The sequence below is a fragment of the Juglans microcarpa x Juglans regia genome, chromosome 3S (assembly GCF_004785595.1).
Source record: "Juglans microcarpa x Juglans regia isolate MS1-56 chromosome 3S, Jm3101_v1.0, whole genome shotgun sequence".
Taxonomy (NCBI): domain Eukaryota; kingdom Viridiplantae; phylum Streptophyta; class Magnoliopsida; order Fagales; family Juglandaceae; genus Juglans; species Juglans microcarpa x Juglans regia.
In genome coordinates, this window is record NC_054599.1 from 18,581,744 (window position 1) to 18,653,832 (window position 72,089).

At 36.4% G+C, this 72,089-nt stretch overlaps 3 protein-coding genes, 2 long non-coding RNA genes and 1 pseudogene across 6 annotated transcripts; 2 read left to right on the forward strand and 4 right to left on the reverse strand.

The window, feature by feature from the left end:
- Positions 1-6,660: 6,660 nt before the first annotated feature.
- Positions 6,661-25,173, reverse strand: LOC121258747 (annotated as a pseudogene).
- Positions 25,174-35,024: 9,851 nt separating this feature from the next.
- Positions 35,025-38,031, reverse strand: LOC121257957 (ultraviolet-B receptor UVR8). Its single transcript, XM_041159249.1, has 8 exons — positions 37,669-38,031; positions 37,365-37,517; positions 37,093-37,251; positions 36,436-36,594; positions 36,033-36,164; positions 35,855-35,941; positions 35,502-35,597; positions 35,025-35,431 (listed from the first exon to the last, which is right to left on the reverse strand). Exons 1-8 carry the CDS (start codon positions 37,880-37,882, stop codon positions 35,247-35,249), a joined length of 1,185 nt encoding a protein of 394 aa, XP_041015183.1. The 5' UTR covers positions 37,883-38,031; the 3' UTR covers positions 35,025-35,246.
- A 7,802-nt stretch (positions 38,032-45,833) lies between these two features.
- LOC121257958 (uncharacterized protein At1g27050-like) lies at positions 45,834-47,364 on the reverse strand. The gene is made up of 2 exons (XM_041159250.1): positions 46,848-47,364; positions 45,834-46,331 (listed from the first exon to the last, which is right to left on the reverse strand). The coding sequence occupies exons 1-2, from the start codon at positions 47,202-47,204 to the stop codon at positions 46,083-46,085; spliced, it is 606 nt and encodes a 201-aa protein (XP_041015184.1). The 5' UTR covers positions 47,205-47,364; the 3' UTR covers positions 45,834-46,082.
- Positions 47,365-52,797: 5,433 nt separating this feature from the next.
- On the forward strand, positions 52,798-54,263 carry LOC121257110. Its single transcript, XR_005939153.1, has 2 exons — positions 52,798-54,104; positions 54,190-54,263. It is a non-coding gene; the product is annotated as an uncharacterized LOC121257110 (long non-coding RNA).
- A 7,342-nt stretch (positions 54,264-61,605) lies between these two features.
- On the forward strand, positions 61,606-62,156 carry LOC121258173. The gene is made up of 3 exons (XR_005939353.1): positions 61,606-61,669; positions 61,763-61,941; positions 62,127-62,156. It is a non-coding gene; the product is annotated as an uncharacterized LOC121258173 (long non-coding RNA).
- A 3,432-nt stretch (positions 62,157-65,588) lies between these two features.
- Positions 65,589-67,510, reverse strand: LOC121256901 (homeobox-leucine zipper protein HAT5-like). Of its 2 annotated transcripts, none has more exons than XM_041157691.1 (3): positions 67,140-67,510; positions 66,244-66,647; positions 65,589-66,138 (listed from the first exon to the last, which is right to left on the reverse strand). In XM_041157691.1, exons 1-3 carry the CDS (start codon positions 67,264-67,266, stop codon positions 65,719-65,721), a joined length of 951 nt encoding a protein of 316 aa, XP_041013625.1. In that variant the 5' UTR covers positions 67,267-67,510; the 3' UTR covers positions 65,589-65,718. The 2 variants fall into 2 exon arrangements, with proteins under 2 accessions (XP_041013625.1, XP_041013627.1); XM_041157693.1 differs by lacking the exon at positions 67,140-67,510 and adding an exon at positions 66,826-67,130 and having other exon boundaries at positions 66,244-66,648.
- Positions 67,511-72,089: the final 4,579 nt, after the last annotated feature.

A 72,089-nucleotide genomic window follows, 5' to 3' on the forward strand; every position in this document is an offset into this window, starting at 1 on the left:
CCTTCTTGCATTGTTAGAGTGTTAATTTCCGTTTGTGAAGATTCCTTTAGTGGAGATTTGGCCATTGAAGATTCTGTTGTTGAAGATTTTGTTGATGGAGGTTTCATTGTTGAAAACTCTGTTGATGGAGATTCTGTTGTTGAAGACTTTGTTGATGAAGATTTTTTTGCTGAAGATTTTTTTGTTGATGGAGGTTCTTTTGTAGAATATTCTTTTTTTGATGAAAATTCTTTTGTTGATGAAGATTCATTTGTTGATGGAGATTCTTTTGTTGACGAAGATTCATTTGTTGATGGAGATTCTTTTGTTGAAGATTTCGCTGATGTAGAGTCTGTTGGTAGAGATTTTTTTGTTTTCGGGTGGCTAAGGGCCACCCTCACTCCTCTATAAGAGGGATAAGACAATCTTTAAGGCCTAAATTTTCCTTTTACCTCGTGGGGGGGGGGGGGGGTAAACTGTTGATGGCGATCTCGTTGATGTAGATTCCGTTGATGATGTCCGTATCTTTATCTTCATTATTCAGGCAGTCTATAGACTCAGCCCTCTCTCCATCTTGGAGAGGTTGGAATGCCTTATGTCATCCCGCCTCTTTGTCCCCCAGGGAGTTAATTCAGACAGCAACATGGTTGGTCCGCTCCTTCACTACGATGAGGGTAGGGGTAAGTATTCGAGCAACTATGAGGCTTATCTCGCTTTCGATTGTAGGAGGGATAAGGCAACATTTAGGCCTACATTTCTTTATGGTATCCTGTAGGGAGGTAAATTGTTCGGACAGTCTGTTATTGGACATGCTCCCACACTTCATCTTAGCAGAGGCTGTGATAAGTTATTCGAGTAGCTGTGAGGTTGATCCCGCTCTCCATTGTGGGAGGGATAAGGCAACCTTAAGGCCTACATTTCCATATGGTATCCTACAAGGAGGTAAGTCGTTTAGACAATCTGTTACTGAACCCACTCCCGCTCGTTGACACTAACGAGGAAGGTAAATATTTTTCTTCAGGTAGCTGAGGACTAACCCTCATTCCATCGCAGGAAGGATAAGGCAGCCTTTAGGCCTACATTTCCCTCTGTTGCCCTACAGGGAGGTAATTTGGACAGCGATGTGACTAATCCGCTCCTTCACCGTAATGAGGGTCAGGGTAATATATGAGAGGTAAGTTGTTTAGACAGTCTATTACTAGTCTACTCTTGTCTGTTAACATCACAGAAAATGATAAATTTGGGTCAGGCTGGCGCTGATCCCACAATTCATCACAACAGAGGTCTGGGTAAATTATTTGGGCCACCTCGAGACTGGTCCTGCTCTCTCGGATGAGGAGGCTGAGTCGCCTACTCACCTATCATCCTTCATGGGGAGATAAATCGTTAGAGCAGTCTGTTACTAAACCCTCTCCCGCCTTGTGATGCTTACGAGGAAGGTAAATTTTTATTTTCGGGTGGCCAATGACCGACCCGCACTCCTCTGCGAGAGAGATAAGACAACCTTTTAATCCCACCTTCCCCTTTTTGCATCGTGAGGAGGTAAGTTGTTGATGGAGTTTCTGTTTAGTGGAGTTGACTTTCTTGATAGAACTTACTTGATTTTGTCATTGCAAGTTACGCTAATTGAAGATGTCATATCGAGTCGTATAATTGGTATTTCACACCACAGGAAATAATTGCGTTAGTAAAATAGAATTCACATAAGTTTTGAGGGGGACAAACCGGAGCGTTTGGCTGCTGCGACTGACTTTTTCCTGTTGTTGTTTGCCCGCTGTCTGACCGAAATTGCCCACTGTTGTTTGCCATTTCCTTTCTTCCTCACTTCATATTTTTATTTCCGTTTCCAATTTCTCCTTTCTTTCTTCTTCTTCTTCTTTTTTTTTTTTTTTTTTTCACTATTGTTTATCTGCTGCTTGACCATGTGTGGTGGTTCTTGGCTGCAGGCTCTTGGTCATAGTCCCGCCCGCGATACATGGCCGTGGTACTGGTAGCTAGCCCAGGGTCGTGGAGTTGAGGATACCGCCATGTGTTGGCCGTGTAGTTGTGTTGCCCACTGCTGCATGGCCATGGAGAGGAGGACCTCGGCTGTATGGTCGTGGTCGAGGTCTTAAGGTCGTGGAGTTGTGAGCCGACGTGCCATCATGCATGGCCGAGGAGCGATGCATCAAGGGCCGTGGAGGGGCTGCCGATGAGTCCATGCCCGTGGAGAGTCCATGGCTGAAGAGTTGTTGTCGCGAAAGTTGGCCGCAATGCATGGTGCACGACACACATGTAGTGGCCGCGTGGAAGAATGGTGCACATGACGAGGAGTGATTCTACCTGTTACTGCTTGTGGCTGAGGAATGCATCCCCTGGTCGTGGAAAGGGGGCTGAGGAATAGTTTTGTTAAGGCCGTGGAGTTTGCACAGTAAGGTCCCCTCCGTGAGGGGCGGTTGCAGACCATCTCCACAAGGACAGACGGCACCAACGGTTACATAGATGATCGTTGGTGTCGCTTCCAAGCCGCGGCATAGCGGGGCCGTGATACTTTATGTTGTTGATGTTGCTATGCACTGCTGTGCGTGGCCGTGGGATGGCGTTCGTCTGCTGAGATGGCCGGAGATTGGTCCAGCAGGGATAGACAACACCGGCGGGCCGCAAGGCAACCGCCGGCGAGGTCCCCTAGTCTCATCGCTGATGGGCAAAGCTGCTTCCCCATGTGCAAGTTAAGGTGCACATGGGAGTGCATTGTTCATGGCTTCCCTCTGGTAGGGTCGACGAGCCTCCCATCAGAGACCACCGGTGGTTCGAGTGGAGGCCACTGGCGGGTGGTTTGGGCTCATAGCTGGGTATCGCAAGCTCCTTGGTGCATGTTGTTGTGCACCCGACATGGTACGTGCATGGCACTATTCATGCCATTCACAGCCACCTGCAGTAGTGCACAATGCACACTTGGTCCTTCCCGCGAGCATGTCAGTATATCTCGGCCTCTCTTTTCTTTTAAACCACGTGCTCTATCGACTATGTATTTGCGATTCAAACGGCTAGGGAGTTTGGGTTCCCAGCCCTATGCTGCGTGCATGGGAAGCAATCAAATGCAGTGCATTTAATTGCCTGGGCAAGAAGTTGCCCATTTTTTGCAGCAATATTTTCTATAAAATAAAAGTTGAAAGGTTGAGAACATGTATTTGGGAGAGTTTCATCTGCTCCTTCGGAGATAATTTAGCGCGTTGAAAAATTGTCCTCCTTCCGCTTCCAGTTCCATGGAAAAATCTTCGAAGGTATACTTGAAGAAAAATCTCATTCTTGACTTTCGAGTAGCCTGGAACGGATTGCCGCAGTCATAAAAAGTACACGTAAAATCTATAACAATCCCATAGACAATGCCACTATGAACGTCATGTTTTGCATGCCCTTGGGCCAAGCCCTAACAACTCGGGTCTTCAGAGCTGGGCTTCGATCGATGTTGTTTAGAGCCCCCAACAATAGTCCAGTGTAGATATATAGTGTCGGTTCGTACATCCATTGCGATGAACATTATTTAAATGTAGAAAATAAAGAGAAATGAACACACAGTTTTACGTTGTTTGGCACTAGGCCTACGTCCATGAGGGTTTGGGGAAGGGAGATTCTACTATAATAAGCTTGTTTACAATTTCTCATAGCCTCTTATTTCTCACTGTACAAAGAAAGCTGTAGATCTATTCGCAGGAGAATGAGTTCTCTATTTTGCTCTCTAGTTGAAGAAGAAGTCCCAATGTCGGAAGAATTTGAAGTCATCCCAACGAAAGAAAGGTCCCCAATCCATCGATTTCTATTGCCTTTTATCTCCTGCCCCCATTCACTTTTAGTCACTTCCATACTTTTTTCTCCTAATACCTTACACTTTATTTTCCATTGCTTTATGTCAAATTCTCACTCTTCTTCTCTTGGCATTACTTTTCCATGCTTCCTGACACTTTCATTCCTTAGTCCCTTCTACTTCCCTCATATAATGTCTTCTTGTGAGTCCCCCATTAGTTGGGCCTAGGAAATTCCATGGGTCGAGAAAAAATTCTCTTACAATTCGCATTAAGCTCAAGGGTTCTTTCAAATGGTGGAGTTGAGGGGGTTGAACTTGAACAACATGTGCAAGGAAGAAGAAGAGCATGCAATAGAAATTCATCAAGTTGAGCTTTCGCACCTAAAGATCTCCCTCTCATCTTCGAAAAACCCATTTGCTTTTTCCTATTTGGGGCTTATGTAACTCTCTTTTTCATCCATGGAAAATCTTATGTTTTTCAATTTATTTTCTTGACCTCTTCTTTTCACGAATCTCTTTCTAGATTTCGATTAGCTCGTGGCAATTCTTGTCTTCAACCCTTGTTATATACTAATAAATTAGTTAGTTAGTTTGAGTTTTGTTTCGTTGATTGGTACTAGATAAATAAATCAACGGTGTTGGTTTGAACTTTGAAAGAGGTAGAAAAGGGATGAGATTTGGTACAATATATGCTTCACGAAAAAGAAGTTTTCTTCTTTCTTCTGAAATATCGTCTGTGAACTGTTTTCACAAAAAAGGCTCCCATTTTTTTTTAATTAAGAATAACATTAGAGCTCCTGCTGGCGGGAGCCCGTGCTGGAGCTCCTACATGTGTTTTTATGTGTTTTTTTTAATTCTTTTTTTATATAAATTTTTTTTAACAATTTTAGATATTTTGAAAAAATAAAAAATTCATAATATTATTAAAAAATACTTCCTTAATCACGAAGTAAAATAAAAAATCATAAAAAATAATTTTTTATTTTACTTCGTGATTAAAGAAGTATTTTTTAATGATTTTTTTTTTTACTTTCTAATTAAGGAAGTGTTTTTAATGCTGTATAAAATTTATTTTATTTTTAAAAAATATTAAAAAGTATTAAAAAAATCTATATAAAAAATAACTTAAAAAAAACACATAAAAAATACATGCTAAAGCTCCCGCAAGAGCCCCCAACGGGAGCTCCCAGCGGGAGCTGTAGCATCATCCTTTAATTAATAGCCATGTGGCAGGTAAGGTGGTGTGCCATCTCAATTGGTACTATTTCTTGGTATAGTTTCTCAATAACTGTAGCATCGCTCAAAGATGATAAGCAGAATAACTTAATTAGTTTAAAAGTCTGTGGTGTGTGGTGTGTGAGATGATAAGTATCAAAACTCTTATATATATATTTAAAAAAAAATTTTATGCACCACACAATCATCCTATTATATAAAATTGACATATTTATTATCATTAAATGATTCTTTATTATTTAATAATAATAAATGTGTCATATCTTATATAGTGAGATAAAAATATAATGTATAGTATTACTTATAATTTGTTAGTACTGCTGGATAGTTCTAGGTATGTAAATTATGTACACTTATTTAAAAAAAAAAAAAAAAAGCGAAGCTCATCATTAAAAAATAAACTTTTTTAATAATTTTTTTTAGGAAGGTAGGCGAAGTTTGCTTGGCCTTTTAGACGGTAGAAATCAAGATTTTTTTATTAGAATTTAGGATTTTAGTGGGTGACTTTTTTTGGTCTATTTAGTGTATTTATTTGTCTATTTTCATCTCAAGATTTAAATTCTTCTAAAGCTGAACAAAATGAATAAAAAAAAAAATATGTTTACTTAGAGATTGTTTAATAACGTTTAATAAGTTCATTTCAAGATTTATTTTGAGTCTATTTTCTTCTATTTTTTGGAATGATGTGACTTGCACAAATAAAAATTGGCAACCTTTGTTAAAATAAAAAACTTGGAGAAATATGGTACACATTTTTTACAGTCAACATGTCAAAATTAAGCCAACCAATAAAGAGAGTTTAGAATAATGCATATTTTAGGAGCCATTATTCCAAATGCACAAGCTGCTGCGGCTGCTTTAAGGAGACGACTGAGGGTTCACTTTTTCAGGAGTCGTTCTCCACTTTATGTCAGGAAAGATGCAAGAATTCAGGCAGAATCCTCGCCAGATCATACATCTTAATCAGATTATAAAAAACTACAGATATATTCCAAAGAGGATGTCATTTCCCAAAGTTTCATGCCCTAAATCAATGCAATAAAGATTGCAACTCCAAGTCAAAAATCACCCTTTACTGGTAAAATCTTAAATACCCACTCCACCTGAACAAACTCAAAGCAGTATATTAGCATTTCTCGAACAGAGGAGTAGTGTTAGGCTGCCGTTCAGCAATGGCAGCTGGTGAGCCGTCTAACACAAATTTATTTTTTTATTTTTTTATTTATTTTTTCATGTTTTTTTACATATTTAATATTTTTAAAATATAAAAAAATATATATACCAATATACTAAAAGTCAATTCTTTAATAATTAAGTAAAAAAAAATTAAAAATTAAAATAAAATACATGGACAGTTAAAGTGAGAGGACAAACTCAGACAGTATACTAGCATTTATCGAACAAAATCGGCCTACTGAAATAATATATGACAATATTGGTCTAGCAAAATTGTAGCAGTCCTCAAAGCTGTATTAACCTTTCTTCCTGAAACAGCTGCTCCTAACAAATAATTCTACTAAATGAAGCAGAGGACTGGAACTTTACAGAAATAAGCCATGCATAAGTATTGACATCAACCCAATCCCACACCACCTTTCATTGGCACTAGGATCCACCTGGGAAGTGGGAAGAATGAATTCTGTATTGTTAGGTTCATAACTCTATTTCTTCAGGAAACCTGGCTTTTGCTGAGTAGATATACTGCATCTCTTCCTTCCATGTCTCTTCCATGTCTGCAAAAAATCTACCTCATTAGCTGGAAACAACAGACATAAAACTGTTTGTATACTTTGGTTTCTGCTAAAATCCATAAAACTTGCCTCATGTCAAAATGATATCCTTAAATTGGGAACATTTGTTTTAGGAATATCATTTCCTTCAGGGCCTCTCACAAAATACTTATCACCAAGCCAGTGCAACTGCAAAAGGAACCAAAACAATGACAGGAATATTTATCATTTCATTATTTATACTATATAATACCAAAATTTGGCAATTATTCTCTTTCATGCCAAAAACACATACATGCACATCCACATGGGAATAAAAGGGGCCGTTGCATGAAACCAAACCTACCAAATCGCCCCCGTGCCTGATCTATGATTGGAACCTTGCAAAGATCCACTAATCATAGCAAGAACTTCCATCTCCTTTTGCCCCAAATAAGGGGACTGTGGAATTTGTGGCCCGTTTCCTAGCACTTTTAATCAGTAGGATGCTAAATGAGGCCAGTTACCCAGTACTGGGTCCCATCTAACTGGGTCCTAGTTTAGAGACCAATGCTACACTTCAACATTTTTGCACAAAGTGACTGTTGTAAGACTCAAACCTGTGCACTCACGCTTGAGGGCCCAAAACTCGACCACTGCAACAAATAATGGCCCTAACGATGGATAAGTAAAATGTTTTAGAAAGGGAGACCAGCTAATATACAGTTATCTCCTTCATTTTTCCTTGTGCAGTAGTGTAATCAGGTACAAGACACTGTTTTCTCATATTTATTTACGGGTTGTGAATGGTTTGTTTTTCCCAATTCAGGCTTGTATTGGTCAACATCAAAGATTTCTGTTTGTCAAGTTCCTCACCTTTGTGACATCTGAAAACCCAGATTGATAGACAGAATTTCTAGCTATCTCACAGAGGTCACAAGCACTGAGCTTCCAGACCTGCAAAATATCATTCGATGAGATAAAAGACCATGAAAAATATCAGAAAATAATATTTAACGAACCTTTGCAGCAACACTATATTCTTCAACGAGGGGTTCTTTCGTTAAATGGATTTGCAGAGGATCATCAGTTGAGAGTGAGACGTTTAGGCCACGCTGGAAGAACATGGGCAAGGGATTGCGATTATAGTCCAAGAAAAGGGAGTTATTACTCAGGGGTGACATAGCCAATCCAATCTGGAAAGACAAGGGGATTTAATAATTATTTTTTGAGTAACATTAGCACAATTAAGACGGTTTAATAACGAGGGAGAGAGAGAGGGAGCGCAAAACCACTTGGGCCCAACCTGTGCAAGGTAATACAAATACTGCAAAACTGGAGATTTCCGCAGATTAATCCCATGAGAAATATTATGGCACAGAGGAATGCAGCAGCCAAATGGTCCATATCACCCGCCTGCAAAGGTTGCAAAAATCACAAGCATCTCAATAATCATGATAGAATAGAAACTAGAACAAAAGCAGTAGATAAAAACCTCTCCACAGTGGGGCCACAATTTTATTGTTGGCTTCCCTTTTGATTCACAAAGCTGAAAAGAAAGTAGAGAGTTTGCTATCAATTTCAACTACAGATTTATTTATAAGAAGGCAAGGTGTAGTTGATTTGTTGAGAAGATAAACTATAGTACGACCTTGTTGAGAATATACAAATTTGCATAGCAGTAATAAGCATAATAGGAATATGAAGGATTGAACTAATTGGTCCATTCAGCAGGTGTTGGCATGTGCTTAGTTGGCGCCTTTCTAGTTTACTTTCATCATCCACAAGATCAAAACCCACCACCTGCATAGAAAAAAGCTAAAACAAAAAGCCTAAAGCTGAAAAACAAAAAACCTCCAGAAAAACATAAAACAGTCGAGCAAAATTTTTATGGTGTGACGGTAACTAATAATGGTCATAAAAAAATGCCCATTTCATCAAAGGTCTGATAATGAGTAACTCAATAAAACGGAAATGAACAGGTTAAAATGAATCTGTTAAAATAAAAGAGGGAAAATAGAAGGATAAATGATCGCCTTTGTAGGTCTGAGGAGGCCATGATAGACAATATGGGGGGGAAATCGTAGAAGATGGTTTGGTCATTAGCAAGAAGGGTCTATTAGTAATCACCATAAACGAGTGCTTCAATTCAACTTAAAGGAGCCCAAGGGAATGCTGAAAATTTGATGGTGGAGATTGAGAAAAGACATAATTGCCAACAATTTGACTCAGGCATATGGTTAATGGTGAAGGGATGTTGTGTTGACCCCAAGGAGTGGAACTGTTGCCAGACTCTTCCTTAATAAATAGGCCAACTTGTGGAAGACATAATTGAAATGTGCGTAAAGGGTAGAGTCAAAGTTTGAACTCACTACTCAGGATCCCTGCCCTACAATCAGGTTAAATCATCAATGGTTCCAAAAGTTTAAACCTATGTGAAAGAGGTGAATTAAATAATTTAATTTAGGGTTAAATACTCATTTTATTACTGGGTTTCATAATTTTTTCACAAAAACTCACTGAACATCATAAAGAAAATAAATTGGGTACTGAGGCTTTGCATTATTTGCCCGTGCCTCTGCCATCTACAACGCACGCCACACCAACACCAACAGAATAATGAAAAATATTGAAGATCCAAGATGGCATGCCATGTTGATAAAAACAAACTAAAAATAAAAAATCACATTAAAACATATATAAAAAAAAAAAATAAAGAAAGGGCGAGGTCGCCCCTCCACCCCTTTTTCTCCTTTAAATTTTGACTAGTTTTGTTTAGCTTTTTCCTTTTTTGTATTGTTAGTATTTGTTTTTGTTAATTGACATGGGAGTATACAAGTATTGTATAAGTGGATTTGAGCTGCCATGGCTAGGTTTCTATTGATGCTAGCACGATGTTATTAGGATTACGTGCAGGAGATGGACAAATTGACCATCTTTGTTCAAAACGAAAAAGTTGAGTACCCAATTTGCTGCTTTTAACAATTCCCATTTTCTTGTACACGTTATAGAGTCGTGGAAGCTGCAAATCAAAGTTTATACAAAAATTAAAAAATGAAATCAATAAAAGTGACAGAGCTATACAACTCACTGAAAAATTAAAAAGGAAGTTGCAATTGATAATGCATTGGTAAATGTAACACAAAAGCCAATGCAAAAGAATTGCTATGCAAGCTAATGATGAGAAACAAGGAAATGTAATTACCAGGAAGACGGCAATTAAGATTCTTTAGAAAAAGTGATGCTCCAGATTGTTTTGAATAGGTGATGCAATATTATTTCCAATTAAGTTTTTTCCCCCTGAGTAATCAAATGTTTTATTGAGAAAGGGAATGACCCAAGTGCGCAGCCGGTAATATACAAGAGAAACACCCAAGTAGAAATAGAAAAAGAGACCAAAAAATCATGTAAACTCAGCCCATTACAATCTATAGAAGCTAACCAACAAAGAAAATATCAAAAAGCAAAGTTTTCAGCTTCTCCAACTTCCACCTGCGGTTTTTCAAATTCTCTATTCAGTCCTTTCTCTCCAAATACACATACTAGACAAATAGAAATCATCTTTCACACTTCTGCAATTTGTGGGCTGCCATATAACCCTCTCCAATTGGTGAAGAGGTCTACCATAACACAAGTCAATCCAACTCTAATGGCACACCACACCAACACCAGCTCGACTGCTACATGGCATGGCATGCATGTGCAATACTATACATCTATGGGAAAGCCATCACTCCATAATTCAAGCCAAAATCTAGTCCTAGAGCCATCACCCATCACAAGCCAAGTATGACTAGAGAACCCAACACCCACCCCCCCCCCCCCCCCCCCCCCCCCCCCCCCCCCCCCCCCCCCCCCCCCCCCCCCCCCCCCCCCCCCCAACAAATCTTCTTTTGATATTCTTTCATAACCACAACCCATATGGCTTATGTACTTCATCAGAATACCATCCACCCCTGGCACACCCAAATTTGGAATCTACTAGAGCTTTCCACAAGCCCTTCCTCTCCTTTTGGAACCGCCAGAACCATTCCTCTAGAAGGGTACGGCTGAATAGAAGCAAGTTTTGAACTCCCAAACCAACCTCTGAAATTGGAGAAACACCTTGGCATAAATTATCATGAAGCTCATGATCATTGAGGCGCAGGATAAATATACTTGCATTGATAATACAATAAAAAAATATATACAATATAATATTTTGCAACAGAATAGAGGCAATCTTCTTCTTAAATATCTCTGGCTCGTCTCTCGTATGTGCAAAATTGTTGGGTTTGCTCCTTTGGAGTCCCACAACGGTGGATAAAAAGTAAGGAGCAGGCCTCAAGGCCTATAAATAAGTTGCTTGGTCTCTTAGTTAATTACACCAAGTCATAAGCTTAATTAGTAACTTGTGACTCTAAGAAAAATTCTCTATTAGCCTTTTCTTGTAAAAAGAAAAGAGGTGAGAGTTAAAGTTTTACTAGTAGGAAAGCTTTGTGGGTGTCATTTGGGGTGATGAGAAAAATTGTGTGATTGTAATAATTTTTCACATAGTGTATTTTCTTTTCTGGGTCTGGTGGTTTTTCTCCTGTTTTTGGAAGTTTCCACGTAAATTCTTGTGTTGTTATTATTTCTCTGATTTTCTTCATATTTCACCAAAAAGTGGATCCTGTGAGTGAATTTGGTAGGTTCAAATTCCTAACAAGTGGTATCAGAGCTACTAGGTTCTTTTTGGTGGGTGGAGCTTTGGTGTGGTAGTGTGGATACGTACAGTCTAAGGAAGTTCTGTCTAGGAGATTGGTATTTAAGTGGTCTAGTGTGACTCTCCAATCTTTTCTGGGAACCTTAAAGTTCTGTCTAGGAAAAAATAATCTTTCCTGGGAACTTACTTAGTGAGTACTATTAATTTCTACGGTAAAAATTCATTAAAGCAATGTCAGGAAGTAAAGCTTCAAATTCTATCAGATATGAGGTGGAGAAATTTGATGGGAGAATCAATTTTGGCTTGTGGCAAATTCAAGTCAAGGATGTTTTGATTCAATTTGGATTACACAAGGCGTTGAAGGATAGACCAACCTCTGAAGTCAGCAGTGATACTACCGTGACTGATGAAACAAAGAGCAGATCTGTAATGAGCGATGAAGATTGGGAGGATCTGGATTTAAGAGCAGTAAGTGCGATATGTCTGTGACTGGCCAAGAATGTTTTTGCAAATGTGCATGGAATATCTATGGCAAAGGAACTCTGGGAAAAACTCGAAGAGTTGTATCAGACGAAGGGCGTCTCAAATCGGGTGTACCTGAAGGAGCAGTTTCATACACTGCATATGAGTGAAGGTACAACTATTTCAGATCATTTAAGTGTTCTCAATGACATTGTCTCTGAACTAGAATCTATTGGAGTTAAAATTGATGATGAGGGTCAAGCCTTGAAACTCATCTGGTCTCTTCCACCTTCCTATGAGCATATGAAGCCTATTTTGATACATGGGAAGGAGAAAATAATTTTTTCAGAGGTTACCAGTAAACTCTTTTCTGAAGAGAAAAGACTAGGTGGTGAAAGAAATGGTCCACCTGGGAACTTAGCATTGGTAGTATCTGGTAATGGGAAGAAGAAGAACTCCATGAATATGAAAGTAGCCTGCTGGGGGTGTGGACAATCTGGGCACGTCAAGAAAAATTGTCCAAGAGCAGGAGCAAGTTCGGCAAGTGGCTCCAAGTCGGTAAATGGAGATACTAGTAATGAAACTAACGTTGTGTCTCTCTCCAAGGAAGACGATGTCTGTTAAAGGGACATGTACATTCTCATAGCATGCCGCTAATTCCCAAAGTTGCCATGATAGAGGATGTGTTAATGTTAGCAGGTCCACAAATTTGCACACATGCATTGGTTTGGCATTAATGCAGGGTGTGTGGTGGAAATTCATGTCGATGGCTGATGAACTTCCAGAAAAGCCAAACGTGGAAGTTGCACCATAATTTTTCAGCAAGATTATTTTCGACATGGGCCGAAATTGAAATGCTTGGAATTGATTTATTCTGAGTGGGTATGCTTTTATGGTGGAGCATGATAGCAGAAGCTATGAAGATCTTCATTGCGGTGGAGCGTGGCTGAGCCAAAGTCGCAAGGTGGAGATTGTTGGGTTTGCTCCTTTGAAGTCCCACACCGGTGGGTAAAAAGTAAGGAGCAGGCCTCAAGGCCTATAAATAGGTGCTTGGCCTCTTAGTTAATTACACCAAGTCATAAGCTTAATTAGTAAGTTGTGACTCTAAGAAAAATCCTCTATTAGCCTTTTCTTGTAAAAAGGAAAGAGGTGAGAGTTAAAGTTTTATTAGTGGGAAACCTTTGTAGGTGTCATTTGGGGTGAGGAGAAAAATTATGTGATTGTAATAATTTTTCACATAGTATATTTTCTTCTCTGGGTCTAGTGGTTTTTCTCTTGTTTTTGAGAGTTTCCACATAAATTCTTGTGTTGTTATTATTTCTCTGATTTTCTTCATATTTCACCAAAAAGTAAATCCTGAGAGTGAATTTAATAGGTACAAATTCTTAACAAAAATAATTGTACCACCATAAATCTCCAAATTGTATTGATTCATAACCATGCTTTTTCTGATAAAAACCTACAAAAAATGTCTTTTCCGATGAATGATAAATCCATCAATCAAATTTGAAGTAAGATCAAATGATCCAATATTACTTTTAAATACGATCTTCCAGCATGCAGGATGAGGTCCATTAATTACCAGTTCAAGATATGAATTAAAAAATTTTTAAAAAAAATGTACATGGATATGCCAAATCTCTCTCTCTCTCTCTCTCTCTCTCTCACCTCCATTCCATTAGTTCTATGGCGCCCATTAACAGCCATATTTAAATAACCATTATGTACCATATTGAAATGGTACATAACAATAACCACGCATACACAGCAGACCCTAGACTAATAAGCTGACAACATTAGATACCTGGATTAACCATACAGCATTCTCACTATAAATTTCATTGTTAACAAACCAACTTGCCAGCTGATCCCATTCACTTTGTTTCCTTCCATAAATGGAAATCCTGTACTCCGCCATCTGAAGTGACAAACAAAAAACTCTTTAGCATGCAAGTGACCAATATTTTGAGATATGGAGAAGGAGAAGAGAGTCTAATTGGATTAACAAATGGTTTGTGCTCAGGAACTGGTAAATGAAGGCATTATTAAGAGATGGGCAAAACCAAAAACAAAATCCACAAAAGTTGAAAATAGTTATATGAATATCATTATTCTTGATCACAAGGTAAACTAAGATATATTGAACTGCATGATCTTTCAGTAAAATTGATTAAGTGTGCCACCAACAGAAAAACATTCCAAATAAAATCAATTTGACATTTTTCAAACGCCATATGATAAAACCTTGTATTTGCTTGCTTCAAGATCTGACAAAACTTGCTTGGTTACTTCTGCCAAAAACCGACCTGTAATGTTCACTCAAACACTCAGCTTTGCAGATTGCAATACATAAATAATGGCGAATAGTAAAATTAATTCATAAAACAAGTAAACCAGAGAGAGTAAAGGAGGACAGAGCAATTGCACAAGGAATGGAAAGACTTGATCAAACGAAAAAGCTAGAATTAGCTCCAAAAGTTTCTCCAAATGCAATTACTCTCTTTCTAGTTTGCAAACATCAAAGATTATGAAGGCAACAAGCAGGTTTAACTGTGAACTGTGAATCATACCTTGGATAAGGTTGTCCTGCTTTAAAAATATCTCTCTAAGTCTGCTCTGTCCGCAAGGATTATACTTGAAGATTGAATTTGTCAAATCGATGGAAAGTGCTTTTATCAGCATGTACATCCAACAAATCAACATTCAGATCATGCCTGCAGTGCAATTGCTTTCCAATTAGACAAACAAGGACTTCCATGAGAAAACACATTTAGAAGCCCAAGAAAAAAAAAAAAGAAAGACATACAAACACACACACAGAGAGAGAGAGAGAGAGAGAGAGAGGCTTTCTTCTGACAAGCAGAAATCAAGAGAAATATAATTGCACAAACCCTGTCAAGTCCAAACTCTCAAAAACTTCCTTAAGGGTCATATATTTTCCATCTCTGAATATGAGATCCTGCCGCAGTGTAAAGCAACAATTGAGAAGGGGGACAACTTCCAATTTGGAAGATATTTGGATATAATTGAGAAGGGGGACAGCATTTGGAAGACATAGTAAAGCAACATTCTTTGATTTTCACTCATCTAATGTAGGTTGAAACACCTAACTCGGTGAAAAAGGGGTTTGGAGAGGGAGGAAAAAAAAAGAGAACAGAATCTACCTCATCAGGTTCCTTTTTAAGCTTTGACTTGATGAAGCGAAGGAGATGCTTCGGGTTCATGCATGCAGAATGATGCACATGTGTATCAACTTTCCTGATGTTGTAAAAATCACGGTGCGGTGCACTCTTTTGAGCCAGAAACTCCCTGTCTGCATTTTCTAACAAATGAAGGCTGAATTTCTGTATGAAGTTCAGACATATGTTACAAACATGGGCTAACATCAAAAACACAAAATAGAAGTGCAAATCATAGGTTGCAGAATGGTACCTCCTCAAGAAATCTGAGTCTATGATGGCACACAGATCTAACATTTCCAATAGACATAACTTTTAGAAGGTGATGCATATCCGTAAAAAATTGTGTTGAACTTGCAACAGGGAAAAGATCAGCAGTATCTGAGTTAAAAATTAGATAAGGCTTAAATATACCTATAAAAAGGTATCTAAAAAAATATAAGGATAATCGTCAAGTATTCAATAAAGCATAGTTACTTTTACTGAACCATGAATACTTCAATGCTTACCATGTTTACGGGCGTAAACATGAACAACTCCATTTTCCATTTTGAAATGGTGCTGCTTGGAAAACCACAACCAAAATATAAGATAAAAGGTTAACAAACAAATGAATGACTATTTTAAGGTAATATACATCTCGATTTAATACATTGGAATCTTAAAAAAATCTGCACACCATGAACAAGGAAAGAATAACTCACAGCTGTTGCTTCAGCAGGTTCAAAGTGAAATGGATCCCTGCTCATCTCTGATGTATTAGATTCCAACACAACTTCCCTCATCCACGGTTCAACCACTTCCCGGCAGACACAAGTTTTACGCAAATCTAAACATTCACAAATCATTCTCCATACATCTTCCTCTTCTACGCTTGTTGACTCTAAACCCATATGTTTATGTTTATATAAGAGAAAAATATGCATCAATTAGTCTCTTCAAATAATATCCCCAAAACAAGTGTGCACTTCAAAAGGTTGACCAGGTCTGTTTCTGTATTGATGACATGTTATTTACTCTCCAATTAATTAAAATCTAGAAGTATAAAAATGGCAATACCACCCAACGAGTGGGTCAACAAACAAGATAAAAAATAAATGCAAATGTCAATAGGATTTGGAAGAGATGAAACAAGAAACAAATCTCCATTAAACTGTTTAGGACAAGCAAGTCAAAGCTACCATTGTTTTTCTCAGAGGTAAATTAGTGTTGGAAGACTTAGGATCATCCCCTAATATGTGCACTGAAGCTGCATCAACCTTTCCATTTCCACAAGGATCAACACCCGTTTTTGCTTCACTAACAGTTGCCCTGGAGATGTTATCTTGCATACCATTCTCACGATCATCCATTATCGGAGCAGTGCACATGTTTGGATTGTTTGTATTTACATCCTGCAAGTCCATCGACCAGCAAAACAATTTCATTGTAAGTAATCTGTTTAGTTACCACTTGTAGATAAAAAATAACTGCAATCTGTTGAGTTCTTTGCTAGAGGACTGACACTCATTTCGATTGGTCTGTGAACTCTGTTCTTCATAGTCACACCTACAGATACTTATACATAAAAATAATCACACCTAGAGATAAATACACCCTCAAACTACCAAAAACAAACATTTGCACCCTCCATCAAGATCCCGCTGTCAAATTTGAGTCACATTACTAATTTTTCATCCATCTTAACGACATAATTGAATGAAGGTAAAAGGGTTAATTTTTTGTAGTTATATTGAGCGATGCATCATTTTTAGTAATTTCGGATACAAATGCAAAACCCCTAGTAGCTTGAATTTGCAAAGTGTACTTTCCATTTCATACACACAAACAGAAATAATGGCCAAATAATTACACAGGTACTTTTCCTTAACGTGGCTCATCCACTAATGAAAAACAAACTATAGACACAAGATTGAAGTTATTATCATCTTTTCCCTAAACTGATTGATAATTATAAAAATAAATACAATGGTTTTAGAAGCCCAGCTTAAATATACCAGACTAAGAACTTAGTAGCTAGAAGTACACGTACTTGTGCATTTGTGAGTTCAGTTCCAATATCTATATATCCATAGTTGAAAAGCACTTCGTCCCCATATGCAAGTTCAGTTCCTTCCTCATCAGAATCTTCAGCATTATCATAAGTATTGCCACCAGGGGATCTTGGGTCACTAGCCTACCAACAGATGCCATCCTTGAATCCATACCAGAATGTTTCACGAATTGATCCTCTCCTATCCAAAGGAAAACAAAACTAGGTGCAATTTAGATTCCAAAATGTTCTTCAATTGAAAACTATTTTCACCTTAATTTTTGTAATGAAGTATTCAATTTATTCAGCAAGATACAGAAAAAGATACAAACATGTTGACACAGCAGTTTATATAGTTATTCCTTTCCAACTTCTAAAATGTATAGCATGCACTAACATCTTCCGAAAAGATAAATGACATTAACTCAGAGTCAAAAACTCAATTTATTATATCCGCCTTTCAAGAAATAAAAAGGGACAGAGAGAGAGAGAGAGAGAGCGCCTAAGGTTGGCCTTTTATCGTGATCTTGGCTAAATTATCGATGAAAAATTTATTCATCGTTCCCATATACTACATTTAATTTTAATTTTTTTTTATTTTTTTTTCTTACTAAATGTGTAGTATATAGATGATGAGCAGAAAAATTTAATTAGTTTAAGAATAATAAAACCAAAAAAATTTAAAAAAATAAAAATAAGTGTGATGTGTAAGGATGATAAATATCAAATCTCATTATTGACAGACGCTGAATATTGGTGATATAACCGTTAGCTACTAAGGTCCCGTTTGGATAGTGGGATGATATGAGATGAGTTTAAATAAAAGTTGAAAGTTGAATAAAATATTGTTATAATATTATTTTTTAATATTATTATTATTATTTTGAGACTTAAAAAAATTAAATTGTTTATTATATTTTGTGTGAGAATTTAAAAAAATTATAATGATAATATGAGATGAAATATATAAAATCGTTTCTCTATCCAAACGGCTTAAATATTCATGATTGTTCAATTTGACAAAAAACATAGCCGTTCACTCAATCAATGGCAAGCACTACTACATTATTTGAAAGTTCAGGTTGAAAATCGACGGACAAGAGACATTCCTTTCGATTCTTTTCTCTTTTTATAATTAGAAGAGTCAAACCAAGCATATGCTCAATCTAGTTAAGCCGTGGTAGGCTCTGTCCCTCGGCATAGTCTACGCAATATGCCCCGCCAAAGTAAGAATCTTAACATGCTTTTTCTTCCTCAGTTCATGTGAGACGGGCCCAAAGACTTGTCCGACTCCCAATGGGTTGGCCTTGCTTGTCAAGAAGCACCATGGCATTGTCATCAAACTTGACCTCACTGCCATCACAGCGGCCGCGTTGCAATGCGGCACGCACAACCACACCATATACAACTTTTCCTTTCTTCAGTTTTCTATTTGGAAGGGCTTCCTTGACAATATAAATTCAGATTTTGGGCAATCCTTAACAATATAAATATCACTATTAAAAAAAAAAATCGGTTATTCAGTTAATTTTTGAAATTTTCCGGTTTGGTAAATCGGCTAATCTATTCAGTTCGAAAATAACTATTCTGAAAATCTGTATTGTCAGGTCTGGTCGGAACATTGTTTTTCAGGTCGGGTCAAGTGAACAATTATTCATGTACCAATCAATTTAAGCATTTTGGAATTCCATGATCCTCACATCATTGATTTCTACTGCATCATTTTGTGCAATGGTGCATATACTCGTCATTGCACTGCATGCACCTTTCTTTATTTTTATTATTATTTTTGACATTTTTGGGCAAGAAGTGATCTATATATACAAACTCTTCACCTTACATGTGATTTTGTAGGCACTTAACATCTACTAAGCCTAGTGAGTGGCAATATACCTAGACATTGATGATTATAAAGTCTTTTTTTTTTATTATTCTTATGAAGTCAATTTATAACCCAAATTGCAATTTCAAATGGATAAATATACTTCGTATATTCAAACTACAAAAAAATTTATACTTTATAGGCATTCTTTAGACCAAACGACATCAACATGTGCCCTCTGCTATGATATGGTGATAAATGTTATTTTCTCTATCTATCTATCTTGATCTGCTTATATTAAGAGAAAGTATCCATAAACATCAGTATATAATCAAGAGGTAGGTTTGGGGAGTGAGATGAGAATTTTTAATTTTTGATGAAAGTTTAAAATGTTATGATTGTTTTTAGATTTGAAAAAGTTGAATTTGAATTGTTTATTATTTGTTATGTGGGAGTTTGTGAAAATTGTAATAAAGAGATGAAAATTTTATATCTTATCCCATACCCTAAATATATATTACATTCTCAAACTTCCAAAAGTTGATATTTTTCACTATCTTTAAAGATCCAACTATAAAGATTGTCCTTGCCTATTTCTCATCCATTTTACTTGCTAAAATTAAACTAGTTACAATGTAAATAGTTTCAACATCATATGTCAATTTTAATAGTTTTCGAGTGCAAAATGCAAAACTTATATATTAATTTGCAAGTATTAGTTTGTGGGTCCAACATGTACCTTTTCCAATTTTAATTTAAACAAGATAAATTTGTCGGCTTCCTATTCTGTTTTTCATTTTCTTGTAAAAACTCTTTCACAAATTTTTTCCCATCTTCACTGCACTCTTTGTCTTGGGTCCCGTCTGAAATTAAAACGTATTTTATCTTATTTGATCATTATAATTTTTTTAAATTTTTACATAAAATATAATAAATAATTTAATTTTTTCAAATCCTAACAATAATAATTTAAAAAAATAATATTCTAATAATATTTTATTCAACTTTTAACTTTTATCTCAACTTATCTTATCTCAACTCACTATCTAAACCGTCGCTTAAAAAAGAGGAAAGGAGAAAAACCTTCCTTTCACTAAGTGCACTAAAGGATTATTTATCATAAAGTACTCCACAGTCCACACAACTAAGAACATAGTGAATACAAAATGTTTCACCTATCCAAAAAATTCATTGATATATAGGTGTTGGGGCACATTTTGTCCACTCCCAAGTCCTTCACACATGGAAGACACGTTTTCAATCGGTCATAATAGATTCACAAATTGTTGTCATGCATTGGAAAAGAGAAACAGAGTCTCAATAAAGTGATAAGAAATAGATGCATAAGCAAATTCAAACAAAAATATATGGCACAGCCAAATGCTTAAGTTTGCTAGGAAACATGGTAGTCATGGCACGATGTATAGATAACTTGGACATCAATAAAAATATGAAAAACAAATTCAAATGATGAAAGCATTAACGACGATTTTACAGTTAAGTCCAGCGGTGGACAGCCGGCGGCGGTCGGGTATCACCCCACCAACCCGGAAAATTTTAGGTACTCACGAAGTAAATGGTAGATTTCCCCCTTAATTATCATGGTAGTTCAATCATTATTTGATGCCAAGTTTCGAGTCTAATAATTTAGAAAGAATTAATAATTAAGTAATTTTCTTCCCATTTGTCGTATAATTTAAATTACTTATGTACTTATTTATTTTAATTTACATAATATTTAAAGATAGGATGAAAATACCACGTGCGTGTCGACACTGTGAGATTATTTAATAATTATTAATTAGTTTGAGAAACCTCTCTAGAACTCTCACAAATGATGTCGAATTAGATTGGAGGTGGGATAGTCACTCCCAAAGGTTTGAAAATAAAAGTGAATAAAAAAAATTAGTCAAATTTGGAGTTTTTGATATAAAAAAATATAATAAAAACGAGAGAATCACGAAAGCAGAAAATAAACATCTGGACTCCAAGGCTCGACCTTAACGACAAACTATTTAGAACACATTTTATTCTCTTTCAATGTGCTATAGAGTATTAATAAAATTATTCCCAGGATAGCTCTAAAGTAGTACTTCTCGAATTTGGAGGTAAAAAGAAAAAAGAAAAAAAAAATAATGTAAAAAATAATCTGTTATCGTTCTTCAATCCTCTTCCTCTTCTTAGTAGCCTTGAGATTTTGAAGGTAAAAAGAAAAAAGAAGAAAAAGCTTTGCCAATTATATTTGTTTTCAGGTAGGTCATAAAAATAATGTGCACCGAATAGAAGCTTAATTACGATATTTTATTTTAGACTTCTTGTAATTTTGGATATGTGGAAATCCATATTATTATTTTCCTTTTCTTTAATATATATTATTATTTTTCTTTCGTTGTGATATTATTGAATTGTCATGCAGTCTTGCCCATTGGTCAAAAGGCCAGCTTGATTCTTCAATTATGCTAAAAAATAATTGGCGTTTTAATGTTTTTTTTTTTTTAAAGATATAATGAATTCTACTATACACGTGGTAATGTTAACACAAATAATTTCTTACGTAGCTACTACAAATCTATATTACCTTTTCTTTCATTTTTTCTTTTCCAGCCATTTCTCTCCATAGCCACTCCCAGAAAGTATTTCCATTCGCCGGGGGGGGGGGGGGGGGGGGGGGGTTGATCCTTCGGTTCCACCCACCTCCCCTCCTCGCTTTTATTTTCATTTATCTGTACTTTTTCCTTATTTTTTTAGTTTTTCGGTAGCACCGTTCATTTTTGTCGATTTGCTGCTTTCTGGCGACCTAGGGCCGACACGCGCCCCTTCTTCAGCTTCTGCAGGTGCCGATCGACAACCTGGCAAAAGAAATCCGTCCATCCGTGCAGAGCATTCGCCTCATGCGCGGCTTATACTGCGCGTGACCCTCACGCGCCGCCGCGCTTCGAAAAACGCTCTGCCACCACGCGCGGCAGTTTCGGGATCTACGGCTTCGGATCTTCTAGATACGTTTGTTCTTTTCACTCCAGCTGTGGCGCGTGGTCTGCATGCACCACCACCGCCAATAACGCCCCCTCGCCGGCGATTCGACACAGTTTTCGGTTACTACACTATGTTCCCGCTTTCCCTAACCAAGTATCGAGTGAAAGTGGATGTGATAGTTCATTTCAGCCAGTCTAGACCAACACGTTGCAGCACACCCTCTTGTACTACAGCTTCTAGCTGCAGTTTTATAGTTTGTTCATCAAACTATTTAAAAACTGTCACCAAGCAGTCTCCCCTTGTGGGAATTGGGTGAGAGTCAATTTTTTGGCTCCGACCATCCACTTTTTTTTTTTTTTTTTACTTTTGTGTTGTAATGTGTGTTAGCTTTGTGAATATAGTAGGGGACTCCCACCCCACCGAACTTATATATTGTATTCGTTAGTTTATCTATAAATACTTTACTTGCCGATAAAAAAAAAAAAAAAAAAAAATTTCTTATGTGTAACAAAACTCATTCAAGAAACCACTCATGTAAATCCATGTCATCAATTGATACAAATTAAAAATAAATATCCTTATGGAAAGTCTCATGTCTTCTTTTAAGTAAGGTAATTAATGAAATTGAAACGTATCCTTACTACGCAGATTAATGGGAACATAAGTGACAAGTAATAATTTCTATTGTATACAACGACTCACACATTGTGATTGGTCGACTCACACATTGTGATTGGTTTGAATCTGAGCGCTGGATCTCATATCGAATTATATATAATTTATACCAACAAGTTAAATTACTAAAATGATAAATTTAATCACTTTTTTTGGGCGATAAATTTTATCCCTTAATCATAGAGCTACATAACATATCAACCTAAGTACATAAACTCTATGTCCCACACCCATATCTTGATGGGTTTAGAATATCTCAATACTTGTAACTTAATTAATAAGTCATAATGGGATAAGATTAACTCTATATCTTATCACAATGAGATACAAGTCTCTAGATTTCTTGATGGTTATAAGTCTATAAATAGTACTGAGAGGTTAAGAGTTCTCATCTACAACATCATTATATGCCTCTAGCCATCGGGAGATACTTGAAGATTAAATTGTTAGGGTGATCATTCTCTCATAATCAATAATATTCTTTATCAAATTAGAGATGAAAAAATGTATGACTTTTAATTATTATTATTTTATTATCATGAATTAGAAAAAATCGAAGATTCCGTTATTAACGTTCAATTAAATATTTAACACATACAACTCATGCAATACGTCTATTCAAAAAGCTCTTAAAACAATACCATTCTTTAAAACCACAAAATTCAGTCACATTAAAGACGTACTGTAGATCAAATTAAGTGAGAACCGACTAAAGTTTGTTGGGTTCCAAGTAAAATAAAAACCGAATCATGGGATCGATCATATGAGACATGGATTCGTATGATTTCATGGATTCAGTTCCAATAAAAAAATATATTAGATCTAGTTATAACCGTGTGTTAGAAAGTACAGTAGAAAAAATACATCAAGCTCAGCTTATCAAATTGCTCCACAAGTTTCTCCAAATTGACAAATCCTAAGCGTTTCCTCTTAATAGCAAAGTGTACTACGTAGTATAAAACTAGAGTAATACTTAACAAATCTACAATATAAATATCTTATCAAGAGAGAACAACAAGAGAGATAGGTTTTGTGTAATTCAGATCATTCCAAAAAACCAATTGAGGAGGCACGGCTGGCCTTAAAGACTAGCCTTCAATTGCCAAATTGAATGGCAGTAACGCATGGCTTTAAGCCATGCGTTACAAGCAAATAACGCATGGCTTAAAGCCATGCGTTACACTGCAGTTAAGGAGGGGGTCAGCCCCACGTGGGCGCCTCTCCATCTAACATCTCCCACTCGCACACAATGAACATGATCCCAAATTTGTATCTCTCTAATGTTCTCAATCTTGTTTATACAAGTAAATAGACTGTGCGACCACTAATCACATCTGTAGAAAGGTGGAAATACATATACCAAATCTCTCCCAGAGAAGACCAGTATAGTAACATTTCTAAAGTGTCTGGTCATGTCCTAGACTCGTTTGATCGCATCAAGATCAAGCATTTTCGAACCCTCTTGAGTTAAAAAACTCAGAACAATGCTTGACAATCTCCAAATCATTTCAATGTGTTCACAACCTTTAGCTACTACCAAAATGTAGCGTCATAATTTGACGTCAGCAAACACTATCGAAGATACGATATCGAAGAGTCTTCTCTTTGCACTCACATCACTCAATTTTGGTTGAATCGCTTTCCTAGCAATGCGTCTTTAGACCATATCAATCATGACCATAGATGGCATGCCAAAGTAGCATACATCACAACCTCCATCTTGTGACATAGTCAAAAGTAAAGGATATTTAAAAAAAAAATGAGACTCACACAATAAGAAAGAGGGGAACCTTTTACTCACTTACTCATATAGTCGTATAAGCACATGTAGTATGAAACATATGCTACAGTGGATTTTTCTTTCTTAAAGAGCATATGTCTATATCAACACCATACAAATCTTAGTCTAGTCGCTCCTTAAGCGTCTAACCTGAATTCCTCTATTTGCATGCCTCTAAGGTGTTAAAAATGATCTCGCATCTGGCTAACTACAAGCTACATAGATGGTGGGTAACCCATGCATAGTCCTTTCAATGGACCTTATCTTAGCTCCCACTAAGGCGACATATGTTTGTGTCAACCAACTTATCCATTTGGACAAGTACCTAGGGACACAATGTCTCATCTCTACTCTCTACTCAAGGGTTAGAGGTGATCGCTCGTGTGAGTGAGCCGATCTTAGCCTGTTGACATATCTTGTGTGTGTATTAGAAAAAACAATACGATAAAGAACTGAATCATGTATTAATATTCCAAAAGAAAGGTTACATCTCAATGTCATTTGAAACACAAATTACATTTATAGTCTACGCACTCCTAGATTCCTAACATGAGCCTCGAAGACATCTCTTGCTATAGGCTTCGTTAAGGGATCAGCAACCATGCGACTCATAGAAAGGTGTTTCAAAACCACTTCTTTTTGCACTACCATATCTCTGATGTAGTGATATCTGATATCTATGTGTTTAGTTCTTCCATAATACTTTGAGTCATTAGCATATACAAAAGCTGCCATGCTATCGCAGAATATCGTCACCGGATCTGAAATATCCGTGCCACTGTCTAAATGCTTGAGAAACCTCCATAACCAAACAACTTCTTGAACTATTGCAGAACAAGCTATGTATTCTGCCTCCATGGTGGATAAAGCTATACAAGGTTGTTTCTTGCTACTCCGTGTAATAGCTCCTTTGTTGAGCAGGAAGACATACCCAGTGGTTGAGTTGCGTTCATCTAGGTCGCTGCCTTAATCGGCATCATTGTAACCTCTTAGCTGCAAATCTGAACCCTGATAGTACAACACATAGTCCGCAGTTCCCTTGAGATATCGCATAATCCTTTTGACCGCTTTCCAGTGAGTCAGTCCGAGGTTAGATTGGAATCTACTTACTGAGCCAACTGCATAGCATATGTTAAGCCGAGTACACATCATTACGTACATCAGACTACCCACAACATTAGCATAAGGGACACGAGCCATCTTTTCTTTTTCTCTTTGAGTCTTAGGACACAACTCTTTAGACAAGTTCTCGCTTCTTGCAATAGAGATGTCAATGGGTTTATATCCATTCATTAGGAAGTGCTCGAGGACTTTCTTTATGTAAGTCTGTTGGAACAAACACAAAAGTCTATTTGAGCGATCTCTGTAGATTTTTTAACTCCCGGAATGTATTTTGCCTCACCCATATTCTCCATCTCAAAATTGAAGGATAACCACTCTTTTGTGGCGACTATCAATCCTTTATCATTTCCAGCTAGTAGTATGTCGTCAACATACAATGACAATATAATGAAACTCTTCTTAAACCTTTTGACATAGACACAATGATCCTCTGTGATCATCGTAAATCCATTCGAGAGAATGGTTCGATGAAATCTGAGGTACCATTGTCTAGATGATTGCTTTAGGCCATATATAGATCGTTTGAGCTTGCACAATTTGCGCTCTTGACCTTTGACCACAAAACCCGTTAGTTGATCCATATAGATCTCCTCATCTAGTTCTTTATTGAGAAATGTTGTCTTAACGTCCATCTGATAGAGTTCCAAATCCACGTTTGCTACTATAACTAGAATCAAGCAAATTGAGGCAAACCTCACCACTGGTGAAAATGTTTCCTCATAGTCTATACCCTCCTGTTGAGTATATCATTTTGCCACTAAGCAAGCTTCGTACTTATCTATTGATCCATTCGACTTGCGTTTGACTTTAAACCCATTTTTTTCCAATAGTCTTACGTCTTGTCGGTAGATCAACCAGATCCCAGACCTAGTTAGTCTTTATAGACTCAATCTCATCATTAAGAGCTTTCATCCACTCATCTTTAGTAGAAGATGAGAGAGCTTCATGAATTGTCCTAAGCTCGTCATCATCATGCGGAGCTATCATAAAAACTTCCCCTTCAATCTCAAAACGATGACGGTGAATACTTTCACATGTGCTTCTACGCGGCTGAGGTTGTTGTGATTGATTGACAAGTGGTGTGCTCCCACTTGGATTCAAATCCTTTTTATAGTTTATAGGAACTTGAAGAATTTCTTCCCCATTTTCAACTAAATTCCTTGGAGCACTTTCCTCTTGTTCCGCAATCTCATGAAGTTCTAAACTCTTATCAACCTCACCTCTATTTGGAAACTCATTTTCAATTAAATCCTCATCTTGTGACTCAATTTCAGTCACACTTCCATCAGATTGTTCACTTATTAACATATACCCTTTAGAGTGTTTTGAGTATCTTATAAAGATACACTCATTCCCTCTATGGCCTAACTTCCCATTCTTATGAGAAAGATCGTGAACAAAACCCGTTGAACCCCATGGCCGCAAGTTATTTGGAGGGCACTCGGTTAAGAATGTAGGCAGCAGTCAAAAGTGCATCCCCCCAAAAGAAATTGGTAGGTTTGCTTGCGCCATCATCGACCTAACCATCTCAAGCAGTGTTCGATTTCTCCTTTCCGGCACGCTATTTTGTTGCGGTGTACTCGGCATCGTCAATTGTCTTTTGATTCCTTTTTCATCACATAGCCTTTTAAATTGCTCAGAGATATATTCTTGGCCTCGGTCAGTTCTTAAAGTTTTTAAACTCTTATCTAATTGATTCTCAACTATTATTGGATATCTTCTAAAGCAGTCCAATGCTTCGGACTTATGAGAATTAAGTAGACATGACCGTAATGTGAAAAATCATCTATAAATGTGATGAAGTAGACACCTTCGTGTCTTATCCTCACACTCATTGGACCACAGATGTTTGAGTGGACTAATTGTAGTGGAAAAGATGCCGTAGTGGCTTTTCCGAACGCTTTTCTCTTAACTTTTTCCATTAGACAATGTTCACATGTGGGCAAGATGACCTTAGCAAGATTGTCTATAAGGCCTTCTCTAGCTAACCGAGCCATTCTATCTTGCCCTATATGGCCAAGTCTAATATGCCATTTATATGAATCCAAATTATTAGGTGTAGAAAGAAAATTAATAAACTCATTTATATTTGAATAATCCAAATTCAATATCATAAAACCTTCTTGAAGAAAAACATTGTCATTAAACACATGGCCCAAATAAAAGGAAACATAATTGTTTTCAAATACAATTCGAAAACCAAGTAATAGAGTGACTACAGAAAGTAAGTTTCGTCGGATCTCGGGGGCGTATAGCACATTGTGGAGGAAAAGAGTTCAGCCACCCCGGAAGTCTAGCTTGTAGGTACCAAGTCCTAGTACCTCCATGCTAGCTCCATTCCTCACCTTGATATCACGACTCACATCTGGAATCTGACAATACTCCACAAATCAGTCTCTGTCTCGCGATATGTGTTCGGTTGCTCCTGAATCAACAGTCCACACAGGATAGGAGTGAGCAACCATCACATGACTAGTTACAAAAACAATGCTAGAAAAATCAGAGTGTACCTTCTTCGGCTCAGTGTAGTCACGAGCAAAGTGGTCATTCTTTCCACAGTTGAAGCACTCTAAGTTTGACTTGTTCTTCACGTGCTTGCCTCTCTTGCTGCGTTGAGAAATTCCTGACACCTTCTTAATTTGTCCAGCTGCTACTCCATTCTTGGACTTCTTGTGCTTAGGCCTTGATGCCTTACGCGAACCAGAATTAGCCACATAGGCCGTATGATTGGGCTTAGCAGCCTCTAGGCACTCAACCTCCAATTCCAAGTGACACGAGACATCATTAAAGTCTTTGATATTCTCGTTATGCATCAGGTTCTGACTCATATTCTCCCAAGACTGCCTGGACTTGCTGTTCATCAGTTAGGTTGTTTCTTGCTGACTTAAGTTCGCAGATCATGGTCAACATAGCCCTAAGATGTTGCTTCAACGTGTGGTCAGAGTGCATCTTATAGGAGCCAAATCTCATGATTAATCCACGCAACCTAGTGGTTGAAGTTCCACAAAACTTCAACTTCAAAGCTTTCCACATACTTTGGGCAGTGTCATAGATCTCGAACTCACACATTAGATCATTGTGCATGCTGCTTAACATTATTATGCGCGCGCACCGACTTTTCTTAGCCCATTGAGTATAGGCTAGTTGATATATCTTGTGTTGTTCCAAGATCCCTTCCCAGAGCACAGTAAGAGAGTGAGATAAGACCTCCAAGACCTCTTGCTCATCTAAGACATATTGGATCTTGCGATGCCAAATGTCATAGTTCTCCCCATCTAATTTCTCTCATTTGTTTAAATCGACAACTATACTCTTGGATGTCATTTCACTACAATACGCAAAGAAGCGATATTACACATACACCTAAGAAATCTGCCTCATCCATCCAAGCTAGAAAAAGAATAATTTAGACATGATGCAAGATCAAAAAATCGCTAGGCTTCAGAATCATCTCTTGCGCCACAATATCTAATTATTAAATTTCTAACCTAATTCCCGCACAAATTTAAAAAACAAATATGGGAGAATTAATTATACAAAATCTCAACCATACTCCCACTATTTTAAGTAGTCATCTAGCCCTAGTCACATGTAAAGAAATAACCTACTAAAGTCGCAGTAACTTTTGGGCCAGTCTACAAGGACAGCTACTCTAACCACATCAATCTATTGGGCCAATCTACAAAGATGGTTCATATAACACCATTATAGTCCATTTTTCTTGTTCTATCAGTGCATTTACAGTTCTTACTGGGGCCACCATGGTCTTTTGGCTATACAGTGCATTGACAGTTCTTACTAGGGTCACTGCCATTCTTTCAGCCTATCATTTACACTGACAATTCTAACTAAGACTACTTAGTGAGAATTTTTCTATTTTATCATTGAAGACTAATGTATAAACATTCAAGCCTAACATTCATAGATGATAAAATAATCACATATCCACATGTTCAATTCACATATACATGTAATCACATTTAATATAAAAAATTAAATTAAATAAAAGATCACATGTAATATAACATAATGTAATAAAAAAAGAATAGCATGAATATAACCATATATTCACATGTAATCACATTTAATCTAAAACATTAAATAAAATATCACATGTAATAAAACAATATATCTAAACATATATTAAATCATGCAAACAAAAATGTTTTTTTTTTAATAGAAACGAAATAAATATATAATAAATACATTTAAAACCCCCACCTAAACCAAAGGTAAGTCACAACCCAGTGGTGCGCGCTGCCTTTGATCGGTGGTCCTGGGTTGGAGTCCCAGGAGTGCCATTTTCATTCCCTTCTTTTCATTTTGTGTTTAAAAAAAATAGTTCAAACAGTGTTGGGCTTCTAAAAATGGATTTTTTTTTTAAGAAACAGAGAAGGGCCGAATAGCCTAGCCCAAGTTTTTTTGGTTTAAAAAAAAAAACTAATGGGCCGTGAGGCCTAGGCCCAGTGGAAAAAAGATGACCTAAGGCCATCTTCTACCTCCCCATGGCTACTGTTCACGTGAACAGTAGCCTTAACGCAGCAGTGCCGCAGATGCCGCTTGAGACCACCACAGGCAGCCTCAGCTGCGTCTTCTGCCGGAAAACTAGGTGCTGTCGCACCACTTCGCCGGTGCGCGCTACACCTCTGTGGTGCGTGCAACACCTCACTAGAGCGCGCTGCACCACAGTGGTGCACGGCGCATCACCTGGTGCTGCGCGTAGCACCTCTGTGGTGCTTGCAGCGCCATCCTGTTGCACGCTGCACCGCTGGGTTGGTGTCCTTGCAAGGGTGCGCGCAACACCTCGAGTTGGTGCGAGCAGCACCACTGCATTGTTGCTCACAGCACCTTCTTGGTGGTGCTCCCAGCACCGTGGTGCTCATCGGCTTAAAAAAAAGTTTTTTAAAAAAAAAGGATAAAAAAAATGGCAACCGTATTTCAAGCATACGCAAGAAAAAATACAAACTGGAAGCAACTATAAAAGCTCTGATACCAATGTTAGAAAGTACAGTGGAAAAAATACCTCAAGCTCAGCTTATAAAATTGCTCCACAAGTTTCTCCAGATTGACAAATTCCAAGCGTTTCCTCTTAGTGGCAAAGTTTACTACGTAGTATAAAACTAGAGTAACACTTAACAAATCCACAGCTTAAATATCTTATCAAGAGAGAAGAAAAAGAGAGAGAACTTTTGTGTAATTCAGATCATTCCAAAAAACCAATTGAGGAGGACTATATATAGTCCTCCTACACATGACTGGCCTTAAAGGCCAGCCTTCAATTGCCAAATTGAATGGCAGTAACGCATGGCTTTAAGCCATGCGTTACAAGCAAATAACGCATGGCTTTAAGCCATATGTTAAAGCCATGCGTTACACTGCAGTTAAGGAAAAGGGTCAGCCCCACGTGGGCACCCCTCCATCTAACACCATGTACAGAAAACAAGAAGATAGCTGGCTAGGAAACTGTTTAATTTGTCATGCATGGCTGCTAGCGATCTTCAACGTCGAGGGGCAGTAATTATCCGAAAGGGTGGTGGATCAAACTTGGAACAATAATCTGGTGTTTCAAAACTTCCATCTGTCAAGTTGAACGTGCCGAAATCATGATCGCCATACAAGTAATCCTCATCCACCTGATTCCAGTTATCATCGAAGAAGTAAGTAAATAGTATTCGATTCACATCCCTCAAGATCACGAATGGACAACGACATTGAGTAGTTTCCACCTACAAATACCACTCAATCACCTAAAGATTCCACATTCTTCCAAGTCTCCTATTTGTGATCTAACTGTTACGATCTCACATTGACTAAGTATGAGATTGGTTGATGGTTTATAAGCCCCTAGGCAGCCTTCTCTTGTAAGCTAGTTTTTAAAGGTGAGTTCTACCTAGTGGGTTCATAACAAATGGTATCAAAGTCACCTCACGTCTAAGGCCATGTTGCGACAGTTGCAATCGTGCGGCACGGGAGGTGATGCCGGCATGGGAGTGTTCGCTTGGAGCTAGGAAAAGACCTAGCGCACAGCTAGCCCGTGTGAGCGCCGGGACCACTGTGGACGTCGGCTACGGAGCATGGTGGTTGTTACGATCCCACATCGACTAAGTATGAGATTGGTTGACGGTTTATAAGCCCTTAAGCACCCTTCCCTTATAAGCTAGTTTTCAAGGATGAGTTCTACGTAATGGGTTCATAATACTAACTCATAGACGTTGAATAACTTTGTTTGGTATGGACAAACCAAAGGGTGCATATCGTCAGGGCTAAGAAGATCATATTTGTCCACTGCTATCCCCTCTGAATTAACAAAGTAGCCGACGATCCGATTGACAAGTAAAAGACCTCCCAATGATTCCATCAAGTACGATTGAGTGAAAAACTTATTTCGTGGAAAGTTCTCTTAGTGATAATCAACTTCGGAAACTGGTGCAGAAGGTTTGATAATTTTTTGGGAAAAGGACTATGAAAATCCCATATTGCAATCGAACCGCTGTCAGTAAGTGCAGAAAGTTAATTCTCATAGCATATGATATCGCAGTAACCTTCGTCACCAAGGTTTATCCAAGTGTTGTCTTCGAGGGAGTAGAATGCAAGCCTTGAATGGATTCCATAGATTACCACCACTCTGCAAGATTGGTTCATGAACAACACGACAGCTTTGATGATGAAAATCTGCCGCAACTATTCAACTAAGTAAGTTTCGCCAACGCTGGGTTTCATCTCAAGAGGAAACGTCGAAAGTTTGACTTTAGTCTTACAGAAGGGATTAAACAGACACGGGTTTCCTCTTTGATCCAAAACTATCCAACCGTGAGAAGAGTCCACACACCAAGCATTAGGAAGCCTGTCGGACACGTTCTTGATCTTGTAAGTCTTATTCTCTGCAAGGTTGAGGAAGCAACGAGCATCAACACTATCGTCTTCCTGGTCACTGGGAAGCATGAGCCATGGAGTTTGAGATAGTGCGACGCATGACAAGGAATACACAGTTTGGGAAGCACAAGCCATGGGATTTGGAGACCAAAAGTTTTGCTTCTACAGTGCAATGGCAAGAGAGGAGGATTTTAATTAAAAGAAAAGAAACCATACATGGCACATGAAGATTAACTAGGAGGATTTATACAGGAAGAGAGAACAAATCCAAATCCTATGCAAATTAGGAATACAATTTTTCTGCAAGTTTTTGGGATTTTTTTTTTTCTCAATAAACAAAAGCCCATACATGATATGATATTTAATAATATTAAAAAAATAATATTTTAAACTTTCATTTAAAAACAAAAATTATTATCTCACTATCCAAACTTTATATTCTTAAACTTTCATCACCTGAGCATGCAGTCACACACACTATCATCTCAATCTTTAATACCCTAATTTCCTCCCTTTCTCACTGAATAATGCCAGATACAATTGTGGAGTACTTAAATGCTGCACAATCGTTAATTTTTTTTTTCATGTGGGTTTCGTATTTACTCATTTTTTTTCAAAATGCTTGTACGGCGCTTGCACACACACGATTATAAATATCATTTCTCTCTCTCGCTTCTCTTGCACACTAAGAATACTCAATTACTATTTATTATTTTATTATTACTTTTCACTTATTTTTCACTGCTATTCAATATTCTATCATTACCTTTTCATTATTGTTTGAAAAATACTACTCTTATCACTCATTCTTACCGCTTGGATTTACTGCAGTGATTTTTTCTTTTATTTTTTAATTCTTTTACTTAGTAATTAAAGAAGAATTTTTTAATAATATTATGATTTTTTATTTTTTAAAAAATACATGTAAGAAAAAGCCAAAAAAAAAAAAAAGATAATATAGCTAACGGTAGCTCCCAGCGGGAGCTATGAGCTGTGGCTGTAGAGCCACCCTTATTTTTTCACTACTATTCATAGAAAATCTGATATCACCTCACTACTCAAACACAACCTAAGGTACTCTTTCTCTTCTGTCTTTTGGTTATAGAAACATTACCCGCAAGTGGAAATGAAATGCGTACTTACTGCTTTTTTTTTTTTTAATAAGTGATTGTTTTGTTTCTTGTCCAGTGATTGTCGATTGTCAAATCATCACTTGTCACAAAAGGTTAACTTAATGAGACGAGATAAATTTTATTATTTGTATTATATTTTTTAACACTTCTCTTCATGTGTGGGCTAGTCTATTCCTCAATGAGTAGGCCCAATACGTAGAATATTTAATTGCTGTTTTGAACTTATAACCTCTGCTCTGATACCATCTAAAATCATCATTTGTCCCAAAACCTTAAGCTGATGAAAATATGTAGATTTTATTATTTGTATTATATTCTTAACATCGATAAATTCTTAATTTTGGAAAGTTGGCATTTCATTTAGGTTTTAACAAAGGCTCTGTTTGGACTCAAAGTTGATCTCCACTCATCTTATCTAATCATTACAATTTTTTTAAATTCTCACACAAAATATAATAAACAATTCAATTTTTTCAAATATCAAAATAATAATAATGTTAAAAAAATAATATTTTAATAAATATTTTATTTAACTTTCAACTTTCATCTTAACTCACTATTTATGAAAAAACATATCTATCTGTTTGTCCGTCTTGAGAATCAAAGGAAACCTTCATTGCTGGTTGTATCGTGCATACTAGTTAGTATGGATGTAACACTCAGGTCTAAGCCCACAAAGAACCCTGCAACTGAAGAGTAAAACGGCGTTGTTTGGTAGGTGCCCTTCTACCCTCTGTTTCTCCCCCACCCTGACTGTTTCCTCCTTCCCCAAAATTTTCTCCCACATTTTTCTATCCTCCCCGATTCTATCTCACCCACTCACTTCCCATTTCAGTTCAATATGGGAAAACAAGAAAAAGAAAATAAAGAGTGGCTGACCAACTGCAAGACTATGTACAGAGGAATTAGGGGTTGGGCTCAGACCAGACTATCAGAGTTTGTCTCTAAGCATATTATATTTTTCAAGTCTTATTAAAGAGATTAATTAACTTGAAAATCCCTTATTTATTAAGCGAAAAATAGCATATGTTATATTAATATATAGTGCTTAATATATAGTGGAAACCATATTCAAGGAAAAAACTTCTCAAAATAATTGTTCTTTTTCAACCATACTAGTAAAACAAACAAGAACGTTTAACTATTTCCTTCATGACATCAACATATATGGCGACGCTGGTGGCATTAATGGTGACATCGGCCTTGATCTTCATATTGGTGGCGGCAGTGAAGATTCCAACCTTGATGATGTTGGTGGCGGCAGAGGCGAAGGCGACCTCCCTTGAAATGGAGGTTTTTGACGAATTGGTGAATTCAAAATAGGGTGGGTGGTGGTGGTAATCTCTTTCTGTGGGTAACCGCCTTCAAATATTTATGATAGAAGTATATGCTTAAATTGAACTCGGAGTCTCTCCCAAGCGGTTCTGGTTGGGGATGGGGTGGGCTTCGGCTAGTATAGATAAAAGGGTGCGATTTATAAATAGATTGCATTTTATATTCGATAGCTAAAGCGAAAGCATTAACAATAGCTGTAGTAGAAGAACCAATATTCAAAGTTGTAGATAAACTGTTACACGAACATAAGGCAAAAATTAGCATACTAAGCACGCAATGCATAAGCATCATGCATTGGCTGTACATTTGATGTCTACAACCTAAGTGTTCATATGATGTACAAAAAACAACACCATATAAGAACGATGATTATGATGTGGGGACCATTTACTTCAACCAATCACCATGAAAGACATGGGCTTACCACTAAAAGGGGCAGCTTCCCCGACATACATGGTTATATCAGGTTTAGGACAGGTTGCAGGGATGCATTATGGCAAATGTAAACCCACTTCCACAATAAACTTTGAAGCTCGCAGCTCTGTTGGTATTGCCGCTCAGACTCACTGCCTGAGGGCTAGTTTGATCACAAGTATTCCCCAAGCCAAGTTGGCCATGTTCACCCCAGCCCCATGTTTTTATTTCTCCATTCTCTGCATAAAGAAACATGAATTAAAAACTAAAAAAAAAAAAGAAATAAAACAATAAAGATGATAAACTTGCCTGTTACCACAGCAGAGTGCTCAGCTCCAGCTGCAATCTGCAGAATTTTTACCCCATCAAGACCAGCTACTTTCTCCAGAATAGCTTCCCTTGAATCTTCCAGAGCACACAGAAAGACACAAAGTACTGAGTCTATTGTAACACGTAAATCATCAACTACCACAATGATATATTAGACGACTGTTGGCAGTTAGAGACTAAACAACTTAACAGGTGAAGCCATTGCAGTTTCCTATCAGCAGAACTATCAAATTTCAGCTACTTAGTCATTAACCAGTCTGTTTATGGGGCAGGTAGAGCGATAAACCAGTTCCCAGAATGATTAGATGCTCCCAGCTAATAAGATGCCTTACCAGGTAACTGGTTTGCTGGTCTCATTTTTTCAAGGTCACCAAGGACTCCATGGTAGTTGCCACCAAGCATAAAAACTTCTGCATCACCTTTTTAAAGTGCCAAAGATTGATACTTAAGAACAGAAGATAAATGGAAAGAGAAAGAGAGAATTGATGAAAAGGATATGTATGTACATACCAGTTAATGCTAATGCATGGTTCCATCCAAGAGCGGCTCTAGTAAACATGAAAGATGAAGAAGAAAATTGAGGAAAGTGAGAATCTGGAGAGCCACTGAACCCTCTTCCCCAATTGTAAAGATGCCCATCAACTGACACAACATAGAAGATCCAGCAGCAAAAACAAATTACTGAGTGGAATAAATGTAAAACCCGAAATTGATTCTACATTGGGTCAAAACAAAACTTTGAATCAGCTTCCTTCACTAGAAGCTCCTTGGGTAAAAAGCATTTACCATTCGATATAAAGTTTTCAGCCGATTCAATGATCTACATGTATGTAAGATATGCTATCAATGTTTATGTACAAATTATATGTTCTACCTTTTTTCTTGTATCAAGCAAGAGAAAATATGGACTCACCAGATAATGCTGCACTATGATCTCCACTTGCAGCTATGCTAATAATTTTCACATGTTCCAATCCATGAGTTATTTCAGGAAGACTGACAGATTTAATCCTATTCATGGAGATACCTAGTTGACCACGCTTCCCGGACCCAAATGCATAAACTTGAGATCCTGCATCAGATTGATCCTAGTTAGTTAGAGCTTGAAGTGGACGAGGGTGATTGGGTAAAGCTTTCCTACGATAGGGACTTCTACTCCTTCATAGATGTACCATATACCCATACGAGTCTAATTTTTTCCTCCAGTTCTTGCTTCAAAGTTCTCAACCAAATCCAATGCCACTAGAAAAGAGGGCAGAAAATAATCATTTTTTAAAGCTGTCTCTAGATCATTACTTTCTCCTCGTTTTATTTTCAGCCACAAATCATTTCTTTTTTCTATACATCTATCATATGCTACATCAAGGAATTAACCAAAGCCACAGAAGAAACTCTTGATGAAAATGCATCTTTCTGGTTCTTCTATCGCTGGTTTCTTTGTTTTATATATGAAATACAAGTCTTTAAACGTATAGGGGGAACAAATATCACACATCCTATTGAAACAGCATCTCTATGCTATAACAGCACGTTACCACTGACAGCACACTGATTTACCACGCAGATTTACCTTCCAACAAGACGAGCGAGTGGCGCATGCCACATGCCATTTGTTTAACACGCTCATTCAAGAAGTATGAGACTCTTACAGGAGAGCAATGTGAGCGATGTTCGCCATGCCCAAGCTGACCAAAGGAGCCATCTCCACAAGTAAAAAGGCACCCACTATCTAAAATGGTAGAAGAATAACAAATATCAAAAGCAATCTTCAGTGACAACAAATTGGGTTTCAAAATTAAATCACACCCCCGCTCCGAACTGAAAAATTGCATGAGAACGAACCTGAAACAAAACCAGAGTGGCTCCAGCCGGCAGAAACATGGGTAATAAAGTAGTCTTGCAAAGAAGTGACAGGCATAGGATACAAGCTATTAACCATTTCCCCATGGCCAAGTTGACCAGACGTACCCCTTCCCCAAGTCAGCACCCTCCCACCTACGAAGTGATTTTGACTAATTTTTTAGGATCAACTAAACCAGTTTTAGATTCTAAGAACAACTAAAGAAACAAAAGGCATATAGTTCGAAGAGAAAGAATGGATTTTTTTCCTTTTTTTGGAGTAGGAGAAAAAGAAAGAATGTGGCACCGGAGGACAAGGCGATCACGTGAGCGCCGCCACAGGCAAGAAGAGAGATGGGTCCAGAAGAGGTGAGAGAAGGAAGGTGAAGTAGTTGAGGGAGGAGCTCGTCTTCGAGCTTGCCAGTGCCCAGCTGCCCGTCAGTTCCTGCTCCCCAACTCCATATCTTTTGTAGCTCTTCTCCGTCGTGAATTGCTCTATTTGCTTTTTCATTCTGTTCCATCGTCACTCACCGCCTTCTCTCTGCTCTTCCGATTCTTCACCAAAGAACCCGAATCAGGACTTGGGTTCCGCCGTAAAAGCCAATCTTGATCCGGCGGGCTGCGTCTCCTAGGTCTATTCACCGGCCCTCCGTCCGACGCTTTTATTATTATAATTAGAGAAATTATTTACATCAGCTAGTCGCAGCACACCGTGATAAAGAAGAAAAAAAATCACGTTAAATGTACGGAGAGTGCAGCTGATACGTATCATTACTCTTATAATTATTTTACTAATATTATTATTATTATTATTACTATTTTTAACTTAATTGAAAAAATTGTATTTATAAAGGATATAGTTATAAAGTCATTAGAGCATTCGCATTCGTTGCTCTAAATGTCATTTTTCCTTATAATTTGAGAGAGTTTAAGGTTTTTATTAAGGGTGTAATTGGTTCGGTCTGATTTTGGATAAAATTTAGGACTAAATCGGTATGTACCAATTTTACATTTTTTAAAATTGATTACATACCGGTTACTCTCCTAAACCGGTATTTCCAATTTTCGATCCAGTCCGGTCCGGTTTTTCGATTTTTTAAAATGTAGGTTTGTCAGTAAAAAATAAAAATCTGTTAATAAAAAAAAAAAACTGCTTCAAAAAATCTATTCTAAAATTTGTTCCTATTTCAAAATCTACACTACTAAAATCTGTAATACTAAAATATGTAATACAAAACTTGTAATACTAAAATCTGTAATACATTTAATAGACTATAGTGATTTAATTATAGTGATTAGTATTAGTTATATATTAATATAAGTATAACTATATTGTATATTAGATTATTAGTATTAGTTTTAAACTTATATATTAATATAGCTATATAATATATTAGACTATATATAATATAATTTAGTATATATATTTTATGTTTAAAGCAAAAGATCAATAGAATTTTCATCTTTAAAATTAAATTTTTATTTTATAAATTATAATATGAAATTATTTCATACATGATATATAATTATATATATTATATATAAAAATTTCACATATAATTATATATTATATATAAAACTTATATATATTAAATATTTTGTATAATATTAATTTTGTATAAAACTTATATATAAAATATTAATTTTTATTTGTTTTCCCCAATGGGTCCGATCCAGTCCCGAAAATCGTGGAACCGGAACCGGACCGGTTTCAGCCGATTTGCATAATTCAAGAACTGGCCTGGACCGGACTGGTCCGGTCCGGACTGGTTTTCCGGTTTAAATTTACACCCCGAGTTTTCACCCCTCAAACTCTCCTTTGTCTGAATCCCTAAAATAGGGTGGTAGAATTCAGATGCTACAGTGAATTGTTCTTCTCGTTGCTCTAGCGTCTCCCTCCCTTCGACTGTTGGGTGCCTTCGTCATTTTTGCCCCTGCCTTGCACCACAACCATCATTGATGACAGCCTCTCCATCGGTTCATCACTGTAAGTATCCATATCCCTTCTCGCTTTCCTCCATTACTGGTGTAAGGGGATTTTCCCCACTAAAGCCCAAGAGACCCATAAATGAAAAGGGGCAAGATTGAAAGCCTGGCCAGGAGTAACAAGCCCCTAACCCAGCCCACGGGAAAGTACCTATATACACAACCTGCAAGAGAGATAGTACTGTAAAGGATGAGACTCGTCACTCTAAGGCCCTCTCGAGTAGTATCCAGCCCTCGAGTGCCCGCCCGTACTGCAGACGTAATATACGGGGGAGCCCTTGATCTACTAACAGAAAGGGGATGAACGAACCAGAAGGGAGATAGACTAAGAAAAGTCAGATAACCACGTCACATTAAGGGCTATTGATAAAAGGAGATCGGATAACCATGCTGCATTAATAGCTCCACCACCCGGACAACATGCCACATTAATGACGTTGTCGAAGGGTCACGCCGCATTTAAAAACTCTAACACAAGGAACAGTACATGGAACACGGACGTCAGGGTAGCAGGCACTATCTGCTCCTCAGGCCTATAGTATAAATAGCAGATTCCAAGTACGATAATATTTCTCTGATTTCTAGACTCTCTTACTTATTTGATACCCTCCAAGAATATTTACTAATTTTGGCATCGAAAGTTACCTTGCCCTTAGGCCGTCCTCGCAAAGCCGCATTCTTTTCTACCTTGTGTAGGGCCCATTTTGAATACCTAAGTTGTTAGAGCTTGGCTCAAAAGTGTGCAAAACACGACGTTAACAGCTGGATTTCCACATTCTCATTCGCACACACTGACGATTCGGCTTCATGCTATTTTGGAACTTCATCCATTCGGGATCCTCCATGGCTGTTTGCACCAAGCTTCTCTATCTCATTTCACTAAGAATAAGGTTCCTCCATGGTTGGATTTTCAGATCCAACATTTTGACAAAAAACCCTAGATTTCCTTTGGATTTTTAGATCTCCTTTGAATAAATGCCTTTCTCGGATTTTGGTTGTAATGTATTTCCTCCATTGTTGTGATAATCATTTTCTATGCTTAGCTTTGGGGTTATTTTTCAATGATTTGTGAATTGCAATTTAGGGAAAAAGACCCTTGATTTTTAAGCAATTTATTCCTTCATGTGCTAAGATTGCCATTTTCTATGCTTAGATTTGAGGCTATTTTCTAATGATCTACATATTACAAATTATCAAAAGAAAACCTTAGATATTTTCGCTTGCTGTTGGATTGATATGTGTTGTTCATTTACTTTGTGATGTTGCATTGGTCTATGTTGTTTCATTGCTTTGTGCTATGAATTGGTCTATGCTGTGAATTGCTATGTGCAATTTCATTGGTCTGTGTTGTTCCATTGCGACCATGTTGTTTCATTATTCTGTGCAGTTTCATTGCTCTGTACTATTCCATTGCTCTATGTTGTTTCATTGTGAACTTGTTGTTTCGTTGCTCTGTGCTCTTTCGTTGCTCTATGATGTTTCATTGCGACCATTTTGCTTCATTGCCCTATGCAGTTTCATTGCTCTATGTTGTTCCATTGTTTTGTGTTGTGAATTGCAATTGATGGTTTTGGGTGAAAACCCTAAACTTTTTCCCCAAATTACAAAGAAAAAGGACGTTTGTGGCACCGAATGCAAATAGAAGTGACTTACTTTAGTTATGCCTTACTTAAATTCATGCAATTTAACATGAATATTGATTTATTTATTTTTTATTATGGTTTACTTAGTTGTACTTGATATTTTTGTGTCTTTTTTTGTTTTCATCTTATGTTGCTTGAGTTGTGGCTGAAGAACTAAAATCATTAAGCAGTTGAAATACTTTGTCAAGTTGTGAGTAGGTTACCCTAATTCTTGTCATCTAATGGTTAATTGTTTATAACTTTATACCAGAAAATTAGGCAATGAAACAACATAGGACAATTTGTATACTTGGGGGGTTAATTCACAAGTGTTAGTAGGGTCCCATCCATATGGCATGGTAATCCTAATCTGGATGGCCATCAAGCATTTTGTGATAGTTTTCATAAAAGACAACCGGAGTTTAAGGTTTTGAAGCCATTTTGTGATAGTTTGCTGATTTTACAATGCTGTTTGGATTTCTTTTAGTTCTTTGTTGTGATAGTACAATTTTGTCCCTCACTTAACATTTGTTGGATTACCTCCCTTGGCTATGATGATGACAAAGTCTCGTGGTGACACGGTAAATTTGGTATATACCTCCATGACATGGTAACCCGGAAGGCTAATAAGTAGTGGCAACCAATTGTTATAGCCATTGAAAGGTGCCAAATTTCGTATATGTTATCATTCGATTCCTGAGCCTGCTAGCAAAATCACCCCAAACTTTGTTCTTATGTGTCTAAAATGTCTACCAATTGTCGTGTGTATATAATTTTTTAGAGGTGATTCACAAGACTATGGACATATGTACTTCACCAACCTCCTAAGTTAATATCCTCAACTCGACTCCACTTACGGTGTTCAAAGTGGACGCTCTCTTATGACTGTTAATGAATCTCCACCCCTACCCCATAACGATCCTTTCGCCGTAAGGAAATCAACCAAAGGTGCGAACTTCACTCCCGAAGAAGACAAGTTATTTGTCTCAGTATGACTTAATTGTACATTTGATGCCGTCCAGGTAACAGACAAAAAACACTCCCAACTTTAGGAATTTGTTTTTTGAATATTTTAATCAGTTTAAAGAAACCACAACTGAGTGGAGAATGAAGTCCTTAATACATTGGTGGTCATCCATTCAAATTGTGACCAACAAATTTTGTGCGAAACTAGCCCAAGTTGAAGGGTCGAACCATAGTGGCATTACCGAGTAAGACAATGTAGAATAATGATACTTTTATATGCTTTTTGCATTTTATTTTTTATAATGATTGTTTTCGTTATCTGCCTTCTCGTTAATTTTGTCTTATTTTATTTTATTTTTATTATTATTTTTGTTTAAATGCAAGTTTGACAAAGCAAATATCATGTATCAATCGCTAGAGAAAAACTCTTTTCAGTTCGAGCATTGTTGACACCTGTTGAAAGACCAACCCAAATAGATTCAGCATTGCACAAAGGAGGATCCAAAGCGAAGGTCAATGATGTCCCCGAGCCCAACCCCGACTCTATGTTCAGGGGCTACTATTGATTCAGTTTGTGATCTCGAGGCGGAGAATGTTCTGGACAATGATGTCATCGCCTTGAAATGGCCAATAGGAAGAAAAGCTGAGAAAGAAAAACGTGAGGCTCAAGGCAAGCCATCATAGGAGATTATTTCACTGAACAAGCTGAAGTGTACTCTTCTAGAGGAGTTACGTGCTCAAGAGAAAGTGTTTTTTCGTCTCAAGGCTGAGAAGATGGAATATGATCGAAAAAAGAGGGAAATAAAATTCGACAAGGGGACGAGAGATTAAGATTAGAGGCAGAGAGTTTACTGGAAGAGCATGGCCTTGGGCCAGTTTTGTGAAAATAAAAGATTTATCTAGCACATTTATATCATTATGCGAACTAGAAAACCCAAAAAATACATGTCATATCCAAAGATCATACGAAGCAACCGCTTCTAAAATAATTGTTGGTTTACGACAGTGGCCGGAGTACATACATTTTCAAGCAATAGAACAATTTTTTCACTTTCAATGCATGTAATCAATGCTTCCGAGCATTCCTAGGAATCCACATTGCTTACTAATTACGAGGAATCAAGCAATATCATTAACATTTTGAGACCACAAATATTCATTAGAAAAAACAGTTACGATTATCTTCACAAAATTTTTTAGACTCTCCATTGCGGTGCTTACTCTAGTTCGTATGTATTCATCCATGAAATCACCAGTTACTCCATATGCAAGCATTCTAATGGCAGTGGTTATCTTTTGCATAGAAAATAAACCAAATCTTACAGCATTATCTCTTCTTTGGATGAAGTGGGGCTTGTAAGCCTCAACCTCATGTTGAATACGAAGAAATAATGGACTACTCATATGAAATCTCCTCCGAAAGAGATTTGAGGGACATACTGGTGGTTTTGCAAAATAGTCATGAAATAGCTGTTCATGCCATTGAATATGATCACGCCGAATATACTTACGACGTTGGCAATTGCGAACACGCCTCGACGTTGATCCGTCATCTTCTTTAAGAACAACCTCCAACTCATCTTCAGGGGATAAGTTAAGCAACAACTTGCAGAAGAACGAACAAGCCATTTGATGAAGGGAGTGGAAGATGAGGTTGGAAATTGAAAATTTTTAATATGAAATCAGACTTAAGTTCAGGAGAATGTGAGAATGTGACTGGAACTAAGAGTAATGTTTTGAATACCGAACCGGACGCCGTACCGGACGCCGTACCGGTCAAGGCACTGGAACGAAATATTTCGATACCAGTACCGTTTCGGGATAGCGTTTCGGGATAACGTTTCGGGATAGTCGATATATGAATAAATTATATATATAAATATATATAAAAATTATATTCCAAAATAATAGTTTATATATAAATAAATTATATATAAATACATATATATATATTATAAATAGTCTAGTCTGAATTGGGGTTTAAAAAATAAGCTTGTAGTTTGAAAAAAAAAAAAAAAACACAAGCCGAAATTTAGGCCCGGCTTGTATTTTAGCCGGTACGGAATAGGTATAGTACCTGTACCGGATGGACGGCCGAAACGAAAAATTTCGACCGTACCGGCCGGTACGGTACGAAATTTAAAACACTGACTAAGAGACCTATTTATACAAAAAAAAAAAAAGTTATCGTTACAATATGACAAAAAAAAAATGTTATAGTTGGAGAGAAAACAAAATATGTTATCGTTACGATAGAACAAAAAAACGTTATCGTTGGATGAAGAACAAAAATTGTTACCGTTACATAATATAAATAAAATATTACGGTTATATATATGGACAAAAATATATTAAAAAATATCATCGCGTTAGAAATTACACATATTTAAGAAAAATTATTATTCGTAATACTGTATTAATTTAAAAATTATTACTGTATCTGGGTAAAAATCGTAAAAAGTGTTTTACAAAATATAGTAGAATGTGATTTTTGAAAACAAGAAGAAAATGACAAAAAAGTTAGTAGTTAAGAATGAAAATGGAAGTGAGAGAAAAAAATAATAAAGAAAGAATATGAAAAAGTTATTTTAATAGAATAAGGAAAAGATAAGGAATGAGATATACAAAGTTTTTTAAAGATAGGCAAAATTTAGGATAAAATCTAAGGAATTGTGTATTTTAGTTAAAACTTAAGAAATTTTATAAGGAATCACATGTGCATGCTCTTGGTCGTCATTAATCTATTTTACAATTCCTTTGAAAAAATTAAAGTCTGCCATAAACACTATTTTTGTTTTAGATGAAATTCACTATTTTTCAAACGACGTGAACAAGACTTGCAAGTCATGAATTTGCATAAATTTATTTCAATTTTAACATCTTGAGAAATGTGTTGAATGCCACATTTTAGTTTATTAACTAGAAGTGCTAAATGCAAAAATAAATTTACAAATTAATAAAGTTAAAAATAAATCTACAAATTAATATAATTTTATATGATACATTAGATATATTCTATAATAAAAAAAATTTTATAATATAATATTTGTGAGTTTATTATATAAAATTTCTTTGCGGTTAAAATATTTCTCTGTATTTATAGTTTGATAGGTAATTGACGAAATTGATGTCTTTTTAAGGGGGGACCTGCATTATTCTCGGTCTTTTTTTTTTTTTTTAAACAGTAGCAATTTCCTTTGCAGAGGTTTCAAAGCCCTTGCTCCACCGCTTGTTTGGCTGTTCCGCGTTTCTCAAACAAAGGTAAAAGGAGCAAGGGCGATAAACACCATGAAATTCTTCAAAGCCTCAAGGCATTGCAAACCAAGTCTTTTGGCTCTATTTCATGGGCACAGAAATTCAATCTCAAGCACACCTGCTGCAGCCAGTCTGCCAGTTAGGATCTGAACCATGCCCCACGAGCAAAAATAAAGGAGAACGAAAACAAACAAAGAAAATCATATAAATGGTGTCAAAAGCAATGAGATTTCCGAGCAAAAACCATTGCATTTTTCGAATTCCAATAGTTCATCAAATGCCAACATAATGAATCCAAATAATAGTAAGAAACCAACCATATCCTTCACATTCAAAACAGGACTATCGTCCAACAAATGAAAATTTAACAGTGAATAACATTCTTCAAAAGTTAACCGCCTACTCTTACTGTACAACAAGGAATCCAGTATTAAGACTTTAGACCACAATTCACATCAGATTGCAATGCCAATTCTCAACTCATCAAACACTCACTCGGCCACTGTCAAAGCAATGTCCCTTCAGACCATCCTCAGCGAATAAATTCTAATCACATTATCTGGGAAAAAACCCACTCAAAGCCAGAACAATTGCTGAACTTGGAAACCTGCCAATGCTTGGCACTCCCAACATCCAACTCAAATTCAGCCAAATAGTTTAACATTGTCAAACATGTTAACAATTACATTATTAAATATGAAAATGCCAAATTTCAGGTAGGACAGACTTACAAGCAACATTAGAACATGATAACGCCAGAAGCCAATTCCAAAACAGCAAAAACCTTCTTAAGCAGCTTCAGGACTAGATATACATAAAAATATACCTATAACTAGACCTAAAATCCATTCAATCAATAGAAAATAAATTAAGTATTACACTAATTCTATGGTTACAGAATATCATCATAGGCAACGATTTCTCGGCCTCTAAAAGGTACTTCTGAAACACTGGAAGGACCATCATTACTACTCCTGGTGCTCACTATAGCTGAAGCAAGTTTATTACCTCTACCATGTCTGCTCAGAGGTACCTCGGCACGCAAAAGCTTCGACGAGGATGAGCCATTATCCTTGTTACCACCAAGCCCAACTCCTTGCCTCCATTGGGCAAGAGGATCGGTTGCCCATATCACCTGTACCTGCAACATATACACACTAATCTCAATACTCAAAAAGGCCAAGTAAAAGCCAAGAAACACTCCCCTTGTTGGTTTCCGAGGAAACAGATGAAAAGTACACTGTTTAGTTTTCAAAGCCATATATGTATCAATCCAGATGCGATTTCATTGGGAAGCCAAAAGGTGGCTTAGTTTGGTTCCTTCAGGCTCGAAACTTGGGCCAAAACTTAGCATTGAAAGATTCCAATTTCAGCTCTTTCTGTTCTAAAATGATTTCCGGTAAAGCTCCTAAAATGATCTGTTTGGGTACTTCAAAAACAGGTCGAAAAGAAAAAAAATCTCACTTTAGATGCTTTGCATTCTATTAAAAGCAAACAAAAAACTAAATTGAGCCTAATTAGTAATTACCCCTCAACAAAACAAATGAAAAATAATAGTAACAAAACATAGGGTTCCGACTTAACTTCTGCTCTAATAAATTTTCTGTGTTTTCTCAGCAACCAAACGCAGAAAAGTAACAACAGAGAGAGAGAGTACCTTTTTGGAATCAAATGAGATGCCCAAAGAAGGGTCTTGGGCAGCGGCAAAGGCGTCTTGGGCGGAGTCCTTGGCGCGGTACATGACGTGGGCGGACCCACCTCCGTCGATGCGGATCCGGGAAATGGATCCATAGATTTCGAATCGGGACTTGACGTCAAGGACAGAGCAGTCCGTGGGGAGCCCCATCACCACAAGCGGCGGTGCCGGAGCTGGCTTTGCGATGGGCTTGTCGACGACGTCTTCCTCTTCTTCTTGACGGGGATGGTGAGGCAGAGGACGCAGGCGTTTGGCGAGGGAAGAGGTCGGGACATGGCGGGAGAGATGGGGTTTGTCCCGCTTTCGGTTTCGGCCCATGATTCGATTACCAGCCTGGTACTCTACTCGGACACTACTACCGAGTACTGTTTTCCGTCTGAGTTCGGAGCTGTGAGATGTCGGGGTTGAAGGACTTCACGACTTCGCCGCACGTGCTTCTGGGTCCATAAGAGGAGTAGTCCACCCATCGAGACTCTAATCCGAGGATTCGTTCCTATTTGGCTTTTTATTTTTTTACATATTCTTACATTTCTTTTAAAAAAAATTATAACATCATTTAAAGTTCTCGTATGTTTTTTTTTTTTTTTTTTTTTTTTTTTTTTTTTTTTTTTTTTGTTTTGTTTTGTTCTAAGCGAAAGTTATCTTATGTGCGTGCATGTTTTGTAGTAAAAATTGTACGAAGGGTTTGGTTTTGAGTGAGAAATATTTAAATAGGAAGTAAAAAAATATTTTAGTACTAAATAAATTTTGTAAAAATAAATTTATAAATTAATATAATTTAATAATATGTTAAATTATAAAATTATTTTTATCGTAAAATAAATTTAACAAATTTAATCAAATAATTCAATTTTATAAAATCTCTTTACAGTGTAACACTTATTCACGAAATATTATAAATTTGAGAGTAGCTTGTGTCCGGACAGAGTTTTACACCCTCCAATCATTAGCTACCATGTCATGATTTTATCAATTCTAGTGAACTATTCCAAATTAGATTTTTTAAAAGTAAAATTCTAAAATCTTAAACTTTTAAGAATAAATCTTAGCATCAGCCTACTGTGCGCATCAGCCAACACACACATGACGTGTGGACCGGGTTCATTAACCAGTAGACCGGTTTTCCTGGTTTTGGCTGAGCATTCCACGGATTCGAATTGCACCCCCATCAATTTGATTTTCCCCCTTTCGAAACGCACCCCCAAAATCGAACCCTCCCGAAACTCGTCTATTTCGTTCCCCCTCCCGACCTCACCTCGATCTCAACCCTCATCTCCAAGTCTACCAACTTGAAGCCCTAAGTCCATTCGATGCGAAGGGGACGCCCTACTCAGTCCGAATTGAGCCCGCCCTCAGTCCACCGACTCGAAGCCCTCAAATTTACAGAAGGGTAAATAATCTGTGATTTTAGGGTTTGAGTCATAGATTTTTTTTTCTTCTGTTTACTTCATTCTTTTTTCTCTCTGTATTTGCTAGATGTTGATTGTTTGATATCTGGTACATAAAGGGAGTGAATTTTGAGTTGGCAGTTACATGATTGTATTGTTTTTGTTTTTAGTTCTTATTTTCTTGATTTTACTGTTTTACTTTATTGGCTACTGGAAACGTTAATTACCTCAAGATTTTTTTTCAAATATTGTTCGGAATTAATGTCTTGTAGTGTAAGAATATATATAAATCTTAACCAATGTAAAGAAAAAGAAAAGATTAATTAGATTTATCATCATTTGGTTGTTCCTGACTTATGGTGGTTAGGGGCTGATTGTGGGAATGAATCAGGAAGAAAGGTGGGTTGAGAACCTTGAAGGTTTTGTTGGAGAATCTTGACTATACTTTTATTCATTTATTATTCTTATTATCCGATTAAGAAGTAGAAATGAATGCCTTCAAAACTAAGTTCCTGATTTATGATATCAAACCTAATACATTAAAACTACTCGAGTTTGTGATCTTGCATAGAACTTAGAAAGGAGGAAAGCAACCTTATGGTTTTGCTGTTGATCCTTGGATCAAATGGCAGTTCCTCCACCCACTTGACCAAAGGTTGGAGGGTAGGATTGTAGGTTCAATCATATCCATGAGTTGAATTTGCCGATAAAAAAATCTTAGCATCAGTCTATGATAGGTCATGGACACAGGTGAACTAATTTGCATGTTCTTTGGGGGAACCAAATAGGTGGATATGGTTGCCGCAAGTTGTGTTGAGGCATGTTGTTTTTAATTGGATCAGGTGGTGTACTAGTTGTAAATGAAGATAAAAAATCAAGTATGAACAATTCAACTCTAGCCTTTCTAACCAATCATTTTTGGGTAAGTCGGCCTAACCAATCTTTAATTGGTTTCTATTTTGAAGCTATTGGCATCTTATTAGTGACGATTTTGACGATTTAAGCTGTCTCTAAAACTTCCTCCAATTTTATTCATTAGGTATTTTTTGCTAAAAAGATGAGAGGCGGGGGTTTGTGGCAACTTGGGCAATCATTAACCCGTCGGCTTGCTCAGGCTGATAAGAAGACTGTCGCTCGTCGATACTTTTCTGCAGAATCAGAGCTGAAAAAGACAGTGAGATTCAGGATGCCATTTGTACCAACAAAATATACTACAAGCCATCCCTTTAACATTGGGTTGTATCTATTGTAATTTTTCTAGTTGGTTCAGATCAACAAATGAAAGCATCATGTCAAAATCACATTAACATTTCTATTGAAAAAATCCTTTGGTCTTGATGTGAGTTTTTGCCTGAATTTAGCTTGCACAAGATATTATTACTTTTCCATCTAAATAAATGGTTCCTGTTTAGCTAAAAAATCAGCAAGCATAACTGTATGCATTCCTCTTGTTCATCAGGCCATTCAAGTCATCATGCCAAAATGGAAATGGATGCCACAATCAGCAGTTTAAAAAACAAAATCCAACAAAAGAAAGAAGAAAAGAACTTGTAAAAGTAAAACAAAATTATGGCTATTGATGGGCAATATTTTCATGCTACAATTGTCACAATTCAGCCCAACTGTATTCATACTTTCAAGATGAAATGTTTTGAGTATAATTTGGAGATCTTGACTTTTAAGATACAACATTCTTCAAACTACAAAGTGCAAATTTACAACCACAATTTGATAAAAATTACAAATTTCAACATTCTTCAAGCTTCAAATTACAAATTACACTTTCTACAAACTACTCCACAACCACATTTTAGAGTGCTACCTTAACAATTACATTACAATTCCTACAGTGCTACCTTACACTTGAGATGGCTGATAACTGGAAGGATCTTCGAGTCAAAGCAACACTTGAGCAAAAGACTTGTAAGTGAATGTAATGGTTGGAGGCTCCAGATTTGATTCTGGCGAAGCATGTCTTGCATCCCAATTCCGCCCAGCTTCTTCATTTCTACTCCCTTATGATTACTCTGGCAAAGCATGTCTTGCATCTACATCCTGAAATCTTCCCATCTTAAAAAAAAAAAAATAAAGGATGATAGGTAAAAAAATATTCTTTGATGATGATGGATGGCTATAATATGTTTTCAAATTGACTTTTCAATGCTTTTAGCTTTCGTTTTTCACTTGAAAAAGCTCGGAATTGATGAAATAAGCCTTAAAAAAATATCTTTTAAGGATTACCAGTAATTGTTGACAAGCAATTCTATTAGTCAAATAGTAAATAAAAAAGTTGCTACATAATTCGGTGAGACGTTAATGGGATGCGATCAAGAGATCGGCATGAGTTATCTTTTTATGACTTGTTTATTTTCAAGAATTAGAGCCTTTAATAATAGAAATGGGAACTCTGAGACACTGTAAAGACTCAAAACACCCAGGCAGCTAATATTTTCAAGATGACTCGGAAATATCTAAGGCTTTGCACATTTGCAGGAACTGCCTGAGCCAATCTGTTGGAGAAGGGTGCAATGGATGCAACCCTGGACCAAGGAATGAAGAAGATCATAAATAATTTATCAAATAAGCTCATGATAGATAGACAATAGTTCAAAAGGTAGGATATGTAACTGCAGATAACACAGTTGTACAGAGCAACCGAAAGCAATGGTAATGATTGAGATTGCTTTTCTAGCAATACATGAAGCATGCATACATGAATGACAGCAACATACAAACCTACAGGCATGCTTCCATAAATGTGTGTGGCATGTATGTGCCTACATCATCCAAGTAAAACCAAACTATGCATCATCACTGAATCTAATCAGGCCAAAGTTTCGTATAATTCTCATTAACCAAGTCCTATTAACTACCACAGGTCAAATCTAGATGATATAAGAACAAAAGCAAAAGGAAAAAAAAAGGTTCACAGGTGATAAATATCACCAAGACAAGAGAATATTGTGTAAAACGAGCTTCTACAGACTGGTGTGTCTTAGATAATTATAGCTGAATGATAATGCTAGACCCCACAATTGTCAATACACTAAATACATGCATATCGCATTCCTAAATAGAACAAGCAGCACATTTTTACGAATGCTATCAATTGTCGTCAATTAATATTTTTTGGCTATTTTATTCATGCTCTGGTGGCCTAAGCTAGATTGCTATTCCTTGAGATTTTATAGGAAAAAACAAGTGAGCAGTTGAAAAAAATATATAACCTTCATAAGTACAAAATACTTGGCTAAACGATAACAATGATAAACAGAAATTTACCAAATTCAGCTATAAAATGGCTGGAGTAAGGCTTGACATATGATGTTTATGTATTCTACATAAAAGCTGACTCTGGGGAATGCAGTTTGATAAGGTCACCAAGGGCTTTCATCCTATTATGGATTTCCAGGTCTTCTCAAAACCAAACATTATAGCTTAAAACCTTCAATGAACTAGATATTGTGCCCGAACCTAAGTCCTTGTCACACAATTTTAGTCACGTGAAACTAAAAACACCTAATATTCCATTGTATAACATTAAAACCAAAATACGAAAGAGAAAAGTCCATCACAGTTGATCTAAAGTCCAAGTCATGGAAAACTAATCGTGCATTGGAAACCAACCATATCCAAAAAATAATTTCTGAGGTCCAATATGCTTTCTGATTGCTCTGTGTGGACAACCATTAACAATTCCCCTAATTACCAATCAAGATATTGCCACAAAAAGGGACAAAGCATGGCTTGCTAAAGAATCAATCATCTTGTAGAAAGGAAAACAAAAAAGAAAAAAGAAAGAGAAACTACCATTAGACCACAATCATTTACGGTGTCCAGCAATATATAATCCCAAAAAAAAAAAACAACCTGCCCTAATAAAAATTGTAGACCCTACATAGCACATTTACAACAATAACAAGGAAAACTAGGCAAATGAATATCCAAAAATGCAAAAATCCAAACTTGATCAAAACTCAAAGTTTGTGTTCCTGTATGGGTTCAAGAAAGTGCCGGCCTTGCATGCCCATTTTGGAGCTGAAGGAGAAGAATACGGAGAATCAGAAGAAGAAGAAGAAGAGAAGTTAAGCAGATTTGGCAGATGGATTTTTGAAAAGGTGGGTTGATGAAGGTGCATTTTTTGCAGGCCGAAGAAAACATTGAAAATGAAAGAAGACGAGAGGGTTTTCTATGGTGTATTTTACTACCGTGACTGTGAAAATGAGGTGAAAAAGCTATACCCTTTATCAGCTTGCGGGGAGTGGCAGACGGAGGAGTGTCGCGAGGTGGTGCTGAACAGAGAGGCGCCATCGCGGGGTGGCTCTGGGAAGAGGAAGCCGAGGTGAGTCCGGGCGAGGGAGAAGAGTGGGCGCGGGATGTGAATCAAATTTTGAATGGCTTCATAAATGTAAAACCTGCACAACGTGCGTTTTGCTTGAAAAAAAAAAAAAGACATGTATGGTGTGCAACGGATGATGCGCTACAGTTGTTGATCCCTAGTATTACTCACAAAGGTGTGCAAAGTACTTTCATTCTAAGGTTTCACAAAGGTGTAAGAGAAACAAGATTACTAGCATTCTTAGTGCTGATGGAAGATGGTGTGATGATGGGGAGATGTATGCTGAGATTTTGAAGCATGACAATGAGGTGTTCTGTTCCATTAATCATGGTAATAGGGAGAACTTGTTACCTATTATACAACCAAGAGTTACTGAAGCTATAAACTCATCCTTAGATGATGTTTTCCATCCTGATGAAGTCTTGTGTGCCTAAACTCAGATGCATCCTCACAAATCCCCAGGATTGGATGGTATGTTTCATTTTTTCTTTAAGCAATATTGGCTTCTGGTGAGTGAAGGTGTTACAAAAGCTGTTTTATCCATTTTGAATTATGGACAATTACCTATTGAATTAAACCATACTTTTATTGTTTTGATTCCTAAATTGAATAATCCTACTAAGGTTGGAGACTATTGGCCTATTAGTTTGTGCAATGTGATTTACAACTTAGTATCCAAAGTGCTGGCAAACATATTGAAGAGGATCTTATCACTCATTATGTCGGAAAACCAGAGTGCTTTTGTTCTGGGCAAGCAAATTTCTGATAATTTTATTATTGCTTTTAATCTTATTAATTTCTTACACCATAAAACTTAGGGGAAGAAAGGTTTTATGTCTATTAAACTTGATATCAATAAAATATGAGAGTGAAATAGTGTTTCCTTGAAAGTGTCATGAGGTAAATGGGTTTTAATGACAAGTGGGTATCTTTAATAATGATGGTATTTCCACTGTATCTTACACCATTTAGTGAATGGTATTCCTAAAGGGCCTATTATTCCTTCTTGGGATTAAGACTAGGGGATCCTAGCATCTTTATTGAGTCTCAGCCTTGTTAAGATGTTGGTGCTTTTATTCTATGTTTGCAGCAGAATGTGATCGATCTGAATTTTTTTGAGTTCTTGACAATAGCTTGGAGTTTATGGTATAGAAGAAATTTGGCTATTTTTCAAAGCAAATACATTGCACCTGATGTTGCTGTTCAAAATGTTTTTAATTTGTTTTGGAGCTATCAGCAGGTACATTCTCAACAAAAATTAGTAGATAGAGCATTGTCTTCTATTGTGGTAAAAACCTTTTTCTGGTAGTGTTAAGTTGAATGTGGATGAGGCTCTTTTATATGATTTAATTAAGTTTGGTGTGGGTGCTGTTTTAAGGGATGATTGTGGACCTGTTTTACTGGTTGTGTGCAATGTGGTGAATTGAGTTTGTACAGTTTCAGTGGAAGCTCTTGCCATTCTCAGGGGTTTGCAATTCATTTCTCATATAGGTATTCAAAGTCTTATAGTTGAAAGTGATTCACAAACCATTGTGACAATACTGAATTCTAGCTGATATCAAGCACTTGTGTTCAGGATTCCAAGTTGTCGAGTTCCATCATATTCCTCATGAAGCAAATTCAATAGCACATACTTTGGCTAGATTTTGTCAAAAGGTGAAGGATAGTAGGATTTGCTGGCATTCAATTCCAGAATTTGTCAAACAATCTGTTATTCTTGAAATGTCTATGTAATTGTACTCTTGTTATGCTTCTTGTTGAATGAAGTTGTTTCAGTCATAAAAAATATAAATAAAAAAGAAAAAAAAAAGAAAAAAGAAAAAAAAAAAAGGATCTTGGCTGAAACTTTTAAGAATGCTGCTCCACTCCACAAACTCTAATCTTTTTAGGTTAGGTTTGCTAATGAAGCTAGTTCTAAATTCACTTTTGTGTATGTTCTACTTCCAGAGTTTGGAATCCAGACTATACTATTAAGGCAATCTTAGTTACTTCATTAAACATCTTTATTATTCAGCATTATCTGGTCTGTTAACTATCTTGATTTGGAATCAGTCATAGGCTGCTCCTTCCCCAATGCTTGTGTGTTGGCTCTTGCATGCCACCATGGATGATATGGTGAACATTAGTTTCAAATCTTGATCCGAATGCTATGCCTCTCAATAGTTGGGTAATTTAACTCTGGCAAGTTTATCCTACGCAAGTTTATACCAGAAGCCATACTTCTCCGTTATTTCCTTTTTGAACGACATTCTACAAAGAAAAGTGTAGTCTGAGAAATTTCAATGGGATGTGAAGCCATGCTTTTGAAAAGTGGGGTTTTGGTCATCTTTCATGGGCTGCACAGTGGTTTTACTTTTTCATAGACTGCTAAAATAATATTCCCTAATTTCGGGGTTCAAGAGATCGCATGGATGTGCTTGACGTTATTCGACTGACACCTCTTTGAGAAAAGGTCCTAACGGATGTGCATTTTTAGTTTTAAATGTGCTTAAAAAATGTTAAACTAGAATGAAAGATGTGAAGATGCAGCGAGGTTGCTCAAGTATTATGTTCTGTTTAGATAGTGAGATGAGATGATTTTAGATGGAAGTTAAAAGTTAAATAAAATATTGTTAAAATATTACTTTTTAATATTATTATTATTTCGATATTTGAAAAAATTTAATTATTTATTATATTCTATATAAAAATTTGATAATATTGTAATAATGAGATGAGATGAGATGAAACCGTTTAATCTATCACAAATGCTTAACCGCTAACCATATTTTCGAAGTACAAACTTGGAGATATTCTTCTCCTATTATAAGATGCAATATGATCAATTACAATATATAAAATGATAGGATGAGAATACCATGTCATTCGTACTCCAGAGCTATTTAATAATTTTCTTCATAGAATATAAGTTAGGCTCACGTAGTTTCTACTACACGAGAGAAGCATAGCAAGGCCGATTGGCTGGGATGTGTTCAGTTCTAATGATCAAATGCATTAGGAGCACGAATGATCCAATGAGAGATATTCCCAAAGTTTAAAGTTGACAGAAGATCCTAAAAATAAATATGAGTATTGTTATTTTAAAATATTTACACGATACACTGTTTATATTAATATAATTTAATTTAAAAAATAAATTTTAAAATTTAAATTCTATAAATCAAATCTTACTATTTAAATTATGTGGACGGTGTCGCAACGACGTTAAAGGTTAAATAGAAATTAATAACTTGGTTTTAAGTTTTTTTTTTTAAAAAGAAATGTTAGCATTCACACTGAAACTTGATAGAAATTCTCACTTAATATGCCACGTGTCAAGCTAAAAAATAAAAAAGGGAAAAGTATAAACAAAAATAATAACCAAGTATTTTTTTGAAAAAGAAAGAACAGTATTGGAGGGAGAGGTGGGATTTGCACAGTCACATGTTGTGAAATGTTATGCAAAACACACTCATATCAACGATGACAAATAAAATAAAATTAATCACAATCAAGCACACGACGCACAATATACATAGTTCGGCAAATTGCTTACGTCCACATAATTACAGAAATCTTATTAACCAGAAGAGATTACAATCAGTCAATCTAATATGATATATTCATAGAAAACGGTACTAGAAACCCTAATCTGACAAAATCTGAGTACTTCGCTCGAGCGGCATGTCGGGTGAGCCTCAAGCGACTGACTAAATCAACATTGACTCGAGCAGGGTGTCGAGCGAACACTAGGATTTGTGTCTCATTCAAGCTCACATTTGAGTGGGACTCGAGCGAACTTTTGGACTTGCCCAATGTCGAGCTCATGTCGACATGTCGAGTAGACTTCGCTCTAGCACACTGTCGAGCGTACTTTCAGAAAACACATTTTTCAATTCTAAAAATTAGTCTCCACATACACCCCAACACCACACTCATTGATATGGTGAATGCATGAGTGGATGGGAAAGATTCTATTTTCCACTGTTGAGAAGTATTTCTTTCTCCTAATAAATCATATTGTTAACGTGATAATGAATAATGGATTTTTTTCCTAATTTCTGTTAATATATATATTTTAAAGACAATGAAAGATTATAATTAAAATAAAGGGATGGTTAGAAAATATATTTCAATAAAATTCTTTAGGAGTCAAAGGAAAAGAGATCCATCCTAACGCCCTTCTTTTAATCCCACCAATTGATGAGTGGTTACCAGCATATTGAGAGAGACGGTAAGTGTAAGGGGGGTTTTTCCTCTATTGGCCCTTATAATAAGCCCACAAGGAACTACAAGAGAAGTAAGTCAGAGAGCCTGGCCAGGCCTAGCTAAGCCTGACGACCCCCCACTAAAAGGAGTCAGTGGGCTTCTACAGAGTACTCGGCCCACGAGCAAAATTCACTCACAAAGCAACTCATGTGTAGGGAAAGTGGATGGTAGGGACAGATGACATTCGCTGCCTTGACACCACCCTGATGACACCCTACCCTTGAAAACCTGGGCAGGTAGGCGGGTGGGAAATATGGAGAACCATTAATCTCCTGACAACAGGCATGGAGGGGCTTAATGAGAAATGTCTGCAAGGTAAAGTGAGTCAGGGAGCCACGCTGCATTAATGGCGCCACTCATTAGACTCCATGCTGCATTAATGACGTCATCCCAGAAGTCACACCGCATTAAATGATTTTGACTAAACGAGCAATGGAAAGAACATAGGCCCCTCATGATCAGGTACGAGCTGTCCCCACCAAAAACCTAATATAAAAGTCGACCTCTATGTACGAAAAACTCTCTCTGATTCCTTTAAGCTCACACACGAACTACTAAGGAGATACTAACTTTAGCATCGGTGACTTCCTGGCCTCTACCAAGGCCACCCACTCTTCGTGTTTTCTTAAGTGTACAGGTGAAAGACTAAAGACCCAAGTTGTTAGAACCTGATCCAAAGGCGTACGAAACACAACGTTAACAATAAGTTTCATGCAAATTGGTAGGATTGCGTATAACATTATATCTACTTTATAATAAAATAAATTTTACAATTTGACGTATTATATTAAGATACATTAGATTATAGACTTGGTTTTTTAAAACTTATTTTTTATCAAAAAAATAAATAAATTACAGGAATTTATTTGTAAACCAAATACTTTTCATGTAAAATAAATAATTGAAGCTTGGGATCTTGTGGTGCGGCTGGTGGCTGCAAACCTAATATTATTAGAATATTGAGATGACATGAGATAAGAGTTGAAAATTAAATAAAATATTGTTAGAATATGATTTTTTAATATTATTCTTATTTTGAGATTTGAAAAAATTGAATTATTTATTATATTTTGTATAAAAATTTAAGAAAATTATAATGATAAAATGAGATGAAACATTTTTACTATCCAAACGAGACCTAAATCACACCCAATTTCTTTGATAAAAAATGAAAGCACGTAAAAAATAACTTTTTCAACGGGCTTTACTTTTTTTTTTTTTCCAAGATGGTCGTTCGATATTGCTCACTCTAAAATTTAATAAATAATTTTTTTTTAAAAAAAGTGTTAAAATTATAAATAAATTCTATAAAAATAAATTTATAAAATAGTATAGTTTTATATAATACGTTTGATTTACTTTATAATAAAAATAACTTTATAATCTAACGTACTACGTCAATTACATTCATTTATAAATTTTTTTAGACAAACATTTCTATTTTATTTTTATTTTTTTATTTCACACCATCTTCACAAAAATCACATCCTTGTCACTTGCCAGTACTTCTATGTGCTCGGTACTCTTTACACCCTCCACTCCACGGCTCCACTTCTTTTTTTTTTTTTTTCAATCATGCTACGTACAACTAGCATGGGCAACCTTTGTCTAACTGGTTGACATAGTTGGATTCTACTTTCTCCCTTACGCCCTCCCTCTTTCTCTCCCTTTTCATTTTTCTGTTTGTTGTGAAAAACTTAGGAACTTGATTTAGTGCTTCTCTCTTACAAGATGGACTTCAAGTCTTTGCGCTTCATCACTCACCAGTCGTTCTTCTCTGCAGAGTGTTCCGGTAGCCTCGACTCTCTCAAACAGCTCTATCTCTCTTTTTTTTTTTAATACTCAATTAGAAGTATTCCATTACTCATGAGAAAAATCTAACGAACAATAACGAAAAATAATGGCAGCTAATAGAAAATGATAATTTGTAAATCATCTTCAAACATTTGAAACAAAAAAATTCATACTCCAATCATTGAACTCAGGTTTAAACATTACATAGAACTAAAACTAAAAATCAAGAGGTTCTTCAAACTTAAAAACCACAAATCATATCATGTTTCAGCCAAAACCTTTGCTCTTGTGGAACAGACGAATGAAACCCTTCAGTGGATCAGTTTGCTTTGCTCCAAGGCTACAAAACTCATTTAGAAGGTAAATAAAGTCGGCCATGGAAGTAAGGGTGTTCAACCGGACCGATTTTTTTTTTAGACCTGTTCCGAAACCCGGAAATCCGGGTGCATCCAGGGGGTTATCCGCCCGGATTACACCTGGGCGATTAAAAAGATTTTCTTGTCTGAACTCTCCCATTAGTGAGAATAAAAATCTTGGGAAGGATAAATCACCATCACACACTGGAGTCAGGATGGATGGTAAATGATCTAATCCTCAAGTGTTAGGACAATATGATCGTGAAAAATTAAAAGAGTTGATTTCTAATTTGTTTATCCCGTGTGAATTGCCATTCAAGGTTATAGAGCATCCGGCATTTGTTAAACTTTTGGGTTATTTAGAGCCTATACACACTTTGCCATCCCGAACCACCTTCCAAAAAGAGTGTATTGGTTTATACAAGGAGGAGAAACAAAGGTTGAAGGCATTGTTGAGCAGTCAAAGAGTTTGTTTGACCACCGATATATGGACGTCGGTGCAAAAAAAGAATTATATTTGTGTTACATGCCATTATATTGATCAAAATTGGGTATTACATAAGAAAATTATAATGTTTTTTAAGATTCCTAATCATATGGGTGAGACCATTGCTTGGATGTTAGAGTCTTGTTTGGCGGATTGGGAGATTAACCGCCTTTGTATGATCACCATGGATAATGCCTCCTCTAATGATGTTACTATTGATCATGTGAAGAGGAACATAAGAGATAATGAGTTCACAATTTTGGGAGGCAAGTTCATACATGTGCGATGTGCTGCACATATTTTAAACCTCATTGTATGTGATGGTTTAAAAATTATTCATGATGCTGTAAATAAGATTAGAGAAGCAATAAAATTTGTGAGGTCCTCACCGGCAAGGCTTGATATATTTAAAACATGTGCAAATGAGCTGAATATTGTGTGTGAAAAAATAGTGTGTCTAGATGTTCCTACTAGATGGAACTCAACATACCTAATGCTTAGTATTGCTGAAAAATACGAAAGAGCTTTTGTACTAATGGGAGTGAAGGAGTCGCAGCTTTTGGCGCCTCCGTTTGAAGATTGGCAAATGACTCATATTTTTATCAAGTTTCTAAAAGTTTTTTATGATGCCACTTTGAAAATCTCTGGCTCATTGTATGTTACCTCTAATATGTTATTTCAACAAATTTGTACAATTGAGAACACTTTAAACAACATGGGTCAGAGTGAGGATGATATGCTGATGAGGATGGCTTCTACTATGAAACTTAAGTTTGATAAATATTTGGGGAAAATGGATAGAATGAACATGATCGTTTATGTAGTTTTTGTCCTTGACCCTCGATATAAGATTACAACCTTGTCATATTGGTTAAAAAGGTGCAAATGGGATGAATGCGGAGATAAAATTGAGGCCAGCGTAAGATTGCTCATGAATCGTTTGATTGAGCAATATCACAAGTTTCATGGGCTAGGTAGTGGAAGATCAAATATGGCCCATAGAAGTTCCTCAAGTATTATTGGTGATGACCTAGACTGTGAAGATTTTGATATAACTCTAGAGCAATATCTTGAGAAGCAAAACAGTTCAGTACTTAGCTCGGATATAGATAGGTATTTGTCGAATGTGACTGAACCAAAAGTACCCGAGTTTAATATTTTGGATTGGTGGAAGAAGAACTCATTTAGATATCCCATCCTTGCGGAGATCGCACGTGATGTATTGGGCATCCCTATTTCCACCGTTGCATTCGAGTTCGTATTCAGCACCGGTGGACGTGTAATAGATCACTACCGAAGCTCATTAGCGCCAGAGACTGTCCAAGCACTAATTTGCACACAAAATTGGTTGACTTTTGAACCACTTTGTTCTTAGGAGGTGGAGGATCATGTAGAACGCATTGACATCGAAGGTAAACACTTTTATTTGTTAAGTTTGATTTTTTATTATTAATTTATCCATTTAACTTAACCTCTACATTTTTTTCTACTTAAGGTAACCCTCTTCCTTCAATTTCAGCAACTTAAGCAACTCCAACTTCAACTTAACCCTTTTCTTAAGATTCTTTTTATTTCCTTCTGTTTGTTAGGTTTATATGAAATGAAAAAAATGCAAGTTGTACTATCTTTCCTTTTTGTTCTTGTCTCCTATCTTTCTTATGTTGTATTCTTGTCAATGCTTAACACGCTTTTAATTTCCAAGATGACTATTCCAAATGGGTTGTTGGAAGTCAGATAAGAGTGGTGAAGAATTTACCACACTCCGATATGCGAAGAGTGGAAAAAATACCTAAATTATTGCCACATCGACCTTTTCCTTCTGCAAGGTGAGAATGAAGCTAGTTAGACTATTGAAGGTGTGTCTTGTGATGTAGTTGATAATAAAAGGGCGTAGTCCCTTGTACATGTAACTGTAGTAATTTGTGTGTAGTCCTCTACATTTTCATTTATTTGTACAAGTATGAAAATATCATGGATGGCAAATGATATTGATGATTACAACTATTATCTACTGCAGGGACTAGACAGCTAATTCAATAAAGGAAATTGCATATATAGTAAGCTAATTTTGAACTAATTTTTATAATAGGGCATCTGTAGGAACTACTTCGACCAGGCTGACGGACTGAAAAGATTTAATGCCTCGGATCCAAACAAGCTTCTCCCTAGCAGTATGCTTTTATTCTTTAATTTCAAAACTTGCAGCTATACACACTTCTATCTACAATTTACAGCATAATTTGCTTGTGATGTGGTATATACAGATGTACCTGAAGGCTCTTTTATCATCACAGAGCACACTCCTATGTCAAATTTGTTCTCATGCCTTTGGTTCAATGAAGTTGATTGGTTCACTCCCCGTGATCAACTAAGTTTTGCATATACATATCAAAAGATGAGAAGGGTGAATCCTGGCAAACGGTTTCGCCTTAATATGTTCAAGGTTAGTAACTCTATGAAATGTCATCACCTCAAAGCAAATGGTGTAATGGTTGCTGAAATAATTAAAGTTAAACTGGTTGTTTGGGATGTAATTACCTTCTCTGTACAGTATATATAAAAGAAATGAGAAGCTAAATGAGCATGAGATTTGGATCTAACAATTCTTTTCGGTTCCTTCCCTTTCAGGACTGTGAGAGGAGAGCCATAGCTAAGCAAGTAAGATCATGTTGTTTGGAGTTCCAAAATGTAAAGACTAATATATTTTGATCTTTGTAAATTTATTTCTTTTGTTCTTTATAAATTTATGTTTTAGTTTAATTAGTTGTGATGTATTATTATTTCTTTTGTTCTTTGTAAATTTATGTTTTAGTTAATTAATTATGATGTATTATTATTTATTTTATTTTTTGTAAATTTATATTTTGCATTGTGATGTAACAACAATATTATTTATTTTGCATTTTTATTTATTTTGTTTGTTAATTTATTATCAGAATTTTTTTTTTTTAAAAACTAAGTGCTATAAAAACATTTTTTTTAAGTTTTCAAGTCTTTTTCAAAAAAAATAAAAAATTAAAACTGGATTTATCCGGTTATAACCCAGATTTAATCCGGTTATAATCCGGATCCGGATTAAATCTAGATATTCGGATTGAATCCGGTTATCCGCCCGGATTAATCTGGGAGATAACCGCCCGGATTTTAGCATCCGAATCCGGTTATGGCTGGATATTTGGATCCGGATCCGGTTGAACACCCATACATGGAAGTACTGTTTCTGGTCTTGTTTAGGAGAGTCTGGTCTGACAGAAATGGGATTTATTAAAATTCGATCCGGTGGAGGGTAAAAAAATAATAATAATAATTTATCGCTCAAGTGATCACGATTTATTAAAAAAATAAAAAATATATATATTTAAAATAAAGGAAGGTTTAAAAAAAAATTCAAATCTTAAATTTTTATTATCTATATTTTTTAATAAATCTTGTACCACCACCTCAAAATGATCATTCAAATGGTAAATTTAAGATGATCAAATAATAATGTTAAAAAAAAACACGTTTGAACGAAGATTTGGTCACGTTGTTACTTGAATTAATCTGTTTTTACTTTTTATTTTAAATCCACATATTTTTAATGGTTTAATAAATCTACTATTTATTATTGTATGACACGCTAATAAATTTCATTGAAGATAATAAAAATAAAAATAAAGGCAAAAAAATTTAAGACAAAAAAACAAAAAATTACCAATTGACCGAGAGTAATTTTTATGTTTTTATTTTCTCAAAGGTTAAAGTACCAATCAAATGTAATGTGTTGTGTGATGTATAAAATGGCTAGTGTAAGGACATTATGATGGTTTGGATAGTGAGTTGAGATAAAAATTAAATAAAATATTACCTTATTTAGAACTTGGAATAAATTGAGATCAATTCAATTCAGTTTAATTTTAAGTTGAATTTAACATCTAAATATTAAACTCTCAAATTACTAAATTTATCTCAATTCAAAACTTTTTTACACGTAGGACTTACAATCTTTTTAACTCAATACCTTTTTGAGATTCACATAATCTTTTTCAACTTCTCATAAATACATATAAATTTATTTTAGGTAGATTTTATAAAACTTAATCTATCATCTCAATTTATTATTATTCATAAAGAATATAACTCATTTCAACCTATCTCAATATCCAAACAGGCTAAATGAGATAGGATGAAATGATTTTGATATCCAAACCATCCCTAAACAATGGCCATATATGAACACGTGGTGAAAAAATTATCATTATGATTATGTGATACGATGGGAGAGATAGCGACATTGCCGGGTGCTTGAAGCGAATAGAGTTTAAAAAAAAAAAAAGATCGAGAGTTAATAGTCAAATGAAACGGTGAATTTCTTATCCACGTTGGCGCCGATTCCCCAACGCGGTTACACATAGCATTTTTCTTTTTTTTATCTCAACACGGCTCCGCCTTTTTTTTTTTTTCAATTTTATTTATCTCAACACGGCTCCACTTCGTGATATTGCAAAGCAACAACAAAACAAGTTGCAACATTCCATAAAAGGTGTAGAGGCCGGGTCCTATTCAAGGGGCACCCGCACCAATACCATGGATTAGCAGCCACGTCCGCATTGAATTTATATTTGAATCATATTATTACTGGTGTAGAGTTTCTTACCTCTATTAAATATTTAATAAATTTTATAAGACTTTCATATCTCCATTTTACTCACTTTTAAATTCCAATAAAAACTTAATCTGTATTTAAGATTAAATTATTCTATTTTTAAGTTGATATATAAAACACACAATCCACATAATTTAAATAATAAAATTTAATTTTTAAATAAAATTATGTTACATAAACAGTATGTCGTAAAAGTTTTAAAATAACAGTACTAAGCATTTCATCTAGGGCAGAAATGCAGACCATAACTGGTCCATATTTTGTTCTTTCTAGTCATTCATGGGTGGCTAGGTCCTTGAAATAAGAGCTTGATATTCCTGACTTTTAGCAACCACTTTCATTGCAATCTAGAAGCCTTTTTCCTTGCTCTGCACTTTTCAATTGTTTTTTTTTTTTTCTCCTTATCCCTCCTCCACTAGTAAATTGCTCCTCCTAGATCCCATTAATCTGCATCCTGGTTCAACATAGGAAAGCTTGAAAGGTTCCTCGGAATCACAAAGACAAACTTAAACTAATTTGGCTATAATTTATGCGTCCCCAAGAAGAAGTTGGGTGTCGTATAAAAATGTCTCAAGCTTGTGTCTGCTACAATTTAAAAAAATCTATCTTAAGAGAGACATTTTCCACAATCGACTCGACTTGCATCAGCAAGATATTCTGCAGCAGACGCAATCTCGATGAATAAGGATCAGAAGAAATTGAGTAATTCAAGAGAGCAAGCAGGCTGTCAGCATCCTCAGGAATTTATGGCGGCCTCAAAGTCCACGCCAAGATACTGATACAATACCGACTTCTTGACTTTTGTTTGTTTCTTTCCTTTTTTTGCAGAGGATTCACCATTATTGGATAGGAACTGGCTTTGTCACGGGTGTTATAAAATATGAATATTTTTAGGTTGTTACTTCAGAAGCATGAGATTTGAGATCAAGTTAATTTATATTGGGCTTAATGACAATTGTTTCAACTTTCAATCCGAAGCATAATAAATAAAATCAGCTTTCGTTGTTTTGGATTAGTGAGTTAAGTTGAGATAATTTTAAATGAATTAAATAAAATATTATTAAAATAATATTTTTTAATAATATTATTATTATTATTTTAAAATTTAAAAAAATTAAATTATTAATTATATTTTATATGAAAATTAGTAAAAATTATAATTATAAAATAAAATAAAATAAAAAAATAATTTATATATCCAAACAAGCAAAGCCTCAACCCTTTCAAGCTAGCATGACAACGAAAGCGGGTTCATTTCTTAAAACACGCAAGTACTAAATATGGATGGAAAATATTTTAACTATAAAAAAATTATATAAAATTAAATTTATAAATTAATATAACGATAAGATATATTAGATTATAAAATTATTTTTATTATAAAATAAATCTATCGAATTCCCCGGAACAACGTAACAAAGAATCTGAAACCTCCAAGAAGAAACAATGCCAGATGCAATCATGCAACATCTGGTTAAGGCCAAGGCAATTGACTTTATTGCTCGTTAATCATAATAACAACTCAGAACTCTGAATAATATTGCATAATCTCATTATCTAGAACTTTAAAATTACTCAGATATTCCAGAAACAAAAGGGCTGATCTTCTGCTGGGAACCCAAAATTACAATAATTTGCAGGCGGATCGTGACACCCATCTTCAAGTTTTAGTAAGAATGGTTGGGGCAATAGTATCTGGCTGCGATTATCATCTTCGTCTTGTGAGAAATCCGACTGGTCTGGCTCAAAGATTTGACATGAATCCGCAGGCGCCAACAATGAAGAATAATTCTTCCCATCAGTGCGACGTGGGCTCTTAGAGTCAAAAACATCTTCCTGCTTACACACCAGTTTTGGCAGATTGGACATATTTTCAGAAATTGGATTACGAATTGTTGGTTGGGGTTCTGATTTTAACAGCTTAATGGCATCAAGTGGCTCTGCATTTCCCATCTCTTTCCCTCTAATAAGCAATTTGTCCTTCAAGGAATTAACCTGTTGCATATGAAAACAATGAACCGATGAACCATTTTTCCAAGAGTAGGACATACTTTCCACCAACTAGTACTTACAAGAGTAATTCAAGCATATAGAATTCACCTCATTTTTCAAGCTTTCCTTCTCCTTGAGGAGATTTTCATAGTCAACCTTGAGCTTATCATAACAAGCTTTCAAAGAGTCGTAGTCCTTTTCCAGTTGTTTGCTCTTAAAACGAGCACGCCTGTTTTGAAACCATATGGCAACTTGCCGAGACTTCAAACCAAGTTCCATTGCCAGTTGGATCTTCCTCTCTGGTTCAAGTTTGTTTTCCACCTCAAAACTCCTCTCAAGAAGCTCAACTTGATCGGCAGTGAGCCTCCTTTTCTTTCCGGGTTGATGAAAGCACCCAACATCGTAGTCCTCGTCAACATGTTCATCTTTATCGAGCCGTTGGAAAAATGGTCGAGCTGCTGCTGCTGCTTTTCCTCCACTAACATTCTCATAATTTACCATGGATTTCAAAGCTGAATTAAAGGAACCCAAAATTAGAGGGTTGTAAAAATATAAAGTTCCTTATTTCATTCTGATGTTGGTCACATCAAATGTAAAACTGACAGATGGACCCATCCAAAAGGAATAATCTGAAAAGAATCAACAATCAAGACAGACAGGGAGAGCAAATTAAAAACATGCATACACTCGGTGGATCAATGACAGAAACTACGAAATCTTCGACTTTTACTTCTCAACATGTTAAACAAAATAAATATTCGGACTTCACCAGGAAATCACGTAACATGGAAAACAAGGCAAAGTAAATTAAAATACATGAAGGAAAAAAATGGGAAACAACCAAAATCGACAGATATGTAATCACAGCATCAAGATTAACAAGACTTGAAGAAATGATCTATATCCAATATCGACCAAAACATACCCACAGCAAACAAGGCATAAAACGGGCTGATAACAGTGCAAAGGCCACAAAGCCAATGACAGTTTAATTTGAAAATTACCGTGCAAAGAGGGATTAGAGCTGGGAGTCCAGAGAGGCTCAAGAACCTCAGAGGAGAAAGGAAGCCTTTCGTTTTGAGGTAAGATGCTCACGTTTGAAACAATTCCATAGACTTTACCACCCACCATTTCTTTTTTCTATTTTCAGCTCTATGTTTGAATTCCCAGAGGACCTAAAACGTTCATAATTCTAGAATGAAAAAACAAGGGCAATAGACAGAAGAAGCTGGAGTGAGGATCACTGTAACGTGGAAAGGTTGAGAGGAGGCAGAGATAATCACTCTCGCAGCGTCAAACAAAATTTATTGGCAGTGTGGAAGATACTTATATGGGAACGTGGAGAGGCAGAGCTTTAATGGGAGAGGGCCCCTGATTGAACAATGAACAAATGATATATATTCAAGTTGAAAAAGGATAAAGACACAATATTTTTCACAATATATTTTATAATTATATTTTAAAATAAGAGATATTATTGTAAAATATCATATAAAAATAACATCACTTTACAAAAATACTCTCATTTTACATCATGTATTGTGAAAAGTGTTGTGTGTGTATCATAGGGCTATGCAAACTTCCAAAAATTCTGACTCTGTCCGACTTCCTCTTCGATTCCATTCCGACGGAATTGGAGTGGTCGGAAATCGAAGCGGCTCCGAATAAGTAGATGGAGTTAGACTTTGGACTTCGGAGCTCAACTTTGAACTTCGACTCCAATTTTTTTTTTTTTTTTTAAAATCAGATGTAAAGCGACGTCATTTTACATTTAGATTTAAAAAAAAAAAAACTAATGTGGAACGGCATCATTTCATCACACGGGGGGTCCAAAACGCAAGACCCCTTCCCTTCTTCCTTCTTCCTTCTTCTTTGAAGTCTGAACTCTTGCATCTCCTCTGCGACTCGTCGCCTCCATTCCCTCTCTACTGCCGCCGCTGCCTTTTTGCACCTCCGTATTGCATTGACTCTGTTTCCCTTCACTTCTCAGGCCAACCTCCTTTCAGCTTTAGCCTCTCGTAAGTTGTCCGACTCCGAGCCCTAAATCAAGGAAATTTAATTTTACGTTTTCTTTTTTTCCATGTTGTTGGGTTGCCTAGAATTAGTTATTTTAGGTCTAATTGTTGTGATTCTTGTGAAGTTGTGTTCTAGTAAGGAAATGTGATAGAATTGAATATGGTTGATGCGTTGGACTGTGCAAACCAATATGTATGTAATGTATTTGATAAAATGTGTAAGAGATGCTATTGCTTTAAAAATAAAAACCACATTACCCAACCGAACAAAGTTAGTAATATAAATTGTAGGAAAATAAACTAATAAACTAATATAATTAAAATTCAGTACTTTTTTAATTTCATTCTAATAAACTAATATCTAAAAGCAGTAGCTACCTACTCTTTCTTCATGACTGTATATAAGTCTGTATAAATATATTGATTTGATCTTTAAATTACTTCGATTGATATAGTATTTCTCAATCGAAGTAATTTTAATATTATTTTAAAATTATATTAAAATAATTTTAAAATGTTATTTTAACTTCTCCCCAAAATGCACCTCCTATTATTTTAAATTACATCATAGAAATATTATTTTAATATCAAACAAATAAAATTCTCCCCAAAAAACACCTCCTATTATTCTATGATGTATTTGATCTCAACATTAAATTGTTTGAACTTGGGTAGTGGAAAATTGAAATGCTGCATGCAGTTCTTCATCATTTTATTTTGGCCTAATTTGACCTCAAAAGTCAAGGCCATGCATGCTTCTATTGGTCCCTTTCAAACCGTCCAAATTAGTTAACCCAACCCTTGATGCTTTTCTTGGTCACCTATTTGTACCGTGGTGGCCACAAGACACTCTTATCTTAAATGAGTAGATATTTTTTAATGAATTGATGTCTCTTTTCATGAATGCTTGTTTATGTTTAGCTTCTAATTTATTTTTCTCTATCTTAAATGAGTTTATGCCTTTTAATTATTTTTAATGTTTCTAACTTCTACTTTTCATAATTTTATAGACCTAATTGTGAACCCTAACATAATTACCAATGACTGAGAGTCTGAGACGGATGCCCCTTTAGAGTTGGGATGGAGTTGAGAGGCTATAGACTATGGAGAACCCCATTTCTTGGTGGGAATCAAATTCTACTTTTACCGTGTTCAATTTTTTATTATCAATTTTTTTCCTTTATTGATTGCAACTTTCTATCTTCATTTCAGGTGTGACCAATGGATCATTGAGATTTAAGTGAAATCCATGTTTAATATTTGTGTAGTTATCTTTAAATACTAAGTCAATGTTGTAATAAATGAGACTGTTATAACTTATGGCTACATGTTATTTAGTTTTTAAACTATCGTATTTAAGTTTTTTTTTTAAATTTTTTCAATATTTTTTTTTACATGTTCGGAATGGGCTTTGGCAAGCCCAAAAGTCGAAAAAGAGTATTCATTTAGCCCAATAAACGGTCGGAGCTCTGACTAGATCTGACCTCCGTTCGAGCTCCAATTGGAATTCGGAATTCTGACCTCTGATCGGAGTCAGACTCCGACTCCGTTCAGAGTAAAAATTTTCCTCTGACTCCTGTAAGAGTTAGAGGTCAGAAACATCAACTCCGACTTCGTTGGAGTCGGAGCTTAGCCCTAGTGTACCACTACACATTCAAGTTTATGTACAAATTTTGGACCCTATTAGGAAAAAGTACTAGAACTTTTTTTTTTTTTTTTAAATTTTATAAAAGTTGCAAAACTTTACTTTTGAGATTTATTCCTAACATTACTCCTAAACAATTCCTCTTGTATATTTACAGAGAAACAGAGATAGAGACGAAGTGAGCCTTTTCTCTAGGTTGGAAAGCTGGATGGGTTTATAAGAGGCAAGGTAAAATGACAAGAGGCTTTCTTTCCTTCTTGGAGGAGTGGACATGCTCAAGTAGAATTTACCTTAATGTCCTTACTCCCTATTTAGATTTCGAGAAAAAAAATCTAAGAAAAAAATCTTTAAGGTTTTGTTTGCTTAGTGAGGTTGGAAGGGCCAAAATTCACTCTCTGACCCAGTGGGCCTAATTACGCGGTCCAAGAGCCTCCAGGCTCAGAAAGGTGGGCCTTAGGCAAACACCCCAAATAGGTTGTGGACACTGGTAACGATTTACGTCACCCACGGGAGAAGATCTTATCAAACTCATATTGGCTAAGGTATTCCAACAGCCTCCCAAGGATCAGATAAGATCCAGATAACGCGCGAAATTCAAATAATAAAGCCTGGACTTGGTTTCAAATAAGAGATCAGGTTGTTACAAAACTCAAATAGGTCTTTCCTCACTCTATATATATCCATCGATGTCCACCCACCAGGTATGCGAACATCACCTGTGTATTTTACTGGAAAGATTGAGCAGCACATCTGACTTAGGCATCGGAGGCGTTTATATATCCTTCAAGCCTTTTCATTTCTAAGGTTGTAGGCCCACGTGAGAAGCCCAAGAGTACAAAAACACGTCCACACCAATTGGCGCCGTCTGTGGGATACCTTTCCTACAATTCAATGTGTTTTTCGCATGCCTGCCACTACACGCTCTTAGGTAACCAAAGATTAGGAAACATCCTTTGTGAACATGGAGAACAAGTTAGCAGAGTTGGAGGACAGGTTAAAGAAGGTAACATCAGAACTGGAGGTGCTACAGCACGAAAATGAGGCTCTCCGGCGCATAAATGCTGTGTTAAGGGAGGTCTCCATGCGAGGCCAAGTTGACAGGGCGGAAGCAAAGTCTCAAAGCACGGGTAGGTTGCCCCACGACGATGAGATAAAGAAAATGCACCACAACTTAAGGAGTCTCATGGACAAATACAAAGAGATGGCGCGGAAGATAGGAGCATCTTCCTCGGTAGACTAACTACTCACTAGCACGAACCTACCATACAGGGTGGCTATCATGGCAATGCCTCTTCCACCAAAATTCAAAGTCCCGTTGGTGGAGATGCATGATGGGTCCAAGGACCCCGTAGAGCACCTGGAGACTTTCAAAGCACAACGCTCAACAAATTCTCAAGTGAGATCGCATGCTGGGCGATCCCTCTGACTTTGAAAGAAGCTACTCGAGGATGGTTTAAAGCCTTACAACCAAGATCCATAGATAGTTTTAAAGAAGAAAAATGCTATTAGTAACTGGCTAAAGAAACCGCCAGGGAACAGCGTCCGACGTGTCAAAAATGAAACGACCACGTTTCATTCAACTTGTCAAAACGCATGGTTTCTTCTTCATCTTGTTAGACCCAAGAAGCCCCCATCTCCACGAAGCCACAGAAGTCTTCGTCTTCTCCAGAGCAACTCCCCCTTCGTCTTCTCCACGAACCCAGCGAAGTCATCTTCGTCTTGTCCACCCACATCTAAAATCTACGAACCCAAAAACCAATAGAGCTCTACATCAAGCCCCTTCATCATCTCTTCGTCTTCCCAAGCACTCAGATCTGAAATCTCCTTCCCACGAATTGAGCATAGTTTGTTGTTGTCATTCTCTTACTTCTCTCCGCTCCTTTATGATGAACTCTACCTTGCTGTTTTCTCCAACGTCCTATAATTAAACAGGTAAACCCGAAAGACAAACACGCTCAAAGACCAAACAAAAGAACCCAGAAAAGTGAAACAAGAGAAAAAAGACAAAGAAAAGTAAAAAACTGGGTTTGGAGTAGCAAACAGAGACGAAATATGCAATTCTCAGATTCCCATAAAAGTGGTGAGGTATAGGGAAAGTTTTCTTTAAGGAAGAAAATAAGAGAGGAAACAGCAAAAATGCCCAAAAAATTTGCAACCAGATGGAAAATCCACATTTGAAAGAGAGACACAATGGAACAATCAGATTATGGATAAACAGTCAAAAAATCAACAGTCAAAGTCTTATTTTTCCCCATTCAAGCCATGAACCATCGACTACAATAGAGTACTCAATT

What these genes read in the sequence shown, in the direction of transcription:
- LOC121257957 (XM_041159249.1), bottom strand. Translation starts at nt 37,882, where the DNA reads ATGGAACAGAATGAAAAAGCAAATAGAGCAATTCACGACGGAGAAGAG. An exon ending in TCATAGTGCAGCATTATCTG is followed by an intron (nt 36,165 to 36,435) that starts GTGAGTCCATAT and finishes ATGTTGTGTCAG; the next exon opens with TTGATGGGCATCTTTACAAT. An exon ending in ACCAGCAAACCAGTTACCTG is followed by an intron (nt 35,598 to 35,854) that starts GTAAGGCATCTT and finishes GTGCTCTGGAAG; the next exon opens with ATTCAAGGGAAGCTATTCTG.
- LOC121257958 (XM_041159250.1), bottom strand. Translation starts at nt 47,204, where the DNA reads ATGGGCCGAAACCGAAAGCGGGACAAACCCCATCTCTCCCGCCATGTC. An exon ending in TCTCATTTGATTCCAAAAAG is followed by an intron (nt 46,332 to 46,847) that starts GTACTCTCTCTC and finishes TATATGTTGCAG; the next exon opens with GTACAGGTGATATGGGCAAC.
- LOC121256901 (XM_041157691.1), bottom strand. Translation starts at nt 67,266, where the DNA reads ATGGTGGGTGGTAAAGTCTATGGAATTGTTTCAAACGTGAGCATCTTA. An exon ending in CTCTAATCCCTCTTTGCACG is followed by an intron (nt 66,648 to 67,139) that starts GTAATTTTCAAA and finishes CCTTTAATTCAG; the next exon opens with CTTTGAAATCCATGGTAAAT. An exon ending in AGGAAAGCTTGAAAAATGAG is followed by an intron (nt 66,139 to 66,243) that starts GTGAATTCTATA and finishes CATATGCAACAG; the next exon opens with GTTAATTCCTTGAAGGACAA.